General features: G+C 34.9%; 7 protein-coding genes and 1 pseudogene across 7 annotated transcripts; 7 read left to right on the top strand and 1 right to left on the bottom strand.

Annotated features, from left to right (window-relative positions):
• The first annotated feature begins 8,229 nt into the window (after positions 1 to 8,229).
• On the top strand, positions 8,230 to 9,083 carry LOC144848929 (uncharacterized). Its single transcript, XM_078705880.1, has one exon. The coding sequence runs from the start codon at positions 8,232 to 8,234 to the stop codon at positions 9,081 to 9,083; it is 852 nt and encodes a 283-aa protein (XP_078562006.1). The 5' UTR covers positions 8,230 to 8,231.
• Positions 9,084 to 12,399: 3,316 nt separating this feature from the next.
• Positions 12,400 to 19,454, top strand: LOC144848013 (bcl-2 homologous antagonist/killer-like). The gene is made up of 5 exons (XM_078704674.1): positions 12,400 to 12,511; positions 13,586 to 13,831; positions 14,418 to 14,561; positions 16,971 to 17,148; positions 17,563 to 19,454. The coding sequence occupies exons 2-5, from the start codon at positions 13,638 to 13,640 to the stop codon at positions 17,671 to 17,673; spliced, it is 627 nt and encodes a 208-aa protein (XP_078560800.1). The 5' UTR covers positions 12,400 to 12,511; positions 13,586 to 13,637; the 3' UTR covers positions 17,674 to 19,454.
• Positions 19,455 to 20,343: 889 nt separating this feature from the next.
• On the top strand, positions 20,344 to 22,692 carry LOC144848183 (cystatin-B-like). Its single transcript, XM_078704894.1, has 3 exons — positions 20,344 to 20,493; positions 21,668 to 21,769; positions 21,914 to 22,692. Exons 1-3 carry the CDS (start codon positions 20,398 to 20,400, stop codon positions 22,028 to 22,030), a joined length of 315 nt encoding a protein of 104 aa, XP_078561020.1. The 5' UTR covers positions 20,344 to 20,397; the 3' UTR covers positions 22,031 to 22,692.
• A 1,200-nt stretch (positions 22,693 to 23,892) lies between these two features.
• LOC144848181 (large ribosomal subunit protein bL19m-like) lies at positions 23,893 to 34,070 on the bottom strand. The gene is made up of 5 exons (XM_078704892.1): positions 33,946 to 34,070; positions 33,184 to 33,429; positions 32,540 to 32,674; positions 28,089 to 28,276; positions 23,893 to 24,574 (listed from the first exon to the last, which is right to left on the bottom strand). The coding sequence occupies exons 1-5, from the start codon at positions 34,013 to 34,015 to the stop codon at positions 24,332 to 24,334; spliced, it is 882 nt and encodes a 293-aa protein (XP_078561018.1). The 5' UTR covers positions 34,016 to 34,070; the 3' UTR covers positions 23,893 to 24,331.
• LOC144848240 (uncharacterized) lies at positions 29,601 to 31,018 on the top strand (annotated as a pseudogene).
• Positions 34,071 to 34,340: 270 nt separating the features above from the next.
• LOC144848177 (serine/threonine-protein kinase 40-like) lies at positions 34,341 to 47,336 on the top strand. Its single transcript, XM_078704880.1, has 8 exons — positions 34,341 to 34,501; positions 35,009 to 36,325; positions 36,797 to 36,931; positions 37,435 to 37,668; positions 41,134 to 41,302; positions 42,894 to 43,038; positions 46,059 to 46,178; positions 46,966 to 47,336. The coding sequence occupies exons 2-8, from the start codon at positions 35,075 to 35,077 to the stop codon at positions 47,243 to 47,245; spliced, it is 2,334 nt and encodes a 777-aa protein (XP_078561006.1). The 5' UTR covers positions 34,341 to 34,501; positions 35,009 to 35,074; the 3' UTR covers positions 47,246 to 47,336.
• Positions 47,337 to 53,066: 5,730 nt separating this feature from the next.
• LOC144848364 (cystatin-A2-like) lies at positions 53,067 to 56,483 on the top strand. Its single transcript, XM_078705085.1, has 3 exons — positions 53,067 to 53,612; positions 54,675 to 54,776; positions 55,780 to 56,483. Exons 1-3 carry the CDS (start codon positions 53,514 to 53,516, stop codon positions 55,897 to 55,899), a joined length of 321 nt encoding a protein of 106 aa, XP_078561211.1. The 5' UTR covers positions 53,067 to 53,513; the 3' UTR covers positions 55,900 to 56,483.
• Positions 56,484 to 61,295: 4,812 nt separating this feature from the next.
• Positions 61,296 to 62,555, top strand: LOC144848928 (uncharacterized). The gene has a single exon (XM_078705879.1). The coding sequence runs from the start codon at positions 61,296 to 61,298 to the stop codon at positions 62,553 to 62,555; it is 1,260 nt and encodes a 419-aa protein (XP_078562005.1).
• Positions 62,556 to 67,094: the final 4,539 nt, after the last annotated feature.

Here is a 67,094-nt window from a genome sequence, read left to right as displayed (position 1 = left end):
ATTCTATCTAGGTCCTAGTCAAAAAAAACCTCTGAGGTGTTACTGAAACAGAGACGGCAACAGTGAGTAGGCCTACCGTAATTTTATTTGCATTTAAATACGGTAAAGTGATATTTTAAATTCACACTCACAATGCATGGATGCCAAAGGAAAAATTTCAGCCACAGGTACGTGGCGATACAAAAGCAGGTGAACAAAATCCAAACGACTGCAACCCCGGTGTTTATTAAACAGACTGCATGGAGACATATTATTATATATTGACGTATGTCAAACTGTTGATAGCAATAATATATTTAATAATTAATTAATTAATAATATATTTGATCAACGCATCCAAAATCTGTGGAGATTAGGCCTACATTGATAATTAGAAAAGATCGTGGTAGCCTATTCTTATCGAATGGTGTACTTCAGGGGTAGAAAGATTACTGTTTTAAATTCATTCCTGCGATATAACAATGATAATTCTATGAGAGTCCTCATTAAAGATATGCCTTTATCTGTGAATGATGACGAATTTTTAACAAACTACGAAATATGGGATGTAAACCCCGCTTTGTAGCCGGCGCCACGCCCTGCGAATGAAGCTACGTGTAAACGGCCAGCTATAACAAAATGTTTAAACGGGGTTGAGAAAACTACTGCCCCTTTAGCTAGAAACGTGAATATCAACGGCTTCGAGGAAAGCTTATTTCATGAAGCTAAAGTTCCATCCCAAACCCGTAATGTCACGGTGTGTTGGAGCCGCCGTATAGAAGGGCATATTGTCATTAGATGTCCGAGTAAATTACAGGAGGACGCGATCAAATTTGGCAGGCACGATAACTTCAAGTCATCACCACATCATGCAATTGGAATCCGAGAGGAGCAGTAATGAAGATAGTGAAAGTGATCAGGAAAGCGATTGCGTCAGTTTAGCTGATGAGTATCTGAAGATGCTTTCGCGACAATACATCTTGCCAGCTTGCCATACAAACAAAAATTACTTAGACCTTTTATCACGTCGATCAAATCATGTGATTTCGTAATAGCTGATGTGCATAGGCCTAATATCAATAAAGAAGGAAAGCTAAGCCAACGAGAGTGTTGTGAGCTGAGAGACAGCCTCACATTCAGTGAGGCCGGTAATACAATATAAAAAGAATCGAAAACGTGGACGATGTACGTCGCTGGATACATGACACATTTTCAAAGTAGGCCTAAAGATAGACCATTTTTACTCTACCTATCGTGTCCATTTTCTTTGATTAATTTTTTCGAACTAACTCATCTGTATGGCTGGAAAAATACAATCCATTTTCTGTCAGTTAACAAAAACAACCATAGTTCATAATGGTCCACTGATCAGAAATGTGAAGTTTTATTTATTCAAGAATCTCACAATTTCACAAGAAAACATAAATAAATATTGTTTTGAAGAAGATGCGTATCACAATTGTGGTAGTTCCCATAGTAGAAAATCAATAATCTCAGAAAATTAATTAATTATTATAATACTGCTGCTGGACCTTATTTCAGCGCATTCTTTGGTGGTGGGAAATACAGAAAATGCGCGTCAATATTTGCGCGCCCGAAGATAGCACGCATTGTGCGTACATAGAAACATGTATCCCCGTGAAACAATTCACCACAACAAATAATCATACTTACGAATTCGCTTAGTTGAGAAGTACACGTACTTACAAACTACGCTATTAAATTGCCTGTTTTCTTATCTTAAAGCACGGTTTGTCAACCAAACATTGGTAAGCAATACAAATAATTTTTTTTTAAATCATCGGTAGCCTATTTATATATATATATTTTTAATTGCGGTAAAATTGGAATACTTATAGCCAAGGTTTATCTAGATGTCTTGTTAAAATTTGTATAGGCCTAGTAGTAGCCTAATGGCTATGTAGTAGGCTACGTAGTAGAAACTTAGTTAGTATTTAACTTTGTTTAATGATGTCAGGCAATTTTAAAAAAATTAAATCGCACATATATATATTTGTATTTTTCGTTTGTACTCAGCACAGGTTAGCTTCAGTGGCAAGCTTGTGATAAGAACACGTCATAGCGTTATTGAACACTATAGAATAGTTATAATAGTACAGTTATTCAGCATACCCATACACAACCGATTTTTTCTATAGGAAATGATTTTTCTGATTGAGTATCTACAAACACATCTACAATATTTTGTTGATTTTCTTTTATTTTTTTAAAGGCAGTTCATTAAAATTATAAAAACAAACAGTCAAATACATTTTACAATTTTTTTACAATTTTTCCCATCATTGAGATTTCAATTCAATTTATTTAATTCTATCATTTATGTTTTCAGCTTTCTTTTTGACCAAGGATGGGTAGAAAAAAGAAAAATAAAGTTCACCCTGACGCCAATAAGGCCGCTGGATCAAGGTAAGCCCAAAATGTAGCTCGCAGTCTGCTGATACAAGCCTCTCGATAATTTGGCAGTTTCTACCCAAAATTTAAAGACGTTATTCAACATCTACAGTACATGTCAACATTATGCTACTGCAGTTACTGCAGTAACTATATATTTCATAAAAGTAACAAATGATTTTAGTTTGCTTCAAAGTGTACGAGACAGCCACTACAATAAATAGTTTGATTATAGGCTACCCCACCCAAGCACCTCACACGAAGATGCTTTTTAAAAAAAAAATTGCATAAACAGTGAACAAAGTGTAGATACTGTAGTAGCTGCAATACAGTCATTTTGGTTTAATTTCATTGTGATTTTAATTCTAATAATATTTATTGTAGAGAGGATAATGCATCATTTGCAAGCCGCTTCACAACCTTCATCTTTGGAATGTGCATGCTGAGGCAAGCGCCAACAACTGACAGCTATGAGACCGCTCAGAAAAAAGAACAAGGTTGTCAGACTTCCGATGTCCAGAATCAGCTGAAGGCGACCACAAAGAAAGACGCTTGGTGCCAATACTCTTACGCAGATGACAAATCAACTCGGAATGTATCTGTTCAAACCCGTTCCAATCGAAAACGGAAAAAGACGATTGTCATGGAAGATGCCTCTTGCCAATACTCCCAACCGGATCCCAAGATAATCTGCCATGCATCTGTTCAGACTGAGGAAAACCAGAAAAAGATGGTTATGAAAGATGCCTCGTGCCAACCGGATCACAAGACAGCATGCCATGCATCAGTTCAGACTCTACCCAAAGATTTAAAGAGTACATCAACGACAACTTCACCAATGAACAACGGATTATGCAAAGTCAATGATGCAAGTACCATGACCTCTATGTTGTTGTGTCAATGTGGTGACGCACTCGACCTGCCTCCTGCCAAGAACCAAGGTGTAACCGCAGCAGAAGCTACACCATCTGTATCTAGCTGCTCTAGTAGATCATCCATTCAACCAGATAGTGAATCTGAAAATGAAGAAGACATCAGTAAATACACAAGCCTGATCCGAAAAGTTGCCCAGTGGAAAATGGGGGTAAATTACAGACTGAAGGACCTAGAAGCACTTCTATCATTTGACCTTCCGACTTTTAATGATATCATCAAACCTGTCTTATGCAAAGGTAAAGAAATAATTATTGGAAATGGAACATCTGGTTCAGTGAAACTAGCAGAGAAAAGTTCAGAAAGTGGTTCAGCAACGATGATTGCAGTGAAGTCCATCGATCCGACATCTGTCCTGGAGGAAAAACCAATGTTAATTTATGAAAAGAATTATTACATTAGGAAAGGTTTTATTGAGGCCAAAATACTGTCAAAATTGTCAGATTGTGTGCTCTTCCCAAAGATATATGGCATACATCATGATCCAGATGAGCATAAATTGGACATTTATATGGAACTCTTCAGCATAGGTGATTATCATAATGCTTCACTTAAGGAGTACCTTCAAGAATGCAAAGGGATCAAGAATGAACATTCTCTACTACTATGGCTTCTCATTGCTTATGACATCGCAGCTGGAATCCAGGTCTTACACATTAACGGATATCTGCACAATAACATTGCATCGCGCAACATTGTTTTGACAAATACGAAGGAACGACTGTGTGGAAGAATCGTCGATCTTGGTTCCGTATCACTTGCATCTACACAACAACCAAGACTTTACCAAGAAGACTTCAGTAAGGAGGAGGAAAGAGAAAGATTTTCTACTATTTGGCCGGAAGTTGCTCCAGAATTCATAACTGGCGACTTGGTCGAGACAACGGCTACCGACATCTACGCTCTGGGAGTTTTGTTTAAAGAGCTCTATGACCACATTCTTTTACCAGAACTTCAGATTTTGAGTCGCGACATGACAGCGGAGGATCCTAGCCAACGCCCATCCGTTGAAGATGTTTTAAATAAACTTCATAAATATATTTGTACAGAAAAGGCAGCACTTGGATTTGGAGATATCAAATTTGTTTAAAGCTCATTCAATAATTTCAATATTCACTGTTTAAAAATTAATCATCTCAGAAATTAAATTTTATATTATATGGCAGTCACTAATATTTTGTATTCATCACCTGAATAAAGTTGATTTTAAGGAAATAAATCCATAAATAATTTAATACTTTGTATTCAGTTTTTTTCCACCATGCTTTTACTAAATTTCTCAAAACAAAACATTTCATGAATTACTTATTACGCCAATGATAACCATGGCAATGTACTGCTGCATCCATCTTAGATCATTGACGAAGGCTAGGCCAGAAAGCTAGGCTATTAAAAAAGGCAGTGCTCTATACTATATGTTGATTTTCAAACGCAAAATTAGTCCAAATGGTAATTTTACTTTGTACGTTGTTTGCAGAATTATTCAGCCGTTGGCTGCCTTCTGTTTGTACTATTTATGTGTTTTTATGAATAAATACCTACCTATATTTCTCAACCAATAAGTGAAATTTATTTATATGTCAAACTTGGCTCGCATAAATGCTTCAATCATTAGGGAATTCCACAGTGCGAATTGCAGCTATACAGTAAATTATGTCTGAACATCAAGTCTCTTTATCTTGGTGTTTCTTTTTATACTATCTGCATTGCAGACTTTCACCTTTTTTTACACTTTCTGTATTGATTGGTTCAAGGTAATTTACAGTGACATCGTCCATTGATTGGTACCAAAAACAATTAAATGATGTTTTTTTAATTGCATCTTTAGCGTTACTTGTGTTTCCTTACTAATTGTACACACATTTATAATCAAAGGCAATCAACAGTCACCATTGAGAATTGCCTTTGATTATGTCATATATGTAGTTAATTCCAGCAAAAGTCAAACTATTGCATGCGTAGCCTACACCACGTTTCCATGTAAGCCTCATACTTTAACTACATAGGTTCAATTAGAAATATACTATGCACAATCTTACCCAATTTGAAGCTGTTAATTAACATTAACAAGTACATAAGTAACAACCATGACTGCTTTACCAGCTATAGCAGCAACACCCAACCCATGGACATCAATAGCATACTAGCATATAGGTAGCAACCGCGGCAGCTTTTCCACCTAGCGCAGTAACACGTACCCAACCCTTAGATTTGAACAGCGTAATAACATACAAGTAGCGACCATGCCAAGCAGTAACATTAAACCCATACACTTCAATAGCATATTAGCATATCATTAGCGACCAAAACTGCTTTCCGAGCTATAGCAGAAATAGCGACTACAGCAGTAACACTTAACCCTTAGACTCAGACTAGCATAATATCATATCAGTGCTGCTGCTATTTCTTTGCTATTTATATGGCTATATCAAGTATAGCAATTACACAGCAATTTGTTTGCAATTTATGGCTATATCAAGTATACCAATTGAAAGGTATTTGTAGGCTATTTATGGCTATATAATTCGCGAAAATAACTGCTTTCTAAGCTATAGCAGAACCAGCAGCTAAAGCACCTAACCCTTAGACTAGGTAGCATAATAGCATATCAGCTATAGCAACCACAAGTGCGAGCTGTAGCAGAAACAGCAGCTACAGCAGTAGTCTGGCAGCAGTAACACCTAACCCTTAGACTTGGTAGCATACTAGCATAAAACTATAGCAACCACAAGTGCGAGCTATAGCAGAAATAGCAGCTATAGCAGTACCACTTAACCCTTAGACTTCAATAGCATAATAGCATATCACTAGCAACCACAACTGCTTTTTTCAGCTATAGCAGTAACACTTAACCCTTCTCCTTCAATAGCATAATAGCATATCAGTAGCGACCACAACTGCTTTCCGAGCTATAGCAGAAATAGCAGCTACAGCAGTAAAACTTAACCCTTAGACTTCAATAGCATAATAGGATATCAGTAGCAACCACAACTGCTTTTCGACCTATAGCAGAAATAGCAGCTATAGCAGTAACACTTAAACCTTAGACTTGATAGCATAATAACAGTCCCACTGTCTATTTGACCAATAATGGCACAACTAACATTGCCTAACATGGTCATAGCACCAAAATAGCCAAAACAATCTGTATGTCTTAACACAGAAAACATTGGAACTCTAGTCTTCCTAGACTTCCAAAAAGCCGTTGATTTAATTAGCAGAAAATTCATGATGTTAATTTTGAACAAATGTAATTACGGTTTATCTTTTATAACATGGGTAGACACACTTTATACCAAAGCTGACTGTGTAATCATAAACAACGGATGGATTTCCGAAAGCTTCCAAATGAGTAAAGGGATTCGACAAGGATGCCCTTTATCCGCCCTTTTATTTATAATTGTGGCTGAAATAATGGCTTCAAATTTAATAAATGACAAAAGCGTAACAGGAATTAAATTACAATTAACTGAAACCGAATTTAAGATAGCACAACTTTCCGACGATACGGTATTATTTGTTGATAATGGCATAGCTTAAACAGAAGAAATGTTAAGAGAACAACTCTCATAGGAGACTACAATAAAGGTGGTTTAAAGATGGTTGATTTCTCTGTCCAAATAAAGTCGCTACATATAAACTGGATTAAAAGTGCAAAGAAATTCCACTATTCTACTTCTCAAAAATAGGACCGAGGGACTGCTGTCTAAATATGATGTGAACGATCTAAATAAAACTTATGCCTATAAGTAGGTACCAGTTGATATTAATATATAATTTGGCTAAAATGCCTACACTCTTTCATAATAATAATAAAAAGAAAAAAAAGACCACCACAACAACTAAACTATTTACATCATTACCTAATATTTAATATTCTTTTAATTAATGCTCTACTAATAATCTCCCATTGTGCATTGCAAGCTAAATCTACTGGTCGTGTAAATGTCCATTGGTATCCCTTTCCGGATATCACAGTCTTACAGGTATTTCTATGTACTATTTAAAGAACATCTCTCACTTTAGTCGGATACCATTCACATCATGAAATAGACTCTTCGTTATTCCTGTAGGAGGCCTATCGAGGTAACGCATTCATTTTGTTATTGTTCACTGTGCAAAAAAGATCCAATATTACTTATTATTATTATTTATAGGTAGCCATACATTTGTATCAAACCGTTCAAACATAATTAACGAGAAAAACAAGTTGAGAATGATTGTTTCGTCGTATTATTATAATCACTATACAAGATTATGAATGCTTATATGAATCCATGAATTGTCAAATGTGAGGCCTACTCTATCTTGTATTTCGGTAAAAATTAGTATGACATCATAGGTTGATGATGACGCAATATAATGTCCGTAGCGCAAAAGTAATTGCATTCAAGAAGTCGGTACTTATATTTTGTTCTCATAAATTCACCATTACGTAATATTTTGCGTATTTTTGGTGCTGAATTACTTGATGTAATTAACCACACATATTCCACGAAATGATAACAACTCTTGTCTATTTTTCAACCTTAAATTCATCCGGCCACAGTTAATGCAAAAAGTAGCACTGCACTTTTAAGTACAATTATATAATTTAAAAGAATACTGTTCAAAAGTTATCATAGAAATTGTAGGCCGCTATAAAAACATATTACCTAGAAGCAGCGCAAGTGATTGACTTCAGACTCAGTGTGGAAGAGTTTTCGTGATTTTGAATGTCCAAGTGTGCGCATGTTGACATTCTAAAGCGTAAAGCCTAAATGTATATGTTTACCTTAACAATTCATTCAAGTTCATTGTTATTATCAAAGTTCACAAATAGGCCTAAAGGTATATTTTTACTCTAACAATTCTTTTAAGCTCATTGTCAATATCAAAAGTTCGCAGTTTACATTTTACTTTTTAGAATGGAACCAAAGCGTCAAGTTCGTATAGCACTTTGGATAACTCCACGCTCTTTGTCGACAGCCTTTCTGAAGTGTATGTCTACGTTTGAGAAGGCACAACTCTTTCAAGAGCCTTTCTTCACAGCAGAAATGTTTGGTCCCGAAAGAACAATGATCATTCCACAATTTGATTCAATTTTAGGAAATCTCCCGGATGTCAAGAATTACACATTCGAGCACGTCAAGAATACATTAGAGATGGAATATCCCGGTAAAGATTTGGTGTTCACGAAAGATGGGGCAAAGTCGATATATGGCCGCTTCGAATGCATACCTCAAGGGTACCAACATGTTTTTCTGATTCGAAAGCCTAGCAAGGTGCACGTTTCTGTTGACAAACTTATGGACATAGCTAAAGGAGTTGGAGTGGAAAAAGATAACTTTTTCAGTAAAAATGTTAAGTTTTTGCAGGGGTCACCTCATCGGAATGTGCTCGAGTTACTGGAGCACGTTCAGGACGTCTTAGGTCAGAAACCTGTTGTCATTGATGCAGACGACCTTACAATATCACCCGGTAAAATTTTGAAGAAATTCTGTGAAATTGTAGGTCTTAAATATAGTGAGAGTATGCTAAAGTGGAAGCCTGGTCCTGATCCACGTTGGCAGAGGGCAGAAAGTGTCCAATCGATGTTCGCTTGTATGACTGACGCGCACGACAATTCTTACAGTAGCACTGGTTTCACACTGCGCACTCCTGGTACGGAAACAGGAACACCATTATCGGAACTAAGTGATGGAGTAAGGAAGTTGGTAGAAGATAGCACGCCATACTACGAAAAGTTAGCAGCAATGAAAATAAAGATTGAAGAATAAATATAAAAAGTCGTTAACAAAATTATATTAGTCTATTAGTTTGTAAAGAAATCGCCGGTCTAAAGAAACACCTATTTGCAGACTTCTATCAGCAATTGAAAAACAATTTCGACATTTGGATAAATTTCTCTAAAATAGTATACATTACATTATAATTAATAGCTAATTTCGTAAAGATATCTTCATGTCGGGACACCTCGGTGTCATCTGATAATTGTTTCAAGTGTCATAATTGAAAATGTAATATAAGTCAAAAACAAAGAAAAACAACAAAAAATGATAGCGAATGGTAAATCTCGATTACAACTAAAGGCTTTAGCTAGACAAATACGCTTTAATATTAGCAATGTAAAGTTGTTTCATTTTACCTTAAAAGAAAACAGTACTTTAAACTTCTTAATAAAAAGAAAAACTGTTTCAAGAATAACATTTTTAACAGACTTGAACATTTGGAATGCAATTATCCAAAGGCTTTCTGGAATCTATATAATGAATTTAATTCAGTGGAAAGAACTAAGCCTAATATTTCGCCAAAACAATGGCTGAATTACATTTCTAACTTGAACAGATGCATCACTTATGCAGATTCTGACTTTAATTTAATTTTATTCACAATTTTGATGATTTTATCAATAATTTCTCAATGAAATTCCAAAACGTGACCACTAACTCGGGAAAATGTCCTTCCCGATGGCATACAAGTTTAATTTGTAACGCCTATTAGGTGAAAAGGCAATCCAATCAACTATCGTGGTATTGCAGTTAATAGTAATTTATGCAAACTCTTCTGTTCAATTCTTACTAATAGGCTAAGTAATTTTGTTAAAAATAATAATAATAATCTTATATCTGAAAATAAAATTGCTTTTCGAAAGGAATCCCGTCCAGTGACCATATATTTTGACTTTGAAATCTATTATTGATAAACACATCTATGTCTCATGTGGATTTCTCTGCACACTGCTCTATTTTATTAAACTTCATAAGCTTCGTGTTAGCGGTAAATCACTTTTTATAACAGATATCTGATTTATAGTGATATCTCATTCTCTGTTAAATTAAATGCGGTGGCAAAATTACAAATCCATTCAAGTCGGTGGTTGGCGTTAAACAGGTGTGTAAACTCAGCCATTATTCTCGCCTGATCAAATAACCTAATGAGAAATGATCATGTCTTTTATATGCAGATGATGTTTTTTATGTCAGAATCTGCCACGGGACTTCTCTCGATAAATTAGCTACTTATTGTAATACATGGAAATTGACTAGTTAATAATATAGACAAAACCAAAGTTATGATTTTTAAATCCACTGGTAGATTGTTAAATGGATCATTAACTACAATATGTTATTGAAATCGTTACAGATTACAGCTACCTGGCTATTATCTTTATCCCATTCCATTTTGAACGACCATACACATTACAACAAAAAGCTTCTAAAGCTTACTTTAAAATTCGTAGAGACATCAGGAACGTCACGTGATATTCTACCAATCCTGTACTATGCAAACGAGGTGTGGTCTGTATCACCCACTAACGTAACAATCAACCACTAACGTAACATTAACCACTCACGTAACAATATTGCGGAACTTTCTTAAAGAATGCCAACATCCATAGCATTGGGTCGAGCAATATTGGTGAATTAAATTAAAGTTGTAAAAACCATTATTAAGTGTCAATAAAGGACAAACGAACAATGCAAATCTCGGCAGTTATCCGATTTTGTATAAGATGCTTAGTCTATTTACTAACTATTGGCATATATGATCTCAATGATACAGTAGGGACTCGATCTTTTTCTTGGCTTAATGATATCAACAACAATCAGTCGAAGATGCGCACTTATTGCCAATTTAAAAATAATTTTGTCACTAAAATTTATTGTCGACTGTAACCATAATTTGCCCTCTGATAGCTGTCTTTTGCAATAATTGAAGACGAATTTTATTTTTTAATCAAAGGCTCATTTTATTCAGATTAACGTTATGATGTGTATAGTAATATGTGAGGGAGCTTATTTATTTTTGATTATTTAAACGACAAGGACAATTCATTTTCTTATGTGCGCGCATGATTTTAATATTATTTTGCCTGTTATCAATTTTGTTAACTCCGGTCTTTTTTTTAAGTTCTGATGTTGTTTATTTGTTTGTTTTGTTGCTTACCTTCTTGATGTTAATTTTATCAAATTTGTTTTGATATACTAATAAATATTTAAATTAATTGACAAGTGTCATGTAAAGTGCTATAGGTAATTGATGGGTGTCATTTTATGAGTTAATATTGATATGACGGGTTATGCCCATATCTTGGTGTATCAATACGCTCTCATCTGGGCGTCATGGGAATTGAATCCTACCAGCAATTTCGAACCATTTGGTTCAATTTATCTATGCCATTCCACATTGAATTTGTCCACGCATTATTTTCTCAATTACAGCTGCATCCAACCCAGTCCCAGTTGTGGAACTGGGTTGGATGCTGTAATGGAGAAAATAATGCGACAGTCTGGACAGGATATGAAGATGAGAGGCTTAGCAATAGAAAACAATTTACAGTTTACTTTACAGTACTAAGTTATGATCATTTAAAAAATGTATCTGTACGTCCTTTATTGATGCTAAAGGGCGCTAGAGGTGGTTAGACATAATCATTTTGATTGTTGTCTGGAGTTAGAGACACGCCCTTTTTGACGATTCTTTGACAGCTCTTAAGTCTCTCTCCTCAGTGCTCCCTTTTATGTTTCACTGAAGGGAATAAATAAATAAAGTAAAGTAAGTATTTATTTTAATAATAATAATAATAATAATAATAACAATAATAATAATAATAATAATAATAATAATAATAATAATAATAATAATAATAATAACATTTATTCCAATGAATATTAATAAATCTAAAGCATTAATTAGGCCTACTTTCTCAATATTAATTAGAAGAAAAAATAGTGGAGTATTACTCTCATTCAAACGATCTTAAAGCTAATATAAATGTCTTTTTTGATCTAAAGTACATTTTTGGAGAGAAATTTAATTTCTCTCCAAAAATGTACTGCTATCGCGAAACCAGTCATTTAAACATTCATTTCGCCGCGGGCCGGGGAAGTACAAAATATTTTCCAAATACCATGTGACCCACAATCGTCCAATCAAATGACAAGGATTTAGGCGTATAATCCAACATGATGACATAAGTATATACGTTTGGTGGTGAGCGGGAAAATCCCGGCCGGTCTCGCTATCAATTGACCACCGCCGCCGTAAATATAATTACAGTAATAGGCCTAGGCTAGCCTAGTCCTAGTGTTCAATTTTATATCACCAAGCACTCCAAGCAAAGTTAATTGCATTAATCATTCACAGTTCTGTTCTTGGATGTACCTCATTCACATTCTTTTTGCTTTTTGATCAATGAATGCTGGTAGGCCATTTATATTGCGTTGCTAGCTCTCTATATGCCTAGGCCTGTGGAAGGCTTAGCCAGCTACAGGTAGCATACCACTATTTAGCCTAATTAATAAGCCCACCAGACCATGGCCCAGTGCAGTGAAGGTTGGGCCTGCTAAGCCAACTATAGTAGGCAAAGCTGGTTAGCGAGTAGGCTAGAGCTCTACGTTTAATAGTAGTACGATCGTGTCACTGAAAAAGAGCGAGGCATGTTGATTGAAGAAAAAGTATGCAATTGCAACTTGCAAGGCATAATATTTTACCATTCCCAAAAGCGAGACTAGACCTAGAGGATTAATATGACTTAATAGATAAGATAGATAAGTAGATAATAATTTTTATACATAAACCATAGGCCTATTTGATTTATTATTAGAGATAAATATTATTAGTATATTATTGCATTGTATTACTATAGGCCTAGGCCTAGTTTATACTTTTATCTCGTATTATTTAAAACTATTAACATTATTAAATGTTATTAATTTGTGTGTCAATAAGTTTTTTTACCGGCCCAATTCAAAAATAGGAAATAGGCCAAATGTTGGCTATTTAATTAATTAACTCTAATTAAATACAGAATAGTTATTTTATCTTAAATAGATATGCAGCATTCACGCAATACATTCCCCCCATACTTCATAATGTGTTCCATGTACAAAATATCTTCCGTACACACTGTAGTAGTATGGGAAACTGTGTGTTGATGGTCAACAGTATGTGTAATTTTTTAACAATAAAATATCACGCATTATTATTGATGTTAAATTATGTTATAATAATTTTTTCATTTGGTTTTTTTTTTTCTGTATACATTTTGTTGAAATTTTGAGAAAAATGCCTCACACTTAAGTCACAGTTAGGAGGACTAAGTTGGCATGACTAGTTTAGTTCAGCCATGGAGTTAAAGAATTATTCTTTACTCCATGGAGGTACAGTAGGACTTTTCAAACTAAATTTTACTAAAACAATTTGGCCTATAGCATTATTATTCATATAGTTTGAGCACAATACAGTACCTTTAACAACAACATTTATTCTTCAACAGAATGATATAATTTATAGGCGTAACGCTATATTTGAATACTACAGAGCCAAATATGGATAGTCCAGCTGGGCGTTCGACTACAACCATGGTCATTGAGACTGATGAAACAAGTGTCTTTGAACAGACTGAAGATGTTGTACAAGGGTTTATGTCACAAAGATTGTATATTGACCTGCAAAATGAGGAGGAAAATGTAACTTCAGCAACACCCAGTTTATTTGATTTTGAGTCTTCACATCCGTTAAGGTTTGTTTTTCATTACTGCATTGTTCAGCCCGAAAGACTTGTTTCAGTGGCTTTTTGAAAGATGAAACAGGCTTCAATCGTATGAAATTTTGTTCTTGTAAGGGAAATATTTACCCCAGTATTCAAACCCACCATATTCCAAATATCCTAAATGCTTTTTTATAGGCAGAAATCATGAATAATGCACGAGCCTAATTATTTTCTATGATAAAGAATTTCAAGATAGCCGACCTATTTCCTAAATATAACTTAACCCTTTAAATAATCCTAACCTATACCACTAGACCAAACTTTTGGCTTGGTGAAAAGGTATTGTGCGATTTCCATGCTTAAAGTATATAGAGCTTTTTATTTGTTATATATATATATATATATATAAATCCAAAGGCAAATTACTGAAAAAAATGACAATGCTGTGGGTATCAGTGGCTGGATCTCAATGGAGATACAAATAAAAAAGCGAAAAGCTAAATCAAAACGATAAAGTAAACAGCCAGAAAAGTTAGCAGAGCTTTCGGGCAACACTAGCCCTTCATATATATATATATATATACTATTACTATTTTATGTTCTCAACATTGTATAGCAATTCAACAAGACTAGGTCAACATCTTGCTGATTTTGCTGGAGAGATTGATACACAGTACAACAGAAATATTCAACCAATAGTTAATTCACTCAATATAAGACCTGGTACAGCCTTTGAAGCATTTGAACGTGTTGCAGAACTGTAAGTCTTCTTGAATCTTGCTAGATTAGGGACCCCTCAGGATACAAATCTTTTTTAGGAGATTTAGAGGGCTATCCCTGGTACCATATATAATATCCCTTTTTTGTTTTCTCTTCTGTGTTTGTATGGTATCGAAATCAAATCAAATGATCATAAAAAGTAGCATAATGAATTATTAGGCCTACTAGCTTCAGTAGTTTCCACATTTTTGTTTTGGCTCAATCTGTTCAGACACCATACATAATTTACTTCTTATTCTACAATATCTATGTTAATTATTATCATATCTATATTAATTATGTATGATAATAGTATTATTCGCATATTAAAAATCAATGCTGTACAATATTGTAAATAATTATAGGGAAATAATGGGACCTACTGAAGGGCCTTATACACTTTCAGGGTTCTCAGCAGACAGTGCCTTTCATACGGCTTGAGAAGAGCTACTGCTTTGAAAAAATAAATAAAAAGTAATATAAGAAATTTGTTAAAGCCCAGGCTTCCCATATGTATGATGTGGGAATTAGTTCCTGTATCTGGCCCGCATGAGTATTTGTTACAATTGGGCCCACATTAGAAAACTACTGAGAACCCATGCTTTAGATCAATGGCTTTAAGAAATGTGTATCAAGGTGTTTAGCAATAGCAGCCTACAGCAGTGGCATAAGGATGGGTGCTTACTGGCTATACCAAGGGTTACACTGCCAGAGTTTAAGAGGCCTGAAAGAATGAGCAACCCAATGCAACTACCTAGCGTCAGTGGGCACTTAGGAGTGCTAAACCCCTGCATTATGCCACTGGCCTACAGGACAATACAAGTTTATATTTTATATATTATATATATAATTGGGGAACAATTTAAAGCGCAATGAGAGTCTCTTATATGCTCTATAGGAAATGAACCACAGTATTATTATTATTAATTGGATCTTTTTTTTCTATCTTATTCTTCTTTCTTTCCACGAATTTTGTTGTGCGTATATCCCTAAATCTTCTCAACATAACATTGTATAACCTTAACAGAAGATTGACCTATATCTGAAGATGTCGTAATAATGTTTTCGGTGCCTTCCGATTTGCACAGCATAACATACAGTACGCATGATTATACGATTTTTACAAATTTAAATTTAGAATTTTTTATTTAAACTTAAGAAAATGTTAATTCATATCAAGGGTCAAATTTCTATGGAGTAAGAATGGCGTGTTGGACACAAAATTACGTATGCACGTGTGTGTAAAAAAATCAATTTCTAATCAACTATCTACACGTTTCATGTCATTTTAAGCATGTAAAAATGTCCACACGCACGCAAATGTTTACGTAGTGTTCAAAACATTTTTTTTTCACATGAATTATGTTTTTCCAGCCTTTTCTAGTAATTTTACCAACTTTTAAACAATTATGACTTAAAATCACGTCATATGAGCACGTCCAATTGGACAATTTCCACGCGTTTTTGTTTAAAAATTTGTCAAAATTGTCCCTTTTTTTAAACATAGTTTATTTTTATTACATATTCTGAAAGTTGATGAGTTATAGATATCGGATTATGCATCAATATGGCTAACCAGACATTATGACGTCACCGTATGGTCACTCAAATATAAAATATAGTATTTTTGTCTCTTTCGTCATAGCTCATCACATTTAATAGAGCCCATCTCCACTTATCCGTATTACATTTTCCCGAGATTTTGATATTGTCTAGGTTAATCAATTATCTTTCGCATGATTTACCATTTAAAAAATTTTGATGACGTCATCATGTTCAAAAGCGTGAATAACTTGGGTCACTTATTTTCATCATTCCAGTAAATTTCAACATGTTATAGCTCCTCAGAATGAAAAGTGATACTCATGATTAAAACATTTTCTGGAAGCTGTTGAATTGTAGATACGAATTCATGTACAAATTTTGTGCATCGGATGTTGTGACGTCATCATATGGCCAGTTGAATTATAAACGTCAAATTTTCATATTTTGTGTCATAGTTCATGACATTTAAAAGAGAGCGCATCCATATTCTACGTATCCAAATTTCTTCAACACGTTAATATGTTGTTGCTCAGATAATTCCCTTAAAAAATTGCTATCTACGTGCTTCATTTTGATGACGTCATGTTGAATAAAAGGCGGGTCCCGTTATTTTTACCTATTCTGCACTATATGTACAGTATATAGTGTATACTGTATATACTTATAGACACAAAATAGAGGGCACACTAACATTTTATTTTCTTCAGGTCACAACTGGCATAATCGTTTTTCTGTGCGCAATATTCTAACGTATGACGTGCACGTGGCGTTTTGCATGGAGGATAACCTCAACTCATCCATAGTGATGAGTTCAAATCTAGTTATTATTGGTAATTGAAATTGACTATTTCTTGTCTTTTATTAGTTTGTTCAAAGATGGAATTAATTGGGGAAGGATAGTTACATTGTTGATGTTTGGTTACCGAATTGCAATAGATTTTTCAAGGAATGCAGCACATATGATTAAACAAGTTAAAAAAACAGTTGCTAGGTTTATAATAACTCACAGGATTTCAAAATGGATAGCTGAGCAAGGAGGTTGGGTAAGTGTTGTTTTATTTAGTTTTACACTCTCTGTCTGCCAGTGCTACAATTACGGTAATTTGTTTTCCATTGTTTTTTTAATTTACTTTATTAGCCCAGTATAAATAATAAAATAACCATTAATATAATATAATATATTAATATATTAACATAGTGTAATATGTTATGAACAAACTTTAATAAATTAATTATAAACACAAATTACTATTATATACCTATAATATATTAAAGTACAGTATGTCCATATTAAAGTATACTTTTGTTCATAATATGATATAAATAGACATCTGAGACTTTATAACAATTCATGTAAAAGTTACTCATCTATCATAATGTATCATAATGTATATCATATTGTAGTGTATTGTTCAACTCTGTAATTAAATACAAATATTTGTTTTTTTGTATTCAAGGTTAGTGCAATGACTGACTTGACTAGAAACACTGGAGGGAGAGGCTTTTACTTAGTTTCTGCTCTAGCTGTTGTCTCGGTAATCGCTGCGTTGTACATATCTCGAAGGTAAACATACCGATGACAGAACAACATGTTTTGTATGTGGGCTGCATCAGTCTGGTTTTTTAGGAGTGTTGCGTCACAACAAAATATCCTTTTACATTCCAAGTTTTATGCTGGAAGGTCCATTAAGTTCATCTTAAAAAGATTCCCCCCCCCCCCCCCACCCTCTTTGGAGTGCAAAAGTAATCTGGGCTTCTTTTCAAGGTATTATGGTCTTCTTTTCGAGATAGACTAGTTGAAAATCAAAGAAGCAAGGTAATTTAATGCCAGATAACTTATGATGCAGATAATAATAATATATAATTTAATTTATATCGTAGTGTACATTCATTTTACAGTTTAAAATGGTATTTTGATCACAAGTATGTAAAATTGGCAGATAATGTCTCAAAAATCCTATTACCGTATTGTAGTAGCAATTCACAAAATGTTAGCATTCATTTCGAAAAGAAGCCCCTCTCTTTAGTTTGCAAAAGTAATCTCGAATAGAAGCCCATCTCGAAAAGAAGCCCACCTTGAAAAGAAGCCTACCCAAAAGTACTAAAAAAAGAAAAAGCATATTACTGTAAACAATGAAATATATATCATTGTGGTTGCAGGATTTTCCCACTGGCATTCCATGTGTGACATGAAAAACAGAGGGAAAAACAACATTTATGATGTTTTATTAGCCTGATAAGATAAGCCAACTGTACAGTGTCAGCGTATTGTAGTATGATGTACCATACACTGTGTTTAGTCGTGGTACTCAAAATGCAAATAAGTACTTAAATTTGAAATTTTAGCTCAGACAAAACATGATAGGATTCAATATTTCAAGAATCATTAAGAATTAGATATGTCTATAAAGTATATGTATAGTTAAAATTATCAGAAATACCAACAACGTGTTTCATAATTATTTCTTAAGTAGTGATTTACGTTTTTTATATTTAATTTTCTTACTTTGAACGCATCATTCTGGTTGATTTACTAACATTTTATACCATCCTCAGCTTTTATATCACATGATCGTTTGTTTTTTTTTTTTACTTGCTTTGTCCTGTTTGTGTACGTTAATGAATTTGTAATTTTTATTTATATCATTCATTTAGGGTTAGCTCGCCACAAGGTCATTTGATTAATAGAATTTCTGTTTTTCATCTGGCGTTACTTTTTGAGTATTGCCCTCTTCCTTCATATTACAATTTTTCATTGTTTTTCTTATTTTTATGAAATCGCTTTTGCTACTCATTACTTTTAATCATGAGGATACGAATAAACATAGAACATTGTTTAGAATAAACACACCCCTGTCCCAGTGCATTATTTTTGTTCCTCAAATAAAAACGCCATTCCACATATATACACACAATTGTATTACAACATATTTCTATTTGTAGTAGAATTCATTAACTTTCATGATCTACAATTTACCAGGCATTTTGATACCATTTTTTCTGTATTTTATCACTTCTTAATTTTATTAATTTGTTCATATCTATAAGGGTAATAATATTTGATACTTGAATTGAATATAATATACAGTAATACCTTTCAATTTTATCATCATCACTGAAAAGTGAGTTATTTTAATGAATGAGAGTGATTTTAAGGTTTAATTTAGATAACCATTTAGAGTATAAACAATTCCAAAGTTTATTGTAGTAGGCGTTTGTTATAATCGCCATGAATAAGTGAAAGTATAATATCAAATTTGATATATTTTTAATGTACTTTTATACAAACGTTTTTGTCTATTTTATATCTGGGAAAATATATAAAAACATGAATGATGTTTTAGCATCCTTGTTTGTATATGCAATTACAGAATAAAGACAAATGTATGCATTTCATGTGTCCATAGACGTTTGATTTACTTTTCAGTTTAAAGAAGTCTTGAGAAACAAGGGGAAAATAGTTATTGAATTTGATTGATTTGTATGATTTGCATATAATAATTGTAAACAATAAATAGATAGGCCTAAATGTGTTGAGTTAAGTTGTATAACCAACCAACCCACCTAGAATCTAGGTGTTTCATAATGAATTTATTTTTACTTTTCCATATCGAAATTTCGACATAACAAAGTAATAATAATGGATGTCTTCGTGGTTGACATGAGGTTTATTGTTAAAGCACACCTCCCCAATTGCGACATAGGCTTGCTATCCAATCCATTTATCTGATTGGTCAATAGTGTACCTCCGGGTTTAAAATTACACGTTGAAATGAATGATTAGTTTTTGCATGGAGTAATAATTATTACTCCATGTTTTTTGTTACTTAATTGCGACCACAGCAACTGTTAAAAACGTACGCGTTTTCAGCAAATCAACTCTCAGTTGCAATTTTGACATTACAAAAAAAAAATTCAAATGAAAAATCCAGAGGCCGTATTGTAATGTTGACCTTCATGCTCTGATTTACGTCGATTGACTGCGTGGTGGTGGAATAGTCGGCCCACATGATACTCCAGAAACAATCGCGCCCTTCTTTTCTATTCACACTACTGGATTAGGGAAATCCAGTGAGTAGGTTTATATCTTTTTACTATTTCTTGTCAAAAATTCCAAGGTTGACAACGTGATAGTGACGTCACGTCGGGTATAGTTAGATACGTCAGGAAGCTCTCTATTAATATTAGACAACAAGCTGTTACACAGTCATTCACAAGAGTAATTATTGCATTATTGTATCGCGTATTGTCCACTTTATCGAATTTAAAGTTTGATTATACGTAATAGAATAATGGAACCACAAATGAAAGCGACGACCCAAACTGCATTTGGTGCTGTCTCAGACCCTGTACCTGCAAATGATGCCATTCAATCTGATGTCGAATTGGTAAATTATGTTTTTTTTTAAAATTGTATTTGTCATTAATTATTACTTAGTAAAACAAAATGATGCAGGCAGTTGCAGGTTTGCTTTATTCTATAGCTGTAATTTTATAACGGTTAGTTTCCGATCCTATAAATGATTTTGGACAAATTCCGTGATTCATTTTACCATAAGTAGGCCTATTTCTATACATTAGAAAGTAGTTCTAAAAACATGTTCCAAAAACAGTTTTATTTAAAGAATATGATTATTGTGTGTATACAATGTTCGTATTATTAGTAATGATTATTAAATTATGGAATTCAATTCGATCATCATATGCATTCAAAAACCTATATACATGTAAAGTGGCTTGGTGGTTGCTTGGCTACCACTCCAAGGGTCCTGGGTTCAAGTCCCGTCACATGTCAGGATTTTTTCTAAGGACAAAATTACAACTTCACTCCCAAAGACTTGTTAAGACTTTGTTTATGTTAGAGCATCTTGTGAATTGCCCCAAGTCTGTATTCATTGTCTTTTTTTAAAATTTATTTGTTTTTATTTCGATTTTTGTCTGAAAATATCCAAACTCAAGTAATACACCTAGGAAACGCCATATATGCAAAAATATTTATATTTTTACTAATATTAAGATAAAACTCCGTCTGGAGCCCAGACTAGTGTATTATGTTTGTCTTGTGAACCTCTGAGGATCCCTAATGATCAGCAATTGCTGGATGGATCACCCTCATTAGATATGGTCCAAAAAAAAAATTGTGCCACGCCCATACAAAAAGCACGACACTGTATTTCAAAAGGAAACTATGATAAAACATTTGTATAGCTTACAATTATGTTATAATTTTCAGAAAAGTTTTTAGCCTATATTCCAAAAAACAACCAAAACAAGCTTCTTAAGCTTTGGAATGACTCAGAACACAATCTATTCCTAAAAGATTATCGACGGCAAGGACAAAAATAATTGAATTCAGAACGGTTGCCATTCATCGAAAAAATATCTTTATTTTTGTTGTTGATAATCAATATGCCTATGGGTTCACCTGCAAGAGCTATTAATATAAATAATCCCATGTTGGGTTGAACGCGTTGATCGCTCACGTCAAAACTGTTTTTGTGTTCCTAAACAATGACAAAACAAAACTTTTGACGGTATTAATTTGTGTTGTGTAATCTACAGGTAAAGAAGGATGTTAAAGAGAAACTAGGCAGAACATTTTCTGTTTACCAGGCTACACAATTTTGTACGCAAATAGTGGATGGTTATAAATACTTTGTGAAGGTAAGATCGGCCTACAGATTAGTGAAAGCTTTAAACAACCTTCATAGTTAACGATGTTGATTATCGACGGTAATACCACCCGTATTGTTCTTTGTATTGAATATGGTTTACGACGATTAAATAATAATTTGTTTTCTTCGTTAGGTTGATGTTGGTAATAGTGAATTTATTCATTTGGAGTTATACAAACCAAACGGTGGACAATTATCATTACTCAATGTTGAAGACAAGAAGTCTGAAAGCGATCCACTTAAAAAGTAAACATCTTCCATAGATGCACTAAACAAGGACACAACTTGAGAACATCATCGTCTATTGAAAGAACGCATTGTTAAATAAAAATGCTATAAGCCTACTAGTGTCTGGGAAATTTAAGTGTTTTTTTCAATTGTAGTATAGTACGGGTTAGGCACAGATAGAGCGAATAAAGTATGAATACTATCTAGGTCGTTAACTCTTAAAAAAGGAAATCAGTGGGCTAGCAATTGCGCAAACATAATTAATGATGATACAACTTCCTCTATTTTTGCAAGGTAGAACATTTAATGTACAAAAAACTTGAAAAACAGATGTAAGGTATTGTGAAATGAAACCGAGTATGGTGAATAAAATATACAATAAATATACTGTAATTAAACGGTAGTGGTAATTAAATGGTATTTTATAATCGTTTTCTTTTGTTAAAATAGTCACTGCAGGAGCAATAACGTATAGGCTTTTACAATTTAGGCCTATACACGGGCCTATACAACCACGGGTCATTAACTCATAGGTTTTTTTAAATCGAAAAATGTCCAATTGATATTAAAAGGAAGAACGACTCGATGGTAAGTTTGGTTCACACTTGAGTTGATTCGAACTCATTACAGCCTTCTTTTGTAATTTGATAAAATCCAGGGGCGGATCTTTTTGTTTTGTTTTAACGGTGTAGCCCTATTATTATTGTAAACATTGATATCAATAGTAATTCATAATGTGATCCCTTTAGCTGTCCAAAGCAGGGGGCGTTGTCCCGCTATCCGACCCTGACAAAATAAAATGCGTTGAGGAGCAGTACTATCCTAGTGTGAACGAAGGTTAGGATTTGTTCACACACAGGTGAGCTGCAGTGAAGACACACTACTGCACAAGGAAGCAGCCTAGACTAGGAAACGTCAGATTAGGTTTAATAGCGTCTTGTTACTACTATCGAAATTCATATAACTGTCTCGTTTATTTTGTTGATCAAAGATATACATTTTGACAAGATGATGATTATCATTTTCGAATTAGTGGTCTTCAAATTGTTTCAGTTTCACATATGAAATAAAAAGTAGGCAGGACGTACAAAACGTCAGTGTTGTATATTGTAATGAATGATGGCATATATTAATGAGCATTCCATATGCCTGCAAGTTAAGTTTTAAACTGCTAACAACAATATTAGTTAGGGATGGTTAGAGATTAAAAGAAAAACAAGCTATACTTGCTTCAGTCGAATATACGCCATAGTATTGGTGTTTCAACAAAGAAACACAATTAGAACAAGAATTTATACTTCGTCACTTTGACGAATTGTAGGTGATATAATATACCATCCTATTACCTGAAGCATATAGTGCTAGAAACGTATGATCGAGTTTATAGTTTAAAATGGTAGTTTGATCACAAATATGTAAAATTGGCAGGTAATATCTAAAAAATCCTATTATTATGTAGCAGCAATTTACAGCATTCATTTCGCAAAGAAGCCCACCCTGTAAAGAATCCCACTCAAGAGTACTAAACAACAATTACCTTTCCCATGGGTTACCGTTTACATTTTTGCGACACCATCATAAAGTTCTGTCTACATTATCAAACTTTATGTGACAAAAAAATGTGATGTGCCCATATATGGACATGACGATGTCATACTACTTCCATATTTGGGCATACTACTACCATATTTGGGCATATCACCACCATATTTGGGCATATCACACTTTTTTTGTCAAATTAGTTTGATAGTGTAGACAGAGCTTTAAAATAAATAAGAACCGATATTACTTGGTCTTGGTTACCGAGACACAAGACTAGGTTGAAGTTCAATGTTGCAGCCATTTGTCCTGTATACCCAATGAGAGTACAGCAAATCATTTAACATTTACATCTGTGTTTGTTTAATTTTCATTTTAGTATGAAATTTATAATTAGTATAACTTGATTAAAGCTAATTAATAATGTGTCAATAGTGGCCAGTGATCAACATTTTGTGATAGATGCAAATAGGTCATGTCAAAGGTTAACCTCAAAGGTCGGCTTGTCGTCTCGCTGTTTGACAATTTACAGTTTGAGTTTGTAGACGAATATACGGTGTACACATGTTCTTCTTAAATCCTGCATACCCAACCTCCTCGTAAAAAACAATGTACAATGGCGAAATATCCATTTTAAAGTAAGTTTCTAGCAAAGAAATCCATATTTTGTTTGTTATTTCTCTGAATGCAGTTAGACAATATCAATTTTATTTATTTCAATGTTGGCTAATTTGCACAGAACAAACATAAGAATCAAGCTAATAGTACTTTCTCCATTTCGTTCTCATACACCACTTTCGTTTAATCTTTTCTTTTTTTCTCGTTCATGCTCTTCAATTTCTCTTTCAATCTGGTTTCTATAATCTTCAGGAAGTTCCCAAAGTTGCAGCAAGTCGTACCTGGTGTGATCCTTCATATGCCATTCCTTCCCCTTCTCCATTTTTTCTTCTGGCATATCGGAGTAATCAATTCCTTGCATATCCATTCTTTCCCACCGTTTTGAATAAGGTCTTGGCTTTAATTTCACCTGCAAACAAAAGATATACAAATAATTTCTTGAGGTGAAAATATAACATTTCACTAAATTAAATTATTTTTTCCACTAGTTCAAGTTGTCCAATGACCTTGAGGATCGTAGGGGCTTATCAGATGAGATACAGTAGTAGTACTCCTACTCGTCTCGAAAGATGTACTAGGTTCTTTAAGTGCACATGAGCTAGATGTGTACACTGGACCTGTGGTTTATAGTTTTTTAAGACTCGTTCTACCACCAGAACCATGGAGCGAGTGAGCCACTGACCCTTGCCAATTGTTATGGCTACGTAATTACTGTTCCACTGTCTTAACCGCTCAGCCACTCACTCATTTTGTTTCACTGCACAAATATAAAACATTCATTATTTGTTTTATAACACACCAACTATTTTAAACTAAACTTTTACACAATTAATTCATCTTGAATCAATGTTCAAGGCTAGGCTGGAAGCTACAGTACCCATCAAATGGTAAGTATACAAGCATGTGTGTTATAATATATCATGTTACTTTCTATTTTGATATCAACTTTCCCATACCATTGGGCTGTCCCAAATGGTTTGGTTTTTAAAATGAACCTTAATTTTAATGGATTATATCTCCAATCTATTAAAAAATGGAAAGCCTAGCTGTGTATTTTTTCTCCTAAAATCAGAGAAATTGCAAGGTAGCTGAACCTTTTCTTAAATATAACCTGACCTTTTTCTTGAATATAACTGAACCTAACCTTCAAATAATCTCTCTCAACAAATAAATAATATCCAATGGCTGATGGGTTTTGAACCAAAGGCTCCAGTTCTACAAGCTATACCATTCGGCCAAAGAACAGACTAGCAGAAAACCTAGTACAGTATTTGATCTATGTTCATGATTATATAGTGCCCTCTATGTCTTTATAATGCATATTCATGTTTCTTTGATTGTCTTGGGACTAGGCACGATGGGTCTTTATACTTTCATTAATTGCTGTATCTGGGTTCATATATTATGGATCCTACCGATACAAGAAGTATGATTATGATATTGTTTATGGATTGGCGAACAATGACCGTTTTAATGGACTAAATTGGACATACGACAGTGATTTTATCGGTAAGCCTATATCAATTTCATTATCGCTCTCCTACGTCGAGTTGTCGCAGGCGACAGCAAGGCCGGATACATATAATGCTCTACACGATCTGAAGCGTATAAATACGTATAGCGGGACTTTCAAACGCAAATTTTTCAATGCGCCCATCCGATACTATCATAACTCTCAAAGTACATTTAACATGTCAGAATTATGTATGTGTGGAGATATTGAATTAAACCCTGGTCCACAAAATGGCAGACATTACGGAAATAGTAATCATCAACCCGGAACGAATACCATTGTTTGCAACAACAACAATCAAGCTCAAGTACTTCGAGGGAATACCCAGCTTGATTTGAATGCAGGTGGCAGCCGGAGATCCCCAACGTTTGAAGTAAATTGTTACCCTATCAAATTGCTCAAGTTGGCAGCCCCTGTTATTGCGCCTTCTGTGACATTTATCTGTAATCTTTCACTTTCATCTGGTATTTTTCCAAATGACCTAAAAATCGCCAAAGTTGTTCCCATATATAAAAGTGGGGCCAAGGACGAACTCAACAATTATCGACCTATATCCGTTTTACCAATCCTTTCTAAAATCATTGAACGCGCTGCTCATATCCAACTCTATGACTATCTTACAGCACAGAACATTCTCTCAGATAACCAATCAGGCTTTAGGAAACACTTCTCTACCACTACAGCACTTACTAACACATGTGACAACTGGCTCGATGCTATGAATGGGGGTCGCCTCACCGGGTCAGTTTTCATAGATTTAAGAAAAGCTTTTGACACGGTCAACCACAAGATCATGCTTAGAAAATTGACTCGGTGTGGTGTATCCTCATCTGGCATCGAGTGGTTCACATCATATCTAACTAACCGCACTCAAACAGTTAAATTCAAAAACACTTATTCTAATTTTCTCACCATAACACACGGTATACCTCAGGGGTCCATTCTTGGACCCTTGTTATTCACAATTTACATCAATGATCTTGCCACTGTTCCAGAACATAGCACTCTTGATCTTTATGCTGATGATTCCACCCTCTATTATTCGCACTCTAACATACATATAATTAACAGAAACATCAACTCTGACCTCTCACTAATTAACACATGGCTCACCTCTAACCGATTATCATTACACACTGACAAAACTGAGGCGATGTTAATTGGCGTCCCTCAGCGGCTTAAACACAAAACAATAGACGTATCGATTGCTGCACAACCGATCAAAGTAGTAACTAACCACAAACACTTAGGTGTGCACATTGACAATCAACTTAACTGGCATACCCATGTCAGTAAGTTGAGCTCTACACTTTCTTTAAAAATCCACACACTTGCACGAATTAGAAAATATCTTGACAAACGTACAGCACATTTATTTTACAACACATTAATTTTACCACACATTGACTACGGTGCTCTTCTCTGGGGCACCGGAAGTAAAACAAACATTAATAAGATTCAAAAACTTCAAAATCGCGCTATGCGTGTAGTTCTTCAAGCTCCGCCTCGCACCAGCACTCACATTCTTCTAACATCTCTACACATCATGAATGTGTCACAGAGGGTGCAGTACCAGGTAGGCTGCCTAGCTTTTAAAGCTATGAACAATATTGCCCCTCGATACATCGCCCAACGATTTTCCACTGTTCCGATACACTCTATGAGGACTAGGGCTGCTTCCAGGGGAGACTTACTGATACCCAAAGTTAAATTAGAATGTTTCCGGCGCTCTTTTTTTTATTCTGCTAGTATTTTATATAATGTATTACCTTCTGTTTTGAAAGAATGTACCAATATTAACTCGTTTAAATTTAATTTAAAAAAACACATTTTATCGTAATTGTCTAATTGAATTATTTTTTTTTTTTTGGATAATTATTTTTTTATATAATAGTTTTAAATTTAAATGTATATAGTAGATTCGTATTAGTTAAGTATAGTTTTATATATTTTGTCATTTTTAAGAGGGCCCCTGAATATCAGCTGGCCTGCGGGTTCAGCTGGAAGGGTTACCCTCTATAAATAAAGTTGAAATAAAATAAAAAAATTCATAATGTGGTCTCTAAAATGGATTTTTACTGAAATACGTTTGGAACAAAAAATCAAGCTTAAATATTCTACAAAAAGGGAAAAAGCTTCTATGTTTCAATACATATATAGAAATAAGGTTCTCGACACACCTAACTAAAGTTTTCTTTAATACTTACGCATGAGCAAATTAATGTGTTTACAAAGAGTGGGCGGAGCTTGCACTTGCATGCTGGGATATATATATATATATATATATACACAATAAAGTTAGGTTTACATGTTGCGCTGGAAATTCTCTATATTACTGAATTTAGACGTTGGCTTTAGCTTCTGGTGTCCAGAGAACACAATTGAACTGGGTCAACAATACAGTACTTACCTTGATATTATTAACAGGTATTGGATGGCCTGGCACATGTTTGATTGGTATCATATCTGGATCTATGGTGCTGTATTCTGGTAATGCATCTCGAAGATACCTCAGGTTAACATCAAGTCTTTTCTCAAGTTTAAGGACCTCAATTCTTCGAATTAATGGACTGTACATATCGTATATAATTTCAACACCTGTAATATACAGTACAAATGAATATTAAAGCATTTCTACTACTACACAAATATCCTTTTCCATTGCCTGGTATGTTACGTATCCGGATATTCACCCCCTGGACATTTACCCCCTGGAAAACTACCCCCCGGACAACCACCACCTGGACAACTACCCCCTTAGGACAACTACCCCTTTAAGACAACTACCCCTTTAAGACAACTACCCCCCGGACAACTACCCCCTTAGGAAAACAACCCCCTTAGGACAACTAACCCCTGGACAACTACCCCCCGGACAACTACCCCCCAGGACAATTACCCCCCAGGACAATTACCCCCAGGACAATTACCCCCCCCCCCCTCCCCCGGTAATTACCCCGCGGACAACTACCTCTGACACAATACTCCCCGTAGGACAACTACTCCTGGACCTGGACAATACTATGAGGGCAAATAATCTTTTAGAACAACTACCTCCGTAGGACAACTAACCCCTGGACAACTACCACCCCGGACAATTACCCCTAGGAACAATTACCCCCTAGGAACAATTACCCCCTGAAAATTACTCCCCTGGACAATTAAATTGAACAACGAAGAAATAAAAAAGAGTGTAGAGCAAAGGTTCAGGTCAGTATTGAAAGTTAGCTTTTATCAATTATGCCTCAATAATTGGCCGAAATAGGCTTACTTTAGACACTATGTTTAGTACCGAAATCTATGTCTGACCGTATGGTGACATACTAACTTATAATCTAGATATGGGATCGATGTGTGGCATACATAAAATCTAGAAATGTTTAAAAGCTAGGCCTACACTTTTGGACTACATGTTTTTTCCATAAAGAGTCATGCTATGCTCTGCTTCGAAAGATCTACTGGTTTTTTACATGACCTACGGTTTATAGTCCTTATCCGAGAAGACTCGGCCTGTACCTGTTTAAATATTATGCTTAAAAATGTGTTATCAATTTTAATTTTAAGCTGTTTTTGTTTTAGGTTTTAGGTGACAACAGGTTTAGAGGACAGACTGAACACTCACATCCGCCTTCCCATGGAAAGGTAAACGCCGAAAAAGTGAAAGCCGCAACCAAACGAAGAGCCACAACAACAAATGAACGCCCACAGCAGATATTAATGAGGACACTACCTCAGGCCACTGAAGAAGGCTGAGTTGCCCTTCCAGAAGTGAATAACATTCGACGAAACATTAGGAGACAACGACAGTTGAACAACCCCAATGCATTGTCTATACCAAGGACCATAGACGAGCTCGACATAGTACCAGACCAGACAATGTCGCTAGCCGGGGAGCCGTTTTTATGTCACGACTCTGGCAGAGATGACCCTCAGCGCATTCTCCTGTTTGCCACAGAAAGAAACATTCAGGTATCTCATCTTACCGTTTCAAATTAATTAATTAAACATTTCAGTATATCACCGGGCGGCTTAGAATTATTGTTCTGTGCCTGATGTATTTATATAATATATATATACATTATAGGGCCTATTCTATTAAATCGTGCAGTTGTTATTATAATAAGTAATGAGTCACGCTAAATGTAAATTTTCTTGCATGTATAGGTCCTATCAGCGTCTAACCACTGGTTTGCGGACGGAACATTTAAAGTCGTCCCAGCGATATTTTTCCAACTGTGGACAGTGCATGGTGTTTACGAGGGCCATGTAGTACCACTTGTCTATGCCCTCCTAAGAAACAAGACACAGCCTACATACATACGTGTTTGGAAGTCATTCGACAGCTGGGCGACTTCAACCCAACGACAATACGGATTGACTATGAAATGGCGGCAAGAAACACCCTTAGGCAAGTTTTCCCAGATGCCCAAACTAAGGGATGCCTCTTTCATCTTTGTCAGAGGATTCATGAGAGGGTAAGTTAGTTATATAAATTAAAATATACATAAAATCAAACCCCGACAATGCAAACAATAATTTGTCTATCACCACTCAATGAGGTATATCCTTTACTGATGATTCCCACTAAATGAATATTAACTAAAAGTAACATCATCACCATCTAACTACTGCACACCGGTCAACCGTCATATAGAAAAATGTGCTTTAATAACAAAATGATGTTTTTGGTTTGTGTTGGTGCACAAAACGTGAAGATGTCATTTTCTTTTAACCTGCCTTATCTAAAAGAAGCAAATCAATAAATCAAAATATTTCACCTTTTAATTTTCTAGATTAAGCAAGCGGGACTGAGTATTCACTACCGGGAGAACCAAGATTTTTCGTATCCAGTCCAGGATGATTGGAGCAATTGCATTCGCACCCGTGGAAGACACAGATGAGTGCTTCCAGGCATTGGTAAACATAGCGCAACCAGAGCTTCTGCCTATTCTTAATTATTTTGAGGACACGTATATCGGAAAGCCTCAACGCAATCATGATGCAAGACAGGCCCCACGATTTTCACCAGAAATGTGGAATGTTCACCATGACACGCTAGCCGGTGGGATGCGCACAACTAACCACGTCGAGGGGTGGCACCACCGCTTTCAAGTTGGCGTAGGTGCGGACCACCCAACATTCTGGATGTTTTTAGATTGCTTGAAAAGGGAACAGGCAATGAACGAAGTTGTGATCGGGCAAGCCCAAGCTGGTGCGCCACCTCCGGCGCAAAGCAGAGCGTACAGACAAACCAATCAACGTATTCTAAGGCTAGTAGAAGGCTATGGCGGTAGAGACACTTTAGATTTTTTAAGGGGTGTCTCCCATAACCTGCATTAGGGTAGTTAGTAGCCTTCAACATACCTTTTTATACTTTGTTTTTAAGTCAGTATCATTTTGATTGTCAAAATACTTTTCGCACTTGGTATAAAAAAAAAAGTCCCGAAAATGGGATCATCTGGATTATTACCTCTAATGAAACTTAGTCTTTAAATATGGCTGGAAATATCATATTTGACATTTTGACCTTTTTATTCTTTCTATGTCTAGGAATTTAATGTTGGTCTCATATTGTTCAAAATATCAATGTTTCTATGTACTTCAATAAAAATGTTTCATAAAAAATGACATGAAATGCTACCTTTGATTGTTGACATAATTTTTGCGTCAGGACAATGCTTCGATAACCACTGGTCTTAAAAGAGTTAATGTTTGTCTCAAATTTGTCATATATGTATTTTTTTACACTTGATGAATAATATCACTTTTGATATTTGACCTCAATGTTCACTCACCGAATAAACGGCGATCTTTAAATAAATTCCTCTCAAATAAACGGTGACCATGTCACTCCCATGAAACATCATATGGAATAATCGGCGTCTATTTCCATTAGATTATACCCCCTCCCATCGAATAAACAACTTCCTTCCAATAAATGTCCACCTAAAAACCACCTGAACAATAAACAGCCCAGGCCGTTTTTTCAATAAATACGGTACTTTAAATCTAGCACATCTAGGGTCTAACGTGCTGTTAAACAGAATAATCAGTTAAAAACGGGTGTTTCGAAACTAGAGACCCGAGACCCAATAAGAAAAGGGAGACCTAAATATATGAAAAGGGAGACCTAAATATACGAAAAGGGAGACCCCACTATACGAAAAGGGAGACCCTAATATACGAAAAGGGAGACCCAAATATAGGTCTCCTTTTTCGTATTGGGTCTCATGTCAGGTCTCTGGTCTCGGGTCTCTAGTTTCGAAACACCCGTTAAAAACAGATGATTTCATTTTTACAGAAACCGGTCCTATATATTTGTCTACTTTTGGATGGGGGGGGGGGGGGGGGGGGGGTTGGGGAGTAGTTGTCCTGGGGGTAGTTGTCCTAAGAGAGGGGGTAGTTGTCCGGGGGGTAGTTACCCGGGGGTAGTTACCCGGGGGGTAGTTATCCTAGGGGGGTAGTTGTCCGGGGGGTTGTTGTCCTAAGGGGGTAGTTGTCCTAAGGGGGTAGTTGTCCTAAGGGGGTAGTTGTCCGGGTGGTAAACATCCGGTGGGTAACTGTCTAGGGGGTAGGTGTCCTAGAACCGGTATGTTAACATGTGTGGTTTGTATAATTCATTGATATGACAGCATTTCTACCTCTCCTTTGGGACACCTCCTTTCAGGAAACAACCATATAAAGGGGACACATTTCTCTGTAATGAATGAGGGGCAATATATGTTTTAACATTACGCCCAACACCTTTCAAGGGGACACCTTGAGCATACAATAAAGACCCCTTTTAAAAGTTGTTCTATTGTATTCCGAAAGATGGATGTGAAGAGTGCATTTGTGAACAAAGTTTTCATATTGCCTTACCTAAACCATCCACAACATTCCTAAGCATAAATGTGTGACCTAGCCCATAACCTTTTCTGTTAATGCAGATACCTGCAAATCTCTTTTCATTACCCAGTGCATATGGGTCAGCTGTAGTGACAGCTAGTATACTACCTGAAAAAAAAGACATTTAAATGAAACAAATACTAAAAGAATAGTTAAGGTTATGTGCATATACACAATTTACTCATACTGTGTATGCGCTACCATTAAATGTGGTCAAAGGTTAAAAAATAAATTAAACTTTTCTCAGCTCTTAACTTTATTTATAGTCTAGGTTCTGACAGAGTTTCAAATTAATATCAGTAAAAAGATGAATATTTTGGCACATATGGCATGTCATACGTATAATCTTGTTATTCAGAAACAAAAACTAAATGCCGACTGGCATAAAAATCACAACTACAGACTTGAGGGCAAGTCCACTTCATTCATTATAAACAAAAATTGTTTACAAATTGTAAAATTAATATGCATGTTGATAATACAAATTTCAAATTATATTTTTTTAATGCTATACATAGTTTTTGGCAATTGCTTTTTTTTAGTAATTGATAAATTGACAGATATACAAAAAGAAGCCCATAAATTGAATACTGTCCCAGTAGTACAGTACAACCTACCAACATAAAATTCTGGAATATCAATAACTAATCGCCTTCTAAAACAGTCTTGTCTTTCCAAGTAATCTTGAAGTTTGGATCTTTTTCCCATTGGAGGAAAAAATTCTGGACTCATAAATGTTTCTTCCCTTCCATATTCATCAGATTTGCGTAGTTGAATAACTTCTTCATCTCCGACAACTTCAACAATCTTGTTTTCTAATGAACTACTGCATCGTGCAAGGGTTACTTGTTTACAATTATTGACTAAAAGGTTAAAACATTTAATGCTGTAAAAATATTTTAACAATAACATACATACACATACATTTACTTTAACGGTCGACAATAATAATGTCTACAAATAGTGTACTGGTAGTCATGCTATTGCCTACCTACTAGCCTAGCTGGGCATTCCTACCTACCTAGCTACATATAGATAGGAGGTAGGCGAATCAATCTAGCCTAGCTAGTAGCTATAGCTTTTACCCCTACCCTACTACTCTATCTATTCTAGCTAGTAGAGGCCTAGCATGAGGCTGATAGTATGTATAGCCTGGTCTAGTATACTATATAGGTAGGTAGTAGGCCTGTCTAGTAGGCTACTAGCTAGGGATTCCTAGCTAGGCCTACCCAGCCCCTACTAGCTAGCCTATCTATCTAGTTAGGCTAGCCTATCTAGCCTAGCAGGTTGTTTAGAAATTCTAAACAACTTTATTAGGTTCTGGGACCGATCCAGGTTCTGAATCAGATATTTACAAAATACATTATGCTATATCTTACCTGAAGACTGTCGTCTGATGGATCTCAGTAAAGTTCGTACAATCAACGCCGGAGACATGGGGATCGCCATTTTCTTTTTATAAAATGAGTGTGACCTGACCTCACTTACCCTTTATGGAAGGTTTCATTTTTAGGCCGAGACCGGGTTAAACAGTAATTCGTTTGTGAATACTGTATATCATATCTAATTTTTTTTAAATAAAGCGTTATGCTTCATATATATATATATATTATAAATATTGCAATACTTCAATTGATGATTTCAGTTTAAATATATAGTTTGCAACAATTGATAAAATACAAACTTTCGCTTTTTTCCTGTTTTATATTGGTAACGACCATGTGGTTGAAAGTGTTGCTGGGGCACGAGAGATATAGAGCTAGCGTAGCGAGGTGGTGGTGTCACATAATTCAGCAGGAAAACAACGCTAGCTGTGATAAAATGACGTTTCGTTAATTTGCATTTTTCTGTTGATCTGCTGAACATTTTGGGTATTAGTTTGTGTTCCAGTTGTTGTCAGTGACAGTGTTTACCCTGATAATGTTTATTTGACAGGTAAGTCAATCGTGTAATTATTTACGTGGTGAACAAATCTTACAATCCACAAAAAAAGGAGAAGCAACGTCTAATTTGTCTAATATATTTAGGTGGTGTATCAGGCCTAGGCCTAGCTGTATAGGCCTAGGCCTAGCTGTATAGGCCTAGTGATAGGCCCCAGAGCCCTCCTAAGTACTATTTAGCCGGTTTCCAAGGCTTGCTAGCCTAGCTACAGTACCTAGGGCCTAGTTCAGTCTAGGCACACAGTTCTAATGGATTTTTGGCCTAGGCCTAGGCCTAGGCCTAGGCCCTACTACTATTTACCTAAATTATAATAACTAGGCCTAACTTAACTTAATTTTTAAGATCTTTTCCTTTTATTTTAAGTTTGTGTTTTGTGTATTAATTATTTAATAAATAATAATGAAAAACTTAACTTAATTTAATTAACTAAAAATACTTAACCATTAAAACTATAACTAGGCCTAGGCCTAGGCTAAGAGTTTTTAATACTTAATTTTTCAGGGCCATAATGCTGAGGTGACCATATTTAATTTATCTTAATAAACTGTATATATTCCCTGAAACATCATGAAGAGGTCGGCTACAGTAAGTCACCAAGAACCAGTGACACGAAGACGACGTTCTCAACAGTCTACTGCAAACAATGCTGTACCATACTATGATCATCTAACCTCATTCAGACCATCACTAATCCCAGCCTTGTCAAATCCAGATTCATCGGAGACCGACTCCTCACAGATGATGTTGCCATCTAGTCATTCACACCAGCATTACATGATGAGTCCATGCCATTCTCCATCATCACCATTACGTGCCCACTTCTTAACAGCAGGTGTACCATACAATCAGCCTTTAGGTCGGCATCACAATACAACTACATACAGACAAGCGATCTCAGTGTCTAGTTTAAACCCATCACCAAGCACAGGAACGGTATTGATCCCAGTGTCTGGCCCAGCAGTCGGTTCTCACACAACTGTGACCGGGATAAGTAATTCTCACAGCAGTAATTTGCATATACCTCGTCGAATGTCTCACTCGGGTAGGCCGCAATCACCTTTATATTCTCCTATTCCATGTCCGAGTCCTGTAATTCCTCAGAATGGCATCTTTTTTGCCAATACTACACCACCAGGTACATTAAACAAGAGCATTCCTGTTCAAAGTATGAGACCAGCAAGAAGAGCATCGTTTTCTGGTCTCTCCAGTAAGTCAAGTGCAATGACTGTTAACGAAAATCCCTTTTACAATATTGCAAGAAGTGTACATAGATCAGCAATTCCACCTCGCTGCCAAAGTAAATTCCGATCTACAAATGAAGGTTCACCAAACTCTGGTGACGCACCATCAACCAGCTCACACACTATACCTCATCAGTTGAGGCAGCAAAGTTCCAGTAGTCACGACACTCTAATAGATGAACGACCCCCTGCCAATGCCAGGGTTCCGGAGGTGAATCTTCATCATAATCCATCAACATCCAGAATAACAAGAAGAGCCAGATCGCATTCCTTGTCTTTAGCAATGCTTTCCAACCCAGCCAATCTCTCTGCATCTCATGAAACTCATAGTTTAGCCTCTGCACAGAAAGCCTCAACTCTTCATGTAACATTCAACGAAACTGTAAATTCTTCTAGCACACCTTCGGGAAGTTCAGTACCAGATCCTGCAGAACAAACGGATGACTGTACTAATTTCAAGATGCTTCGAAAGGCTGGGCCATATTTGTTAGGCCCACGACTAGGATCATCGCCTGTTAAAAGTATAGTTCAATGTCTTGCTAGGAAGCAAGGAACAAGAAATTTCTATTGTATAAAGGTAATAACAGAATACACCTTTTTGTTGATCTATATTATGGCTCTCTGCCTGTAATTAGTATACACTATTCTTTTTGCATTGTCAATACAGTACCGCATACAAAAATAAGTAAAAAATTGGAAATTGAAGGGGGTTTCATATTAATTTCACAAAGTGATTATATTGACACACACTGAGAATTTCTCAAAGTTTTGTTTGAGTAGAGAAGAATGAAGAGTTCTTATACAGTAGAATCCCTATTAAGGGGACACTTTCTAGACCCATGTGTCTCCTTTATTTAGGTGTCCACTGAATAGGGAATAAAGTAAGAAGAACTATAATTTTTCCCAGTTTGTTCCAAAGAAAATCCCAAGGAGGGATTTTACAGTAGTTTACTTTTTATGGCATTGGTGGTTTGTTACTTTAGATGACCAAAATGCAATTTTATAAAAATTCCATTTGATAATATAAAGAAACCTATATTATTGACAGATTTTGACAATGTCTAACACCAAAGAAACAAGTGATGATGAACGTCAGGGAAAGATGTTACTCCATACTGAATATTCCCTACTGTCACTACTACATAATCAGGAAGGAGTAGTTCATCATCACGGATTATTCCAGGTGAGAATTCTGTTCTCTTTTTCTTTACAATTATTCACATAGTACATGTACATACATTAAAATGTTTTTATTGTAGAAAAACAAAAGAGAAAACACATGGAAACAAATTGATTTACTTGCTGTAGTATAGTAGTACCAATAACACAAAATTATTATTCAATTTAAAATTAAATTCTACACTATCAAACTTTATGTGACAAACAAATGTGATGTGCCCATATATGAACATGTATCACTACCATATTGGAGCACACCGCATTTTTTGTTTGTCAAACTAGTTTGGTAGAGTAGACAGAGCTTAACTTGTTAAGTGCCGTCAATATATTTCCCACAATTGCTCATCAGATTCTTGAAAATGATAAAATAGATTAAATGTGTTCCATCTCTTTATTTTTACTTTGTTTTTTTTGACGATATTTTGATGAAGAAATACAAGAAAATAGACACAAACTATCAAATGATTAACATTGTAACTTTACTGCCTTATTTGTTTTATTTCTCAGGACAAAGCTTTTGTACCAAAGCATACAGATACAACTAAGAATAAGAAGCTAGTTGGTAGTTACAAGCAACGGTTGTGTCTCGTTCTTGACTGTTTAGTGGCTCACGATTTTAGCACAACAACACCGCAATACATCAACCTTCAACACTATGTCATAAGAGAAAAGAAACTCTGTGAGAGAGAAACAATTGTCATATTTTATGATATTGTGCGTATCGTTGAAAGTCTTCATAAGGTATGTTAGTTGATTGTATTGTTACAAAAAATGAATGTTTATGTTTGATGGTACAAATAATTTCAAGAGGTGAAAGATGAAAGGTTATATTTTCTATAGCCTACTGACCGCATATTTGATTTCTTTTTTTGCTGTTTTTTTAGTCTGTATCATCATGTAACTGATCAACCTTCCCTTCTTCCCTCGCCATCTCTGAATAAAACTGTATAACTGATCAACCTTCCCTTCTTCCCTCACCATCTCTGAAAAAAAACTGTATAATTGATCAACCTTCCCTTCCTCCCTTATTACCATATCTGAATAAAACTGTATAACTGATCAACCTTCCCTTCTTCCCTCACCATCTCTGAATAAAACTGTATAACTGATCAACCTTCCCTTCTTCCCTCACCATCTCTGAATAAAACTGTATAACTGATCAACCTTCCTTTCTTCCCTCACTCACCATCTCTGAATGAAACTGTATAACTGATCAACCTTCCCTTCTTCCCTCACCATCTCTGAATAAAACTTTATAACTGATCAACCTTCCCTTCTTCCCTTGCCATCTCTGAATAAAACAGTATAACTGATCAACCTTCCCTTCTTCCCTCACCATTTCTGAATAAAACAGTATAACTGATAAACCTTCCATTCCCTCACCATCTCTGAATAAAACTGTATAACTGATCAACCTTCCTTTCTTCCCTCACCATCTCTGAATAAAACTGTATAACTGATCAACCTTCCCTTCTTCCCTCACCATCTCTGAATAAAACTGTTTAACTGATCAACCTTCCCTTCTTCCCTTGCCATCTCTGAATAAAACAGTATAACTGATCAACCTTCCCTTCTTCCCTCACCATTTCTGAATAAAACAGTATAACTGATAAACCTTCCATTCCCTCACCATCTCTGAATAAAACAGTATAACTGATCAACCTTCCCTTCTTCCCTCACCATTTCTGAATAAAACAGTATAACTGATAAACCTTCCATTCCCTCAACATCTCTGAATAAAACTGTATAACTGATCAATCTTTCCTTCCATCCTCACCATCTCTGAATAAAACAGTATAACTGATAAACCTTCCCTTCTTCCCTTGCCATCTCTGAATAAAACTGTTTAACTGATCAACCTTCCCTTCTTCCCTTGCCATCTCTGAATAAAACTGTATAACTGATCAATCTTCCCTTCTTCCCTCACCATCTCTGAATAAAACAGTATAACTGATCAACCTTCCCTTCTTCAAGTAACAATTAGTTAAAAAAAAAAACCTTTGTAGAATTATCTGACAATATCTTAATAATAACAACAACCCTAATAAGGTACTTTATTTTAACTTGTGTAGTTGTTTTCATGAAATTGTTTTTTTTTTTATAACAGTATATAAATATTCTTATTTAAAGTTTGTGATAATTAGGGTTTTAAACATTTATACTGCTTAATATAACTGTTTTATTTTATTTATTCAACTTCTCACTAACACTGTTAGTGAAGGATCGGGACCAACAGGTGGTAAACACCTAAAAACGGTCCAGTCCCAATTGCACAGTGGCTGTGTTTGTGTGGACTAGTACACCGGGGTAACCCCCTACTCATCTCTAAAGATGTACTAGGTTCTTTAAAGTGCACATGAGCTATGTGTACACTGGACCTACGGTTTATAGTCCTTATCCGAGAAGACTCGTTCTACCACCAGAACCATAGAGCGAGTGAGCCTCAACCCTTGCCGATGTTATGGCTACGTAATTACGGTTCCACTGAAACATGCATTCTGAAGCTCTGTTAATATACATCAAACTTTATTTGACAAAATTTGTGATGTGCCCATATATGTATTAATGAGTGATATCACTACCATATTTTGACACATCACATTTTTTTGTCAAACTAGTTTCATAGTGTCTATAAGACAGAACTTTATAACAGTTTTGTCGTAAATGTAGGCCTACAATTATTTACCTATTTGATTCAATATGTAAACATTGTTTCATTGTCGATATTTTGAATTTAACTATGAAACGACAAAAAGAAACTCTTTGTCTACAAGCAGGAACTTAGTTTTTTTATCGTATACACTACAAACTGAGAAAGTTATTACATAACCGCAATGACTAATCACCATGTGGCAGGATTTCACTTTGCTTTCTGTTTCAATGTGTTATCATTACAGCGCACCTTGCGACACGTGCATTAATGGCTTTGTCTGTCCATGTCAATTTTATGTAGTTAGAATAGAATTCACGTATCTCTGAAATTTGTTTAGTTTCCAGGAAACACAGTAAACACTGTAAATTGCATCAAACTACTGTACCTCGTCATATTTCCTTATTTGCAATTTACCAAGTTATCTTCAGATAATATTAGATAACAGAAAAAAATTAGTAACAAGCGTTCATTAATATTTATTTTAAAATGCATTAGGAAGTGACCATGTCATTCATTTTTATGAGAACATTGACTAACAATTACAAAAATAACCTGCTGAAGTTGAACTCTACTGTTGATGTCTCAAATAAAAGATGTTGTTTTAGTTTCTTTATAAAAATAAATTATATCAACAATACAAATATTACAATGTTGATATTACTATTTTTATTTAAGTTCTATTACAATTGATTATTTGTACAATTAGAACACTATTTATTTATAACAGCAGCACAGTGAATATGTGGTCCTAAACTACAGTAGTCTGTTTGGAAACAGACTGTACAGTATCAAGCAAATGTACAGTGCCAAGTTCCTACTGTAATGTAGAAGTGATATTGACTGTATGATACAGTAGGAATCAAATCAAACTTTAAGTTCAGAGGGTCCTAATTGTAATAGCATGCGAACAAGATATTTTACCAGTGGTGTGATACTCGCCCTGTAAGCGAGAGGTTGCAGGTTCGAATCCCGCCAAAGACATTTTTTCATACAACTAAAAAATACGGAACTTTCGCAGATGAGCTATGCCTGACGCGATTTTGAGATCATGTTCCGAATATGACCACTGTTTCTATATTTTGACAGTATGATTTATATTTTTCCATTAGATGCAATGTTATACTAAATGTTATTATTAAGCAAACAGGTACAAATATAAAAGAAAAAAATATTTAAATAAAATATTTGTTGTTTAATTTAAGCAATATGAGGGTAGATGAATCATAGCTTTTTGTATGCGATATAAGCCTGTAGTTTTCATTGCTTTTAAATTGAATTTGTTTATGGCCATTAAAACCTAAACAGTATATTGAACTTGATATGATATTTGTTTTTTGTTAAACATCAATCAAAAAGCTTTTCCTAATTCCATGTAGATTTGTATGTTACATAAATAAAATTGAAACTGTTTGATTTGGGAATTGACTGTTTCCTTATAGGTATACATAGTCATGTTTTACTTTAGAGTATTATAAATTATTATGTGTACAGTGCAGTATGTAATTCCTTACTTTAATTCTGTGTTCAGTTTTATATTTTTTTTTTTATTGCAGAAGAACATTGTGCATCGTGACCTAAAACTAGGAAATATGGTTCTAAACAAGAAGACTCACCGAATCACATTAACAAATTTTTGTCTAGGAAAACATCTTGTGTCTGAGAAAGATCTTTTAAAAGATCAAAGGGGAAGCCCTGCTTATATCAGTCCTGATGTTCTTAGTGGTAAGTCACAAGGCCCTTAACAGTATTTTATGCAGAATTTATATACAAAATTTTTTATTTATATTTTAAATATAAAAGTGGAGTAGTGGAGCTGTAGCTTCTTGGTGTTTAACGTGCTTGCCTTCCAATCCCAAAGTCCAGTGTTCAATCCTGACCTAGTTCCAGGGTTGAACTCACAGCTCTTTAAACTCCACTCCCTAAGCCTCAAATGAGACATAGTTTATAAGCACGATAAACTATAAAATAGTTTATCCATCCTGTAATTGGCGAGTTACTGTACTCACTGTTGGATGCGTACTGTACAAAATTTAAAAAAAAATAAAACAAAAATATAACTGAAAATGTTAGAAGTAAATGACCAAGCGATAAATTTTCTCAGAAGAAAATATCTGATCCGAAAAATTCCACTTTAAATCAGTTGCCACTGCCATCCTACAGTACTATACATTGGGTGTCGAAAGAAAGATGTTGATATTTGATTGGCCGCTTGCTTGATTTTGGTTTTGCAATCAACTTTCCTGGAAATCCTTGGCCATATGTTTGGCTTTCTGGAAACTCTTAAATTATATTTAAAGTCATACATGTATATTATTGCAGAATATTTAAAGGGTAAAGAAGAAGTTGGTACTTTTTGAGCATAACCAAAGTCTGCTTTTCAGAGAGTTTGGTATTAGGAGAGTTGACTGTTTGTTTACAAAAGGGAGACGTTCTAAACACTCCGGAAGTTTAGTTATGATAAATACAGACAGTACTGTATACTGATACACTACAGCATTGTTTAAAATTTAGCCTTGTATTACGCTCTGAACCCCTATTTTACCTTCCATTCCAGAGTTTCCATAAATTAATTAAACATGTCCACAGAGTTAACTGTACTAAACTAATAATGTGTGTAGAATAATGAATAATAATAATGAAATGAATAATTTTTATTGAAAAGTTTATTTTTCATGGAAAAACTCACAATTGATGTGAAACTGTTGTCATTCATACACCCTTATTGTTTTAATAGCATCAATGCCAACTAATTAATCACAATCAATTACTCATTTATGGGTTTTGTTTTGATGGTATTAACAGCTTGTCTGTCAGTTTCTATAGTATTATGTCTACATGCAATAAATCAGTAAGCAGAGATGCCAGATTTTAACTGACTAAATTTTGGAGTTTACAAAAAGTAATTGTGATATTTGTTTTTGTACAATTTGAACTGAAATAAATTGTGTTCACAATTTGCAAACAGTAAATTTATCGCCACAAAAATATTGTACAGAGAGATGATCATACATGTATGCCTACCATTGCCCGATATACAGTTTAGCCATTTACACTACAGTACTTCAGTTGCCACTATTTTTCTCAGAAACATTTTTTGTATGAAGAATACGTTTACAGGAAGAAGGCTTTTACTTTCACATTGCAATCTACAATGCAATCCATGTCATTTTGTGTGAAAGATTACAAATTGCACAACAGTTTTACCTGCTTAATTTACAAATTAGAATTCTCTGCGCATAACATTGTTAATAATGTTATGTAATTCTAGTCTGTCATGTATATTATGTAAAACCATTGTTGTTTTTTTTTTCAGGTAAACCATACCTTGGAAAGCCAAGTGATATGTGGGCTTTGGGGGTCGTTCTGTTCACAATGCTGTTTGGTCAGTTTCCATTCTACGATATCGTTCCAGATGAATTATTCCGTAAAATAAAGGCTGCAGAATTTTCAATTCCAAAGTAAGATAATTCAATTCTTTAGTTTTTTTTAATTGAAAAATAATTGATAACACACTAATAAAATAATAGGATTTTTTTCGAACTTGGTTTTTTACGAACTTGTTGGTCTAGCCCTATTCCCCCCACCCTACATCTCCTTTCAATGATTTCTGTCTGTAGTGTGAGTGGAAAAACTATTCATAGAAGAGGCCTCCCTTTCCCCTTTTAAACATAGGAACTGGAGCTGGCTAGAGCCCTTCTCTAAATCCACCTACCTATCGTTGCTCTTCTTTAGCAAGATAAATCATATATAGGCCTTAGACATAGTATGTGTTAATGTCATTGAACTTAAGTCTAGAAACTTGTCAAGTACTTTAAAGAAATAGTTACTTGTACCTTCAATTTTCAAGTCATTTTCGTTTTCTTTCACATTTTCGATCAATTTAATTTGTGTCTTCCTTTGAAATGCTTGCAAATTTCTTAAGCCTTACAAATTTGTAATTTATTATTTTTCATTAAATAAGGCTGCAAGTAGTCTCAAAGAGGATATATAGGATAAAAAATTATTCATAATAGCAAAGCATTAATATTCAACTATTTTTGTAATTTACTGACCTTGTTGTTGGTATTAGATTAATTTAGTCTTGGATCTTAAGTGCAGTTAATAATAGAATTATCCCTAGGCTTTCTTACAGTTCATTTTGGTTTTAAAATTGGTCATTAATAATTATGTATCTTAACATTGGAAGTAGAGAATTAATTGTAAATTATGATAAAAGTTATGTCAAGTTTGTGTTTTTTAAATTTAAAAATAACTGATTTCTTTAGCATTTTTGTTGATTGATTGCCCTCTCTCTGTCATGAAGATAATATGTAGTTAAAAAGGACCATCCAACTGTGTTATATAGATAAGTAGAGTGTTGATGGAATTTTAAAATTGAAGGAACTCGCATCCCACTTTGTTGCCGCTACTATTTCGTACTTATCGTACATGCCACTGAATATAATTCAGATGTTTACCAACTAAAAACTTTTAGACTTTTGCACACTGAAAGGTACGCATGGAACACTTTATCATACTGTAGGTCTACAGTAAATGTCAAGTATATGTATGGTTAGGATTAACCCTATTGTAAAATACAGACGTATTTAATTTTGGTAGTTTTAATATCATTTAATAGCACGTTTTAATAGATTTCGCACATTTTAAATTCATCACAAAATACCTCAGGCAATGGGTATTTCAATGTTTACCAGAGGTACTGTACGATGTGCATTCTAGCTAATTGAACGTAATTATAGTATGGGATTGTATTAAACACAGAAATAACTTTCTAAAAGAGTAGTAAATGTGGAGGTTTGAAAAAATGTTCTTATCTTAAGCCAAAATTTTGAAGATTTTGTTAATATTCAGGAGATTGAAATGAAAATTTGTGAGGTTCTCGGAGATTTTTGGAAGATTTTAATTACACAGTATTAGGTATTAAAGCTGATGTGCAAAGAAATATAGAAACTAAAACACAAGAATGATGTACCAGTAACTATTAATAACATAAATTATTTCTGGCTTTCCTTTCAAAATTCAGTTTATCTTGACAACACACAATGATTCTTAGGTTATTTTCAGAAGAATGTTACTGATAATAAAGTCAGAAATAATTTATTGATATTTTACTGTCAAGTAACATTCAGAGAGTATTCATTCAAGATAATTTAGTGACTTTGAATTTAAATTAAACAATAAAAATCTCTAAATATTTCAATGATTTTTTTAGAAAAGAAATGAATAATATTATATTAAATGTTAGTAAATTTTACCATACTATAAAATGGCAAACTAATCTATTGTGTCGTTATTTTTCAGTAACATAGGCAGATTCTAGAGTCTACTGTATCATGGACAATTTTTTAAATGTATTTTTTTTAATGCTGTTAGTGTCATACTTTCACTTTAGTGTGATGATTAATGCACTGTAGTTCTAAGTAGTGTATGTTAGTTTCCAAATTAATTTAATTCGTATTAAGTGTGAAAATAGACTTCACTACAAAACATTTTAAAAGTAAAAAACATTTTAAAAAAACCAGTTTGTATAGATGGATTTTAAGCCATTCTAGTGCTCTGTGGAATTTGGTGTAATACAGGTTGTTGTAGCATCAATCATAACAAGTCTAAAATTGCGATATATTGATTATTTATTGGTAAACTTAAACACACGATTGTGCATTGCGACTGTATGCGAGTCCTGCAATTGCTACAACCTGTCACAATGCAATGAATGTCTGAATAGGCACTATAACAACCATTACATTTAAATTTCGTGTATTTGCAGTAGTGCATTATAGATTCATTAGTTAAGTTTATTATAGTTATACAAATTGTTTAGAAAGGCAAATTCATTCATGTTTGGCAATCAATTAATTAAAACTTTTACATCATCCAGGAATTGAATGAAGCAAGTCTTTGTCAAAAACGGATAAAGAAGTGGTTGTGACTCAGTTACCACTTTACTATATGAATGCTTTTGTTACTCTATCCTTTGTCATTGCCCCACCTGTTGAAGAGTAAATCTTCCTTGCATGTAATTGATCACTCAGTACATTAATTATTTACATAATTAAGAAAGACAGGTTGGCTATAATTAGATTTGTAGTATGAGTGAAAGGTGTCTAGGCTATGTAGAGCATGAACTTCTGTAACATGCTGTTTGACCTCTTTAATTATGCATTGACTGTTTCTTAGTAATGTGTGATGTATGTCTTGTTTTTATTTAAATGTCAGAAAATTCATATACTGTGGCTTTAAAACTTTTCCTAACACAATAAAAATGTAAGACTAAAGAGGTATTTGATGAGCTAAACTTACAATTTTCTGAAATACTTGCTTACAATACATAAAGTTAAAGTGTGCAAATATACTGCTGTTGGTGTGAAATATGGGGATCTGCATACACTAGATTTTTTATTTAAGTTTCTTACCATTTGTTTTGGTCTGCTAAGTGTTTATTAAAGTATTTTACAAAGAATATCTTATTCTTTTACAGTGATGGACGTGTATCAGAGAGTAATTGTGCATTGATACGTGGTCTGTTGGTGTTGGATCCAACAAGAAGGCTAACTGCTTCACAAGTACTCGATGCTCTATCTAATACTCTCTCTATATGGTAGGTTTAATACATTTTTAAGTGCACCCTGTCTCAATGGTACAGTACTTTTACTACAGTACTAAATTAAATACATTTAGGCCATGGGAAATGAACAATTGGAAGCTTTTGATTTGCAACAACCGACGACCAAACTATGTCATGTTAGTTCATTGTGCACATGTGTAGATATTGGGACGTGTGTTCTTGATCGATCTGAACATACCCTAACTAGTCTGCTGCATACTTATTGACTTTTCGACCTTTGGAAAATGAAAATAGAGAGGTTTATGGAACTATAGAGGGCGCTATAATAATATATATCCCCATAGAAGGCGCTATGAAAAAACCAAAAATATTGGCATCTATAATGCTTGCCGAAGACGAAAAATGCGGTGCCAACTCATTATTTCACTTATTAAACAACGCATGTTATAAAACATCTTACGGACCGATATTGGTATGTTTTCTATTCTCTTATGAATTTAACATATCGGGAGACTCCTGCCATTATCAAGAGACTCTTGCCAATATCGGAAGACTCTTGCCATTATCGGGAGACTCCTGTCATTATCGGAAAACTCTTGCCATTATCAGGAGACTCTTGCCATTATCGGGAGACTCTTGCCATTATCGGGAGACTCTTGCCATTATCGGGAGACTCCTGCCATTATCGGGAAAGCTGAGAGGTCTGCTTTGCAGTGAGATGCTGATGAGAACCATAATGCTTTTTCCTTAGCCTTTCCAGGAATTCAACTCCCTGGCCTTACTATAAAGCAGCTATAAAAGTTGTTTTCTATGATTTTAGGAACAGTATGCGGTCACATAAGGATACACTGCAAGTTGTTCCAGACATCGATGATGTAGTCGAAGACGAGGAGAAGGAAGAGCAGCAAGTAGAACCAACCGAACTAGAGACGAAACTAAAAAAGGCTGAGCTTTCAATGAAAGTAGAACACAAGCCATTAGCATCAATCAGGAAAATTACTTCACACATAGGTATGCCACAAATCAGACGAGTTGAAGATGATGCTCGACCTCTGACCCAAGCAGAAATGATTACACATCGACACATTATATCTCAATAATATTGGTTTATTTTTCCAATAATAATGTAATCACAAAATTGTATATTAAACAATTGTTTTCCAATATACAAATAATGTGACCGCAAACATGGTATATTAAATCATTTTTTTATTACAAATAATGTGACCACAATATTGTATATTAAATAATCTTTTTATTACAAATAATGTGACCGCAACATTGTGTATTAAATAATTTTTTTTACAAATAATGTAACCATTGTATTGAATCACTTTTTTTAAATTTCAAAAATAATTTCTCATTATATCTCAATAATATTGGTTTATTTTTTCAATAATAATGTAATCACAAAATTGTATATTAAACAATTGTTTTCCAATATACAAATAATGTGACCACAACATGGTATATTAAATCATTTTTTATTACAAATAATGTGACCGCAAACATGGTATATTAAATCATTTTTTTATTACAAATAATGTGACCACAATATTGTATATTAAATAATTTTTTTATTACAAATAATGTGACCGCAACATTGTGTATTAAATTATTTTTTTTACAAATAATGTAACCATTGTATTGAATCACTTTTTTTAAATTTCAAAAATAATTTCTCATTATATCTCAATAATATTGGTTTATTTTTTCAATAATAATGTAATCACAAAATTGTATATTAAACAATTGTTTTCCAATATACAAATAATGTGACCACAACATGGTATATATTAAACATTTTTTTTATTACAAATAATGTGACCGCAAACATGGTATATTAAATCATTTTTTATTACAAATAATGTGACCGCAAACATGGTATATTAAATCATTTTTTTATTACAAATAATGTGACCACAATATTGTATATTAAATAATTTTTTTATTACAAATAATGTGACCGCAACATTGTGTATTAAATTATTTTTTTTACAAATAATGTAACCATTGTATTGAATCACTTTTTTTAAATTTAAAAAATAATTTGACCACAATGTTGTATATTAAATCATTTTTTATTACAAATAATGTAACCAAACATTGTATGGTTTAATGAAAGTTTTTATCATTTTTTCTTTCTTCAATATTATGCTATGAAGAACATAGCGTCATTAAAGAAAACATTAGAAAAGAAAACATAAAAGTAAATATTAATGATAAAAATAATAATAATTTTTTCTTGTAGCTAGTAGAATGAATTGTGGGAAATGAATAGCTACCCAGATATCTTTGTTACATTAATATTACTTGAATTGTGTGGTTTTATTTCAGTATTTACTAAAAGCAACACACACAGTACTGTAATACATTGTTTTTATAAGTCTATATTATTTGTACACAGTTATTATTATTATTAATTTAATTATTTACTGTAATACTAAATTAATTAATTGAATTATTGTGTTTACTTTATGTACAAATATTTTTAGCTTTGCAAACCATGCTTTATTAACTTAAATAAAAAAATAAATAAATACCCTTTTTGGGTAAATAACTGTTAGACTGTACATAAGTTCTTACACCAATGATGTACAGTGTTGTGAAAACTCTAGCTTTAATACATGGAATTATATACACTCTTCTACATTACTGTAATTTTACATATTCTATACAAATTATATTTGTTTCCATATATATATCTGAAATATATTTAATATTATAGAATACTATCTCTAGCTGGTATGGCCATAAATAGGTATTTGTATGTGCATATGGCTTTAACATGTGTTCACACTGTTTTGGGCTGGTAATCCAAATTATCATGTAATGGTATAAAAAGCTATCAGTGACGCCTTTAAGTTTTCAGTTATATGTCAGTGCCTTTTAAATGTGTGCACCAACTATTTTGTATGTATATTTTTGGTAGTTTGGGCCCATAATGTTATAATGTGCACACACACACATAATGTTATATTTGTACACACTCTATTATTGGAGGTGTGTGAACATAATAATTGTTGTGATGCAAACTATATAGGTTAATTCTGTATGTTTACACACGATATTATTTGAGATGTGAGCACATAATTCTTGACATCCACCATTTGAGCTGTCTACACATTATTCTGTATTTGTACACATACTGTTATTGGAGGTATGTGCACACACTCATGTATGCGATACACACCATTGTAGTTGTGTGCACACAATTCTGTATGTGTACACAGATATTTGAGTTGTGTACACATAATTTTGTATGTATTTTACACAACATGCAGTTGTGTGACACATATTTGTGTATGTGTACACACAATTATAGGAAGCGCACACAAAGTCAGTGTAGTACACATACTATTATTGGAGGTGTGTGCTTTTGTATGTATACTATTTGAGGTATGTGCAGATAATTCTGTGTACATTTTTTAAGTTTGTTGCACATAAAATTAGTCACTATTGCACACATTTTTGTTTGTTTCAAAACTGGTCTTGGTTTCAGACTGGTGAATACAAACCTAACAAATTAATGACACTGAACTTTATAAAGTAAGAGTTGCACTTGGGTTGTTGGTTTATTCTATTGTAGGAAATAAAATCTTGTCAGCCGTAGGCTATGTTTACACTTATCAAGTGCTTGCAGCATCCTTTAGAGGGCTCCTGTGTGGTGAACTTCCTAAAGATAACATGCATTGTTAATGCGTAGTTGATGTCCACTAGTCTGGACATCACTGTAGTGCGTAGATGGCCACTTACTATTATATACTACTTTTCTTAACTAAATGTCCCTTTTCCTACAAACTGCATGTTTTGTCGTACCCAATTCATCCAAGTCTTTCCTGGTCAAAGGATGACAAATCATTGTCATATCTTGATATAAAAGCTATTCCATCCTTCTGTTTATGGATACTGTACCATGAAGTTATACCCACATCTTAGCCCTACACGTTTGAATATTTATTTACTTTACTTCTCCCAGTAGTATGGTATGTCAGTTGGTCATTTTACAGAATAATCACCTAAATATGTTTTTTTTTTTAAATTGTTTTATTTGTTTTTTTTTGTTTAAATACTAAATAATTAAATACTGTAATATATTGTTACAATAGATAATTGAAAATACACGTGTATGCCTATTTGTTGTTTTACAATTTTTAATGATAAAAATATGTTATCAGCGATGATTATTATTTATAACAAAATAGATTGATTTGTAAACAATTTCGTAAACAATGAACTATTGATTGAATTAATTTATTGGACATAATGATTGGTTTTTTGATTATCGATAAAATACATAAGTTTAGTGGTTTAAAAGATTTAAACATTTATATAGCACACGCTCCTTTTACCGCCATGTTGGTTGAATTAGTTTAAAGAACATTGTTACTATCCATGGTTTGTGAAGATAAGAAATGTCATAAATTGTAATTAATTATAAATCATAAAGGAGTGAATATATTCCTACACCATTTTGGAACGTGAATAGTGCAAAATAAATATAAATATAGTTGTAGGTACATTTTAATAGTGAATGTTATATCATAAAACATGGATTAACGATCCAAAAATAAACTAATTCAGTATAGAACCCCTCTGTTGAGACAGGCTTATTCCCACGAAATGAACAAGGAAAAAATTACATATATAGTATTTTAAAGATATATTGTCCCCCTGAAAAAATAATTGTTTACCTTTTTTTTTGTTCAAATATGCAATAATTTCACATTCACTTTGACCAAAAATTGGATCAAAAAGTTTTTTCTGAAAAAACTGTAATTAAACCCAAAAAGTAGTCAACTTACTTGTTTGTCTATGGAAGTGAATAACTTAATTAAAACTGCAACATGGTCTGATTTTATAAATCTTTATTTTTCATGATTTTCGGGGACATACATCTTTAAACATCAATACGGCCAAATCCTAGTAAGGACACTTTGCCAGGTCCTGAATATGTCCCCATTATTAGAGGTTCAACTGTAATTGTGAATGACACGTTTGAAGACGAATCCATTAATTTCGTCTGAAACGCATAACAGGCTTAGGCCTATGTTATGTCATATTATTAATTACTTAATGTTCATAAAGAAAGAAAACAATAAAAAAAGCTTACGTCAAGACAATTTTCGTCTAGCTAGCCAGCTAGTAAGTTTATTGGTGTATAGCTTTATGAACATTACATACTACATTAAAACCAGATTAAATTAATGATTGATGTTCGGCCGAAACTGTTATTTAGGCCTACAGTGAAATGCATTTCTGAAGACGTAATTTAGTTCAATGTTGAATTTATTATTTGGTTATGCTGTAATTAGACCTCGTTTCTATATAATTCATGATTCTGTGTATATCATTAAAAATGGAAAATACTGACTGTTAATATTTATGATTGATGCTGTACCATGTTAAAATGGGGTTAAAATACAATGCTAAGTTTAAACAATGCATACAATTAGAGCTTATGCCATTAATAATTAATACCGTATAGTTGTATACTATTTTAAATTGTGATTGGAGTGCTATAGGTTTGATTGATGAAATATACAGTATATATATTTCCTCCATGACCATACCATGTTAAATATTGTTACTTAGTTTTAAAAGTCTTACAATATTCTTCAGGAGTAGAGGAGGATTTTGTATTTAATTGACCATTCAACATGTTACAGTATGTTTTAACCAGGGTATTGATTACAGACCGTTATTATCTGTATGAAAATACTACTGAATCGGAAACTTAGTGAAAATTAAGAAAAAAACTGCTAATCATAAGCCTTGTTAAAACTATAAATTGTACTTAATTAGTTAACTGTATTCTAAACAATATGATTGTATTAAAAAATACATTTACATTACGTTGTGAGTTTTCTGAAAATATTGTGAATTAGAGTTAAATAACAACCGGTTTCTTTGGCCTGAAAAATAAAAAGATAGAACGTACTCATTTTGATCAATTCATCCGGTGCCAGTTGTGAAGTAATTTTAATTCATTCAATAAAATGAATTTTATTCGGAGTCACTGTACAAACAAATCGATCCGATGAACAATCTTCTTTCTAAACAGTTATAGGCCTATAGGCATAGTCCAGAAAAACGAACAATCCATTAATTTTCATTATGGTGTTTCAGCCATAATAAGGTGAAAACGTAAATTTCAAGGGTAGCCTCGACGTGCGTATTTTCCTAACTTCAGACATGCGTAATTCAAAAATAAGAAAAAAAGAATTATATAAGCTTTCCTTTGACAATGGTTAATAAAAAAAGTAACTGAGGGCTAGTTTGTAACGACCGAAACACTTATTGTGCCTAATGATGTAACATTGATTTTATCGATATTTTACCTCAAATAATTCAACCGGGATTATTATCACCGCCTATCTATGACGTTTCGTATTAATTATTCAGGAAAGAGTCTTTTGTATGAAGTTTTTTTTTTCACAAAGTTAATTTGCTATAAGTTCTTTCTGTATTTTGAATGGGTAAAGTTTATACTACATAGGCCTAGGCCTATAATTATTTTTTTTTATTCAGCCAATGACATATTAACGGCCGGCACCTTTCAGTTCTCAATTTCTGTTAATTCTTTCTTTTTTGTCTTATGTAGGTGTGTTGTATTCTTTCATAATGAAAGAAATTCAACCTAAAAGATTAAAATTTCAACAGAGAGTAGCCATATCTCTTGTATTTTTGTGAAGTCATCAAATGTGGTATAACTTTGTATTGTTTGCAAGAAAATTCCAATGATCATCCATCCAAAAACTTCACAATCTGTTGTGTACGTTTACCACGGTTCTATGAACTTGACACGAGTTGTCCCAGGTTAATGATAATAAAAATGAACAATGTAAATATATAGGTCAGACAATGTCAATTGATATAACACACTGATGTGTCAAAATCATTCCTAATTGGTTGGTGCTATATACACGCACTCGATCAATTTCTATGCGTACAAGTTATCGTTATCTTTCAACACATACCTGTACTATCGGTAGCTCAGACAACTATTTGTATTTGTATTGACTATCAGTGATTGGAAGTAGAAGCAGCTAGCAGCCTATCTTATGAGTCATCTCTTGTTCGCTTAATCCGCGAGGGTTCGTGGAATTCAGATCACAATTAATAACATTCATTAATATCTACAGCCGGATTTAAACTATTTTTGATTAACTTAAGTTACTGTTATTAGTTACAGGAGTTGTATTGCGGGAATCAGCAAACGCCTGTGTTCATTTAGTAACTTGTGTTTATGTTGGTGGTTCGCTGCATGATTAATCGATGCAAAGCACGTAAAATATATTGACTCAAGGTTTTGAAAACTGGGTAAAGTAAGCTGTAGGCCCCTCTTGAGGCCATTGGTATTTTACCATGGCGGCCGATATACAGACAGCAGAGGCTTCAATGATGATGTGTACGTTGACAAATACACAAGAATCAAACAATGAAATACAATCTATGATGAATGAGGTAGGTTTAACACCTTATTAATTGTGAAGTGTGAATGTATATGCGATTTAGTTGTACAGATCTAACATTGTGCACAATTAATAATAGACATAATAAAATGTTATAGGCCTATTGTATTGTTTACGGTTATTACTAATTTATTATCCCAGGTGTATGGGTCTTTTCGTATGAAACTGTTTACACAAAAGCTGTATAATGTCATACAGAGGCAGACCTGGGCCAATATAGGACACCACGACCCCCCCCCCCCCCCGCCTCCCCACCCCAACGTTAGATTTTTCGGCAATAAAATACGATATGGACATATATGCAGCCTCATGGTTCTTAAGCCCGGCGCACACTAGAGCTTTCGGCTGAGCCAACTGGCACGAGTAACACTTGGCTCACTAAAAAATTTGCCGCAAACTATGATCGCGTTCTATCGGACGCACACTAAACGCGATTTTCTGATTGGATAATTACTTACTACGCTATACGGCACGCGCTGAAATATCATAATAAATCAGAACATGTCATGCGCAGTGGAATTTTTTAGTCAGCAGGAAGCTCACGTTCGGCGCACAAGTACACTTGAGGAGAATGGCACGCGTGCCAAAAAATATTAAACACGATAGATATTTTCCTCAGCGGCACGCGTGGCCGATTCCTCACGAAATCCCCGGTGTTACTCGTGCCAGTTGGCTCAGCCGGAAGCTCTAGGACTTTAGGATCGAAACTCTCCTACATTTCAGCCAACTTCCCCATCCTAACTACGGTAAAATACCGTAGGCCTATAAATTATAAATAAATAATTGAAGAATTATTAGGCCCTTCCTCTCTGTTAAAGTTGAGGATAAGTTGCAGTGTGTTTAATAGCAGGTAATTAATACAATTAAAGAACATATTTTAATGCGTAATTTATTTTAAAAGGCCTATTTTAGAATAATTGATTTTTTTTTTTGCTGTTTCTAAAACTTAAAATGGACATAGGCCTAATTAGCCTGTTGTATACGCCTACAAAATATGTTATAAAACCATGGCCCTATTCCAACAATAAACCAGTGTAAACTATTTATTTTATAGGTTCGTTGTAAGGCCGAACAAGCAGTTGGAAGGAGTTTTACATACTATGAAGCTACTCAATTTGCTACTCAACTTGTTAATGGTGTCAACTATTTTGTAAAGGTGATTTGTTTTAAATACACATGTAGTAGCTTATTACATGACGAACGTGATTGTATATTTTAAACAATTATAGGCCTAGACATAACCATAATGACAACCTGGAAACATATTGTTTATGTTTCTGAGTAAAGATGAGAAATTCTACTACCAAATGGAGTGGCCTTGTTATTTGGATATAATTTGTCCTTCTAAAAGATTTGAACAATATGGATAATGTGTTATCTTCTGTGACCATAATGTTCCCACTGTTACCCATCTGGTGCTAACTCCCAACGAAGATAACATTTTGATTGACTATATAAGCCATCTTCATTCACATGACGATGTACTGTCATAATACCACTGGTATATCTTCACAATCAAAACACAATACATTTCTTATTACTACTAATAAAATAGATTCATAAAATGTATTGCCATTAACAAACGCGTCCTCCAAGCTAAATTAACAAAAACGGTAATTGTTAAAACACATTACAAAAATAAGATTCACGGCTTAATTCAACAGAAAACAAATTAATGTTGTACGGTATCGTATAGGCCTCTACATAATAATAATAATAATAATAATAATAACAGGATTTTTATAGCGCACATACCACTCAAGAGTGCTCAAGGCGCATTCAAAAAATAAAACAAATCATACAAATGCCCGACAAATAAAATGCAATTTCTTTGGAGGGTCCCCATCCGTTCTCGTTCTGTCGCGGTCCCGGACCCCTACCTAGGTGACCAAACAAAGGAACAGGAACAGTTTATTTTCCTTATAAATAATTTTTAGAGTGGCTTTAGGCGTATTAAAATATGTATTATACATATTTTAATATAATTTTTATAGCCTATAATACTAATAGGCTACGGGTTTTTGCAGAAGGGACATTCGGTACCGTACGCCGATGTTACGTTTTTGTGTTTTATTCAAACGTATAATAAGTAAAGTAGTGTCAATTATACTGTAAAATATCCTAACAATTTATTATCTAAAACTTGTTTTATTTTTTAGGTTCGAACTGAAGAAAACAACTACATTCATATGAAAATTCACAAGGTATTTGGCGGTGACGTCACATTTACGTGTCTCGTGGACAACAAAGCAAAGGGTGATGAAATCCTTTATTTCTGAAAAAAAGCCGGAAATACTGCATTTTTGTTAGGCCTATTATAAATTAAAAAGGTGAAGCTTGTAACTGATGAATGCTTAATTTTAAGCCGATTGAATCACATGCCTAGCCTGTGATATTTAGTATTCTTATGAAATACAGGCCATGAGAAACATAGGCTTCTGAACAAATCGATAGATGCTTTAATCGATAAAGTAATATGGCCTACATTTGATGGATGTTGTGATCAGATCGTTGGCTACTATTACTAAAAATGATGTCTCAAACAGTTCCCAAATTATTATTTTTTATCTGTATTCTGTAAATATGTTTGGACATGTAAAATATAACAACTAATAATTATTTGCGTCAGGGAGCTAGTCAGATGTTGGCCATACTTCATTGGGCTCTAATATACCCCTAGCGACTTAGAAGTAGTGGGTTTGAGTACCACCAGAATAATGTACTTAGTATAAAGTAGGGTATAGGTCTAATCTGAATAATTAAGCTTGGACATGAAATAACACATAAATTAAGAATAATTAGATTTGTAAAAATTATTTGTTAAGAACAACATTGAACAATGGTAATATAAAATTGAATCGATTTTTGATATGCTTTTATTAATAAACATGACGTGATTATACAAAGTTTACAATGTAAAGTCTACTTAAACAATATTCTTATGGACAAAACAATAGTTCTTTTCTGAAACACGTTATGACATAGCCACACACGTCTTTATCAACATTCAGGCCTCATAAACAATAACACAAAACGAATATTTTATACCACCAGGATTGTTTGCCCAATGTATAGAGTTAGGCCTATTGTGGTTGCCCAATGTATAGAGTTATTGTGGTTGCCCAATGTATAGAGTTAGGCCTATTGTGGTTGCTGTTTTGAAATGCGGCGGAAAATAAAATAGAACATGTATTTTCACGGATACTTGAGTTTACAAATAATTTGCACCCATATGTTGGTAAAATGACCTTGGGGTTGACAGATTTTATTCAATAATATTGTTTACAGACAACTTTCAATGAACGATAATCCAGCGTAAAAACACACAATACGTCGTACACTTTATGTCTGTCAAGGGCTTTGTTATTTCAGTACACACCTTTTCCTTTTATTTATTTAGAAAGATCACATCGTAATGTTGGGCTTTCTTTTCAAGTTACTGTACTGCTTATTCGATACGAGTTATTTTATTCCAATATGAATATATTTGTTAAAAATACATTTGTTATATTATAGTACCATATATGCTTTTGTTATTATCCGAACATTGATCCTAAAATATTAATAATGATAAAAAAAAATCATATACAAATGTACAGTTCACACAATATTACAGTATCTCTAAAGTTCCCACAACGCAAACTAGTGGACATGTACATTTATATATTAAGCTCTGTCTACACTATAAAACTTTATGCGACTAACAAATGTGATGTTCTCATATATGAACATGATATCATATCACTACCATATTTGGACATATAACCACAGTATATTTGGGCACATATACTTTCACATTGACATAGAATTGATAGAATACACATTCTGACATTGACACTATAATACAAATTAACAACGTGTTATTACCTATAGATGGTCACATGATTCCAGTCTTGTTCACCAAATCGAAAACTGAAGTCTATTCCGGATTCTGAGACAATAGAAGCAACTGTACCTGCCGTAGTACCAGGATCGGCCTTACGGAGGTACCTGGAATGCCGCCGTGACATCACCTTACCAAAGTTGCGTCGCATGCTGCGGTCGCACTGCGGCGAAAAAGACGCAACCGCCCTTTACCACCAACTGCCCGGAATTATAAGCAAGACCATAAAAATCAGCCTGAAGCCTTTTGGTTCGAACGTTGAACCTGCGCCAAAAGCTGATATTCAAGGTGGCGCAAAGTTCCCATCATCAATGCCATTCAGTAAAATGTGTATAGGAGGGAGCCCTGTTTTTATAATTCTGTGTTTATTACTTGTATGATGTATCATGATTTTCATTACATCTATTTCAAATCTTTTTTTATGGTGGTTATGTGTAAATTTCCAACTTCAGATAAAACATTCAACGCATCGCAGGTGTTGCAGACGTTAAGCGACAGTTTTAGTGAAAATGATGACTCGGACATTGATAAGGAATATGAAGACACTGGTGAATCCACGCCTGTGGTTACACAATGAACCCGACAACGAACTAGAAAACAACGGGGGAGGAAGCAACTGCCAGCCATCCATTCCATTTAAAGTATTAGTAATGCAGTAGCATTCACTGAGAGAAGTCCACAAGCTTTTATATGCTTTTCGTTTACAAGTTTCATTTCTTTTTATATCTTTGACGTGTCTCTATTTGAGAATCACAGTGTGTGAGTACTTTTAATTAGGCCATATATAGGTCCATATATACTATTTAATCAAGTTACTACTTTATAGTACTGGCTATATATGTACAGTATCTATCCTAATAATTACAGTCTACAATCTAGGACGATGATTTATTGTTAATTCATTCCTAGTCTTAATGCATATAGGCCTAAGGCATAATTTTACCATTGATGCCTATTCCTTTGTTGAAATGTTATAGCAATTAAAGATATTAATTAATTTAGGTTAGTATAGCAGTTATATATTTTTGATTAGCATTTACGTTACCTTTTTGCTTAAACAGCTAAATACAATGTTTGTACGCTGTATTGCTATTTTTAATGTAGTCTAGATAATGTTTTTCTTTGTAATCCTCCACAGTTTTACCAATATAATATACTACGATACGACGCATAATAAACGTTAGTAACGAAACTCTAACTATATGTACATCTAGTGTCTTATTTGGTTATCTGGCTGTCTAGAAGACGCGACCGTTATCGAGGGCAGCACAGTAAAAACACTACTCAACCTTCAACATGTCTACAAGATCCGGAAGAAACTACAACTTAGGTAGTCAAGAAGATCGTCGATTGGACAGAATAAATCGACTATCAGCATCGGAACCAAGGCTTGCATCTATCGTGACAAGTCACCAACAGCAGCCATTGCTACCTGCACAACGACAGTCTCCAGAAGATGATCATGTCAGTACTCAATCATCGACGACCAGCTCTGCACGAGCACGTGCAAGAGCTGAAATTACTAAAGCCAAACTCCAGTTTGCCCGAAGAGAAGCAGAAATTATGTGTAAAGAAGCCGAACTGGAAAGGCAAAAGGCTCAACAACAAGCAGACTTCTATCTTCTTCAAGCTGAAAAAGAAGCCGCCATGGCAACAGCAGAAGCGGCAGCCTACGAAGATAATGAAATTGAATTTAGACCTCCGAGCCACACCACAAGTTTATCTGAACGGCTAGGCCTGCCGCCTCCTCAGAATTCGCACGGAAAACTATGTGACCAGACATTTCACACCCATCCCTCAGGAAGAACCACAACGGCAATCAATGCAGTTACCAACATCTCAATCTGTCGACCATTCCAGATTCCCAGCAGTTGATGCATTAACAAATCATCTTATGCGAAAAGAGCTTGTAGCTTCAGGTCTTCTCAAATTCGATGACAAGACAGCCAACTATAGACCTTGGAAGGCATCGTTTAAGAGAGTCACCAATGACCTGCGCTTGTCATCGTCTCAAGAACTCGATCTCATTACAAAGTGTTTGGGGGAGCAGTCATTACAACTTGTGATGCCTCTTAGAGCCATCAATGTAAATAATCCCGAAAAAGGTTTACACATGGTATGGGAAAATCTGGACAAAACGTATGGTGCTCCAGAAGTCATTGAAAGGGACCTACTTCAACGACTTGAAGAATTTCCAAAGTTCCAACTCAGGGACTACCTGAAGCTTCGTGAGCTTAAACACCTTATTCTTGAAGTAAACTGTGCCAAAGAAGAAGGACTGTATTCCGGATTACTGTCACTGGACTCAGCACATGGTGTAAATCCGATAGTTACAAAATTGCCTTATAACCTTCAAGAAAGGTGGATGTCAGGAACACAGTATAAGACGGAAAAGAAGGTCACCTTCCCTCCATTCAAAGTTTTTGTGGATTTTATAACCAATCAGGCGGATATGCGAAACGACCCCAGTTTCCAATCACCTGTGTCGGAGAAGCCTGCACGCAACAACAAACCACCCCCAAGATCACTTGCCGTGAATAGAACAAATGTTGGCCCAATACCACAAAAAAGAGACTGCAGAGAGACTGAATAATTGGTGTCCGATACACAAAGCTAGACACACTTTGGCAAAGTGCCGTTCCTTCAAGCAGAAACCAATAGAAGAGAGAAAGGCTCTGCTGAAGGAGTGTAACCTTTGTTACAAATGCTGCGCATCAAACACACATCAAGCCCGTGACTGCAAAGAAGCGATTGAGTGTGCCGTATGTAAAAGCAAGAGGCATATCACCGCCATGCATCCAGCAGACGCCACTTCAAGCAATACTGCAGTCCAAGAATCACCTCCACAGCAATATTCTTCTGCTTCAACCTCACAACAAGACGGCGAGGAGAGAGAAGATGGTTTAAAACCTTCACTCTCACCGCTTTGCACTCAAGTGTGCAAAAACATTCCTGGCGAACGTTCATGTTCCAAAATTTGCAAGTTACTGATCTTCCCAGAAAACCGTGAAGCTGAAGCGCTTGTGGTTTATGCAGTCATTGACGACCAGAGTAATGGGACACTGGCAAAACCACAATTATTCGACCACTTCCGGAACACATCAAAACCTACTTCCTTTACCTTACGTACCTGCTCAGGAAGTGTTCAAACGTTGGGAAGATCAACCAACAAGATGTGTATTCGATCTATGGACGGCAAAACATTGATAAAGATACCGTACATAAGAGAATGTGAAATGAATCCCGGTAACATGGAAGAAATACCATCCCCTGATATTGCTCTTCATCACCCTCATCTAAACGAAATTGCAAATCAAATGGAAGAGGTTGATCACTAAATACCAATCTTGCTCTTGATTGGCAGAGATGTAGTACAAGCTCACAAAGTCAGAGAACAGATAAATGGCCCAGACGATGCTCCTTACGCTCAACGACTCGATCTAGGTTGGGTAATTGTCGGCGAAACATGTTTAGACGAAGTTCAGCTGCCGCTGAAACAAACCAGTGTATATAAGGCGAACGTCACACAGTTTCCAGCCTGCCCTAATGCGATCCACTTGAGCGAGAAAAACGACAACGAGCCTGAAATAGGACGAACAGTATTCAAGGTTGGAGAAAACGATGATAAGCCTGCAATGTCTGTTGAGGATCGTCAGTTCATGAACATAATGGACAATAATGCATTCAGGGATGACAAGGGTAGTTGGGTAGCTCCTCTACCATTCAAGCCGTTAAGACAACCTCTACCAGACAATCGTGATATGGCTCAACGAAGATTCAATATTTGGAAACATGGTCAAAAACAAACATGCAGAAGTAGCACCGCCTATAGAAGAAGGAAAAGAACGATGGTACCTCCCCATGTTCGGAGTTTATCACCCACAGAAACCAGGCAAAATAAGGGTGGTGTTTGATTCATGCGCAGAGTGGAAAGGTGTATCTCTCAACAAAGTTCTGTTGAGTGGTCCTGACCTCAACAACTCCTTGCTGGGTGTCCTCTTGAGATTCAGGAAAGAACCAATTGCGGTAACAGCTGATGTTGAACAGATGTTCTACTGCTTCTATGTTCGAGAAGATCATCGTGACTACCTTAGATTCATGTGGTTCAAGGACAACAACATGGATAACGAAGTAATTGATTACCGAATGAAAGTCCACGTGTTTGGTAACAGCCCATCACCATCAGTTTCTATCTATTGTATGGGCAGAACAGCAAAAGAATACGAACAAAAATATGGTTCGGAAGCAAGTCAGTATATTTTGCGTAATTTTTACGTTGATGACGGACTAACATCATTACCTACTGCAGAAGAAGCAATTGCCTTAATACAAAAATCGAAGGCAATGCTTGCAGAAAGCAACTTACACCTTCACAAAATAGCGTCCAACAGTGGACAAGTAATGGCTGCTTTGGACGAAGCAGACAAGGCCAAAGACTTACAAAACATCAATCTGAAAAGCGAAACTCCACCATGCCAACGAAGTCTCGGGGTATCATGGGACTTGGAAACAGGCAGCTTCACCTTCAAGATATCAGCACAAAAGAATGATGAATACACTAGAAGGGGAGTTTTGTCTGTGGTCAACAGCCTATTTGACCCATTGGGTCTTGTATCACCAATCACTCTACAAGGGAAAATCCTTGTGAGAAAGTTAAGCTCCGGAACTGTCGATTGGGACGCTCCTCTTAATCCAGAATACAAAGAAGAGTGGGACAGTTGGAAACAGTCACTAGCCCACCTGGAAAATCTCAAGGTACCAAGATGTTATGTACGCACTTCGGTAAAACTGGCTACGAGAAAAGAGTTGAGTATTTTCTCAGATGCGTCAACTCAAGCTATCGGAGCTGTCGCCTATCTTACTGTGACCACCGAAGTAGGCCGTCACACTGGGTTCGTTTTATCCAAAAGCAAGGTAGCTCCCAAACCAGCTCACACAGTTCCTAGATTGGAATTGTGTGCTGCGGTATTAGCGACTGAAATGTTCGAACTAATTAAAGAGGAAATGGACATCCGCTTTGATACGGTGCAATTTTATACAGACAGTCGTTAGTGCTTGGTTACATAAATAATAAGACACGCCGCTTCTATGTTTATGTAGCAAATAGAATCAACCGGATCACAAAATCAACATCTCCAAGTCAATGGCACTATGTAGCAACTGTATACTGTAACAATAACAAATCTACACTTAAAGAAATCAATATTGGTGTTCCACAAGGAAGTGTCCTGGGACCCATCTTGTTTCTCATTTTCATAAATGATATTTCGCAGTCTATAGTAAATGGAACTTGCAGCGTTTTTGCTGATGATGTTGTGGTTTACACCTCAGGTGATACTGCTAAGATAGTAAATGATTCATTACAAATAATTATTGATAACATTGGTAAATGGTATGATGACAACCACCTCTCTATAAATACTGAAAAAACAAAGGTTATGTTACTAAGAAACAATCATACAGCTGACAGTAATGATTTAAATATACAAATTGGAACCAGTAAATTAGAACAAGTTGATAGTATAAGGTATCTGGGAGTCGTAATCGATGAAATGTTAACTTGGAAACAAAATACTCAATGTATTAGTAAAAATATTGGATATAAAATAACAATGCTAGGTAAAATGGCTAGTAGTTTAAGTAAACCGTTACTAGAAACTCTATATATAAGTACAATTCAGCCTTGTAGTGATTATGCTATAACAGTCTGGGGAAATACGACAGAGTTAAACAAAAATATTTTAAAGCGACATCAAAAAAGAGCTGCTCGAATTGTAACTAACAACTTCGATTATATTAATGTAAGGGGTGACAACATCATCCAGAACCTATCGTGGCAAACTCTTGAAGAGAAACGAGATTTCTCCCTAGCATGTCTAATGTATAAATGTGTTTACGGCCTTGCACCAATTAGATTAGTAAATGAAATTGAATTGATTCGCGATATTCACACCCACTTAACACGTGGAGTAGAAAATTTGAATGTAACAATACCTAAATACACCCTTTAAAGTTGCAGGCGCAAAAATATGGAACAATTTACTAATTAATATTAAATCGGCACCAACAATTACGTCCTTTAAGGCTAGATACAAATCTCATTTCTTTTCATAAAAACTGACATGTATTATATTTAATTAAGTTTCTCTTTTGTATATTTTGATTAAGACAGGACCACAATGTAAAACAGATACACTGTTATCTGATTGTTTTATCCTGTATAAATATATTATTTATTATTATTATTATTATTAACTGAGAGCAACCCTGCAGACTTTGCCTCTGCTCCAGACGCTCTCATTTGCAGCAACTGGTTCGATGGCCCAATCATTGTCCAGACTGGTGGGCCACAGACATCAGTTCCTAAAAACACATTTGACTTGATAGATCCGGATGAAGATGACGAAGTGAGACCTACTGTCACCACAATGTCAACACATACCGTCGAGCCACGTCTTGGCAACTCACGTTTTAAACGTTTTTCAAAGACTGTTACTTGTAATAGCAAAACTTAAGAAGGTGGCAGCTTCGTTCAAGTTGAAAAAGAACAACGGATGGGGAATGTTTACTTCCCAGATAACACTAGAGGAGATTAGCGCAGCCAGAATCGTTGTGGTGCAGGCGGTCCAAGAAGAGAAGTACCTAGATGAAATTGCATGTCTAAAAAGAAGACGTCCATTACCAAAGACCAGCACTCTTCGAAAGTTAGATCCTATTTTGGGAGACGACGGGCTACTTAGAATCGGAGGGCGCTCTGAAAATCTAGAGATAGATTACAACTAAAAACATCCAATAATTCTACCAGCGGATAACCATGTGGCAACCTTGATTGCTAGATATCATCACCGCAGAGTGGCCCATCAAGGTCGTCACATAACTGAAGGAGCAATACGATCCGGTGGATATTGGGTTATTGGAGGAAAACGGCTTGTTTCAGCAATGATATACAAGTGTGCGACCTGCAGAAAATTAAGAGGTAAAACTGCGAGATGGCTGACTTACCACTAGACCGCATCACGCCTTCACCTCCATTTACCAGTGTCGGCATAGATGTATTTAGTCCATGGAATGTGATAACACGCCGAACCAGAGGTGGCAGTGCCGACAGCAAACGATGGGCAGTTACGTTTGCCTGTATTACGTCAAGGGCTGTACACATCGAAGTATTGGAATCGATGTCGTCTTCAAGTTTAATAAAATAATGCTCTTCGTAGATTCTTTGCTATTCGTGGACCGGTAAGAATCATTCGATCAGACAGAGGTACAAATTTCATCGGCGCAGCAAAAGAACTTAATCTGCAAATTGCGAAAATTGATGTGAAAAACTTCCTACAGACCACACGCATCCCACATCGGAGGTGTCTGGGAAAGGGTGATCGGGACGGCACGTCGTATACTCGATGTAATGTTGCTAAATACAAGTACTAGATTGACACATGAAATCCTAGTCACACTCATGGCGGAAGTCATGGACATAATTAACTCAAGACCTCTAGTACCTGTATCAACGGACCCTGATGATCCAACCCTACTTACACCTGCCATGCTCCTCACCCAAAAACTTGATCGCAGTTCAGCACTTGTAGGAAACTTTGACATCAACCAAGCGTACACCTCATAATGGAAGCATGTACAGAACCTAGCCAATTCCTTTTGGAAAAGATGGAAACAGGACTAATTGTCGAACCTGCATCAGCGAACCAAATGGCAGGACAATCAACCCAATGTAAAGGAAGGAGATGTTGTGCTATTGAGAGATAAGCAAGCACACAGGAACGACTGGCCAATGGCAATAGTTAAGCGTGCATTTCCGAGTGAGGATGGAAAGATAAGGAAAGTTGAATTTACAACGTGGAAAGCTGGCGAAAACAAAAAGTATACTAGGACAATTTCTGATCTTGTTCTACTTGTGTCCGAGGACAATTAATTTAGTGCCCTAACAGGTTATGCCAGACGAGGAGTATTTTGTCTCCAAATAAATTTCCTTACAAATTTACTTAGCATAATTATCCTTAATATAAAATGTAGTTAGTACACTATTGAATTTATTGCAACTTTAATTGTTACCATGGTTACTCCTAGTTTTGACCTGGAGTACCACACTGTATTATCATTAAGGCACTTGTTTGGCTTTGGACATTCCAATGCATTGACTTAATTTGTACATTGTACAGTATAAAATGTATGTAATGTAATACTAATGTATTAGTAATAAAGTATAAGCATTCACTGAGAGAAGTCCACAAGCTTTTATATGCTTTTCGTTTACAAGTTTCATTTCTTTTTATATCTTTGACGTGTCTCTATTTGAGAATCACAGTGTGTGAGTACATGTTAATTTATAATTGTTATTTTAACTTTTAATTAGGCCATATATAGGTCCATATATACTATTTAATCAAGTTACTACTTTATAGTACTGGCTATATATGTACAGTATCTATCTTAGTAATTACAGTCTACAATCTAGGACGATGATTTATTGTTAATTCATTCCTAGTCTTAATGCATATAAGGCATAATTTTACTATTGACACCTATTCCTTTGTTAAAATGTTATAGCAATTAAAGATATTAATTAATTTAGGTTAGTATAGCAGTTATATATTTTTGATTAGCATTTACGTTACCCTTTTTGCTTAAACAGCTAAATACAATGTTTGTACGCTGTATTGCTATTTTTAAAGTAGTCTAGATAATGTTTTTCTTTGTAATCCTCCACAGTTTTACCAATATAATATACTACGATACGACGCATAATAAACGTTAGTAACGAAACTCTAACTATATGTACATCTAGTGTCTTATTTGGTTATCTGGCTGTCTAGAAGACGCGACCGTTATCGAGGGCAGCACAAGCAGCATTGTTTGATTGGGAGGCTGTTGAATCCGGTGGAGGGAAGATAGGGAGAGAAAAACATCTGCTTTGGCACAGGAAGGAATCTGCCACCTTCCTAGCAATACGCACTGTGTGTGAGGCATTCGGACCAGACGCGAATGCACAGGCTGGATGCCCAATATTGAGTTCAATGACTTTTTAGAGGGGAAAGGAGATCATAGTAGACTTCTGGCTTATCGCGGAAACAGATTTAATGTGCCATTCATAAACTGTGGGCATACAAGTGATTTGTTTAGGACCTTGCAAGCAGAAAAATCAGCTGACCAGGTCAGTTATCTATGACATGGAGGACAGTATAGTTGTCGGTGGTATCCGTGCTATGGGTATCATCAATTCTCATGTAACACTGCCTCTTATGCGAATGCTGGATAAGTATGACATCACAGTGATGGATACTGGAAAGTATTACACGCGATTACATGACTGTGTTCAAACCTGGATGGATCTTCTCAATGATAGCGCTGTTAAAAAAGGAATTTTGCGGCAGGTTTTCGGGTATATTTCCGAAACTTTTCGGAATCATATCTCGAGAATCGTAAATCCGATTGACATGATTTTTTCGCCAAATTTCATCTAGATTAATTTTGCACACCCATAAAGGTAGATGAAATATTAGTGTGCTATACCTAATAAAACCAAATAGTAGTCTCCACATCCTCAAAATGTGTAGGCGGAGATTGTGTTTGGTTTTC

The sequence above is a fragment of the Antedon bifida genome, chromosome 7 (assembly GCF_963402885.1).
Source record: "Antedon bifida chromosome 7, ecAntBifi1.1, whole genome shotgun sequence".
In the NCBI taxonomy this organism is placed as follows: Eukaryota; Metazoa; Echinodermata; class Crinoidea; order Comatulida; family Antedonidae; genus Antedon; species Antedon bifida.
The sequence above is the reverse complement of the archived record's forward strand: the minus strand, read 5'-3'. Positions and strand labels throughout refer to the sequence as shown.

Excerpts from the sequence above, each read along its gene's own strand:
- LOC144848929 (XM_078705880.1), top strand. The coding sequence starts at position 8,232 with ATGGAACCAAAGCGTCAAGTTCGTATAGCACTTTGGATAACTCCACGC.
- LOC144848013 (XM_078704674.1), top strand. The coding sequence starts at position 13,638 with ATGGATAGTCCAGCTGGGCGTTCGACTACAACCATGGTCATTGAGACT. Across the intron at positions 13,832-14,417 it reads GAGTCTTCACATCCGTTAAG|CAATTCAACAAGACTAGGTC; the intron begins GTTTGTTTTTCA and ends AACATTGTATAG. Across the intron at positions 14,562-16,970 it reads TTTGAACGTGTTGCAGAACT|TTTGTTCAAAGATGGAATTA; the intron begins GTAAGTCTTCTT and ends GTCTTTTATTAG.
- LOC144848183 (XM_078704894.1), top strand. The coding sequence starts at position 20,398 with ATGGAACCACAAATGAAAGCGACGACCCAAACTGCATTTGGTGCTGTC. Across the intron at positions 20,494-21,667 it reads TTCAATCTGATGTCGAATTG|GTAAAGAAGGATGTTAAAGA; the intron begins GTAAATTATGTT and ends TGTAATCTACAG. Across the intron at positions 21,770-21,913 it reads GTTATAAATACTTTGTGAAG|GTTGATGTTGGTAATAGTGA; the intron begins GTAAGATCGGCC and ends TTTCTTCGTTAG.
- LOC144848181 (XM_078704892.1), bottom strand. The coding sequence starts at position 34,015 with ATGGCGATCCCCATGTCTCCGGCGTTGATTGTACGAACTTTACTGAGA. Across the intron at positions 32,675-33,183 it reads TATTCCAGAATTTTATGTTG|GTAGTATACTAGCTGTCACT; the intron begins GTAGGTTGTACT and ends CTTTTTTTTCAG. Across the intron at positions 28,277-32,539 it reads GAATGTTGTGGATGGTTTAG|GTGTTGAAATTATATACGAT; the intron begins GTAAGGCAATAT and ends TGTATATTACAG.
- LOC144848177 (XM_078704880.1), top strand. The coding sequence starts at position 35,075 with ATGAAGAGGTCGGCTACAGTAAGTCACCAAGAACCAGTGACACGAAGA. Across the intron at positions 36,326-36,796 it reads GAAATTTCTATTGTATAAAG|ATTTTGACAATGTCTAACAC; the intron begins GTAATAACAGAA and ends TATTATTGACAG. Across the intron at positions 41,303-42,893 it reads CAGTCCTGATGTTCTTAGTG|GTAAACCATACCTTGGAAAG; the intron begins GTAAGTCACAAG and ends TTTTTTTTTCAG.
- LOC144848364 (XM_078705085.1), top strand. The coding sequence starts at position 53,514 with ATGGCGGCCGATATACAGACAGCAGAGGCTTCAATGATGATGTGTACG. Across the intron at positions 53,613-54,674 it reads TACAATCTATGATGAATGAG|GTTCGTTGTAAGGCCGAACA; the intron begins GTAGGTTTAACA and ends TTTATTTTATAG. Across the intron at positions 54,777-55,779 it reads GTGTCAACTATTTTGTAAAG|GTTCGAACTGAAGAAAACAA; the intron begins GTGATTTGTTTT and ends TTTATTTTTTAG.
- LOC144848928 (XM_078705879.1), top strand. The coding sequence starts at position 61,296 with ATGGTCAAAAACAAACATGCAGAAGTAGCACCGCCTATAGAAGAAGGA.